The 72,089-nt window shown below is 36.4% G+C and overlaps 1 protein-coding gene across 1 annotated transcript; it reads right to left on the bottom strand.

The window, feature by feature from the left end:
* Window positions 1-20,444: 20,444 nt before the first annotated feature.
* wnt3a (wingless-type MMTV integration site family, member 3A) lies at window positions 20,445-47,463 on the bottom strand. The gene is made up of 4 exons (XM_073848816.1): window positions 47,115-47,463; window positions 35,430-35,671; window positions 24,170-24,435; window positions 20,445-23,905 (listed from the first exon to the last, which is right to left on the bottom strand). The coding sequence occupies exons 1-4, from the start codon at window positions 47,186-47,188 to the stop codon at window positions 23,426-23,428; spliced, it is 1,062 nt and encodes a 353-aa protein (XP_073704917.1). The 5' UTR covers window positions 47,189-47,463; the 3' UTR covers window positions 20,445-23,425.
* Between the last annotated feature and the right edge of the window lie 24,626 nt (window positions 47,464-72,089).

The raw sequence follows: 72,089 nt of genomic DNA, 5'->3' as shown, positions 1-72,089 counted from the left end.
GTGGAGGATGTTAACTGTGAAAAGATTATCGACAGGGCAGATTAAACGGTGATGGGATGTGCTGACTAAACAACAAAGTGGCCTGGTAAAGATGCAATTATGACAAAGTTACTTTTCTGCTATGCACTCAAAAGTATGTAAGTTTTCTTCATATATTTAGGATGTAGTATAAGTAGGCAAATTTGGGACACACCACTTTTTTTGTTTTAACATCACAACCATTAATACATTAACACTTTGCTGATCCCCTCATTTGCATGACACCTATTTGGTGTTTAGCCACTTGGCTCATGCAGTCAGAGTTGGGTAATAAGGTATGTGGGGGAAGTTTATTAAATATTGTGATATTTCCTGGTTATTTAGCCTGAACAAAACAAAACCTGTGGTTTACTTTGCACTACAGATTTAGTACTTTGCATATTCAGTTTTTTAAAGGGATACTTCACACCCTCATTGCGTTCCAAACCTGTATGACATTCATTCTTCTGTGAAACATAAAAGAAGATAATTTGAGAAATGTCTCATTTTTTTTTCTTCAATCTCCTTTATTTATACAACACTTTTAACAATACGGGTTGTGTCAAAGCAACTTTACAGTATTAAATAGGACAATAGTGTCAATAGTGCAAAAGTTCCACGTTGCAGCAAAGTCAGATTTGCAAAAGACTCTGATGGTCTGTCTCCGGGGCTCATCTAGTTGATGTTGTCTCCGCTGATATTCAGGGCTGTAGAGGTCATCTCTAAGTGTTGATCCACCATCTGGGCTGGGTATGGACTGGATCCCGGGGACTGCAGTGATCATCTGATTTGGATACAGACTGGATCTGGTGGCTATGGTGACCTTGGAATAAGAACAAAACAGACTAATATTAGTGTAGGTGCCATTCTTCTTACGATTCCACAAGTACATCAGGTGTTATGGGAAGTGTTCCCGGTTCTGGTTGACCTAATTAATGCAGCCTAACAATTTAACAGATTTGGGTTATAGGAATGTGTTAATGTGTAATGTGTAGGCCAGGTTAAAGAGATGTGTCTGTAATCTAGTTTAGGCGCTAAATAAGAAAATGATCTGCCATCTGCAGTTGATTATTTTGATATTCTAGGTATTATCAAATTGCCAGAGTTTTGAGAATGCAGCGAATGTGAGGGAGTATAATGTAATAAGAGCTTGCTCAAGTACCGAGGAGCTGAACCATTGAGGGCTTTATAAGTAATTAGCAAGATTTTAAAATCTATACGATGTTTAATAGGGAGCCAGTGCAGTGTTGACAGAACCGGGCTAATATGGTTCTGGTACTGCTGTTCTAGCTGCTGCATTTTGGACCAGCTGGACTTTGTTTATTAAGTGTGCAGAACACAATAAAGCATTACAATAATCTATCCTTGAGGTCATGAATGCATGAATTAACATAGGTAGTAACATAGGTCGTAATTTCTATATATTTTTGAGATGAAAAATGTGGTTTTGCAAATGCTAGAAATGTGCCTTTCGAAGGAAAGATTGCTATTGAATAGCACACCTAGGTTCCTTACTGATTATGAAGAATTGACAGAGCAGCCATTGAGTATTAGTGTTACGCCAGGCCAGCAGAGGGAGTCCTTACCCACGCTGACTGTTGCTGCTCCCTCTATGGTAGCTTCCTATTTGTCAGCCATAAAAGACAGACCATGCCAGACACACGGTGCAAAGTATTGTTTTGCTCTTGCGGACTCTACCGAGCGTTTTCCTTGTTCCCACAGTGAATGCAGAACCACTCAACTGAAGTGCCAGATCTATGTACTGTTCTAAAGCCCAATTTGGGTCATGAAGTGGCATCAAAGAGTGGAGTGGCTCAGAAAGGCCTCCATGAAAAAATTTCATCAGACATAGATTGTCCATTGAAGTCTGATTGGCTAATTCGACAAAGTCCATAACATAATCCTCAATAGACCGCTCACCTTGTTTGAGACGCATTATCTGAGTGAACTGCTGGTGAATAAAGCTGCTGGGTCCGGGTTGGCGAAGTATTCTGTTACAAACGGGACGACTGAAGTGTGGATCCATATGCAAGCTTTATTGTACAGATTGTGGCCAGGGCAAACAGGGTCGAACACCAGCAAACAGGAACATCCAGGGCAAAACAAAAGCGTAATCCGATAAAAGAGGCGAGGGTCAAAATCCAGGAGGGCAGTCCAAAGTAAACAAATTAAATGAAAACAAGAAACTAGGAAACTATGGCTAAGACTGAAAAACAAAACAGAACTATGGCTAGGGCTAGGGAAAAACAACAAGGGAACAAGGAAAACGCTCGGTAGAGTCCACAAGAGCAAAACAATACTTCGCACCGTGTGTCTGGCATGGTCTGTCTTTTATGGCTGACAAACAGGAAGCTACCATAGAGGCAGCAGAGGGAGCAGCAACAGACAGTGTGGGTAAGGGCTCCCTCTGCTGGCCTGGCGTAACAATTAGACAGTGTTTTAGGTTATTACATTCAGAGGTTTTAGGTCCAATAATTAACACCTCTGTTTTTTCAGAATTTAGCAGTAAGAAGTTACTCGTCATTCAGTTTTTTATATCAACTATGCATTCATTTTTTCTAATTGGTATGTTTCGCCGGGCCACAGAGAAATATAGAGCTGAGTATCATCAGCATAACAGTGAAAGCTAACAGCATGGTTCCTGATGATATCTCCTTTCCTTTCAGATACAAAACGCAGAATATCAAACCTGATCCAAACTTTTTTTTTTTTGACAGATTAACGTTTCGTAGGCAGTGTTCAAACGTAATTGACACAACATGAGATCGTATTTATTTTTTTAATGTGCAAACATTTTGGATGGAAATTTCGGAATCAGTGTGCAATGGCCTTAACATGTAAAGCTTAAAAAGTAATGGCCCTAGTAGTGAGCCTTGAGGTACTTCTAAAATTAAAGGTTCTGGCATTGATGGATCCATGAAGAACCTTTAAAATCCATAGAAATTTTCAATTGCATAGAAGGTTCTTTAAAAATGAAAAAAAGGTTCTTTAGAAAATAAAATGTTTTTCACACTAAAGGCTGGAATACACTACACGACTTTTAAAATTGGAACAGATTTTTTAAACAATAGGCATCATACACTTACAGACTCTGTAAACAGTGACAGAGGAAAACTGGCCGACATATACACTACACGACTGAGGATCATACATTAGCAGACTTCACAACAAACTCATGCAGAAACGTGCATCTTGTTGCTAGGAGATGCAAAACAAATGAAAACAATATGCATTCTAAAATTGGCTGAAAATGTCAAACATGTTTGATATCCTCCGACTGGATGGAATCAAAGTCTGAAGCTAAAAAATGGGTATCTGTGACCATCATACACCACGCAGTTTTCTATGGAATCTGTCAACTCAAATCCCTCTGACTCCCTCTGACTTTCAGCAACTAGCCTCAACTTCTGCATACTGAAAATTGGTGGAAAATCAGGGCAAAAATCACATAGAGTATTCCAGGCTTAAGAAAAGATGGTTCTTTAATAACTGTTAACTGAGAGGTTTTGGGAACGAAAAAATAATTCTATTGCACCACTTTGAACCCCCCCCCCCCAGACATTTGGAACATTAATTTTTTTAGTGAATGCTAACCAATTTCACAGAACAAAGAAAGTCATATTAGTTTGGAACGTTGATGAGCGATATTACAAGTTGACAGAATTATTATTTTGGGGTGTGAATATCCTGTCAATGCCCAAGTTGAGTTTTTACATTGTTAAAAACTGCATAGGTGCATGACTAAATATAAATAGACATAGCCGCTAGTACCACCTTGTTTGGCCTGCTTTGCCAAATGTTTAGCTTGTCGAAGCAAACCTGAGACCAAAGACAATTCCACTTGTCATCTTGATCCGTAAGCCACCCTCGCCTCACAGGTTTTCGTCCTCTCAGGATGAAGGCTAAGAGTCGGCAGCCGAATTCCCCTAATGGGGTTAAAGGGAGTTTAACCATCTAAAGAAGCTCTCAAAGCGTCAGAGATCTCATCGCTCTAAGGTGGTCCAGGCGTGTCTCCTCACTGCATTTCACATGACACCAGTGTCTCTTTTGATATGATCAAATCCCCATAGACAGGCTTTTCTCCTTGATGGGCATAATTTCTTTAATTATATTTAATCCCGCATTTGTGGCATTGATTGTGAAGTATGAATCACTTCTGACACTTTAGAACGCTGTAATGCGCTTGTCAGCATTTCAGCCGTGTCACAAAGAGACTTAGAGCCTGTTGTTGTTTTTCTCAGAATCAGAAGATAGTGTAAATAAACGAGGACGCGTGAAAATACTGCTTGATAATGGAACGATTCATTTTTGTGTTAACGCGGTGTCTTGTCTGTGCGCCAACACCTGTAGTGGCTTCCAACTGGAAGACCTTTGGCATTCCCTCTCTCGTGCTGCTGCAGAGCACACCTGTCCTCCTCAGGGCTAAATAAAATACCTCAGTACCTGGCAGGCGGCAACAACCACTCATTGCCGTCTGACATGGCGGTGTGGTAACGTCTCTGGAGACTTGTCATTTTGCTTTATTAAGCCCCACTGACAGGCTGTTTGACACTGTGCGCGGGGTCAAAGGTGTCAGGCCACTGCGAGCGAGAGGTGGGTTATACCGATTACTGCACAAATTACAGCCGAGCAGAGCTGAGCAACTGAGCTTCATAATTACAAGGGATGTTTCTCACCATGAAAGGCCTCTCGAGAGACTTTATCTATACGTGTGTGTGTGTGTGTGTTTGATCTGTGGGGTGGAATGCTAGTCCAGACTGTGTTTTAAGCACATCTGTACAAAATGCACCGTCCGTGATGTTCGGGTTGCAGTAAAATCGTTTGGAGCTTCACAGGAATTTTTATGCATGCCATAACTGATTTGAAATTATGTCTTTGCACACAGTAACCCAGTGTTAATCCTTAGTTTTAACTTGTCCTTCTGTCATACGCAGGTCTGTCTTAAGGTTTTCCCATAGCTGGTGTTATAAAAAATCTTTCAGCCTTTGTTTAGCCGACATCAAAGCTAGCCTTGACAAACATTCTTTGTGTAGTTACTTTATCCTTAGAAATATTTGTGTGTTGAGTATGAATGATGCATCAAATCATGTAGTTTCTTAGTAGAGGAGTCCAAGTGTCTTAGTACTTTTCAAAGACTGGTTTTCCTAGGGCTGATGGATAAAACAAAATCTTTCTTTGGGGATCCAAGCCATATGGGAAGACAATATCGTAGGCCAGTGGTCGGAAACAGCTCGCCAAAACTGGCCCGCAAGCGATAATATCAGATTATTTTTAGGGATGCACCGAATGTTGGGCAACCAAAATTATTCGGCTGAAAAGAGCAAAAATACAGAGGTGATCAAATAGAGGCAGCAAACGTGGGTAGTGTGGAAGCATTTAAAACTGTCCGCAAAAATTATTACAAGCACCGACAGGGAGAGACCGTTTAGTATCGCATCGCATGTCTTCAATGAGAAGAGAAAGGGGTGGTTGTTGCTGGTTACTGTATGATGACTGAAATCATCCATTAGTAAATAAACTACAGAACGTTATGTTGTCTAATAAACGCACAAATTGTATTTATTCTGACAGCACTGCATGAGCTCCTTAGCCAAGGTTTAAAGTCCAAAGTGCAAAGAAAATCTGTGTGATGAGAATCATTCATAAATCTGCTGCTGTCAGCAAAAAGTAGTACTGAGGTCTTCTTGTGTGTTTCCGCCCAAATAAAAAGTCAACATTCATAAATGTTAGCATTGCAATTTTACTGTTCTGTAAAATAAAATAAAAAAGTAAGACAAAAATAATGATAACAATCATTACAACAGCTCTATTAATACATTTATTCTAACATTCTCCTTTGCTCAGCAAGGCTGCATTTATTTGTACATTAAAAACACATGCCTGATTCAAGAAGGGGGTCTTAAAAATGGCCAAAGAATATTATTTTACTAACTTATTCATTTTAAGTTAAATTGTGCTTTGTTGGTAGGCTATAATTTTTATTAGAATGTTGAAAATGTTCAGTGTTATGTAAATATTTTAAAATTCTTGTTTTGTAATTGATTTTTTATTTTTTTTTTGAAAAGCAAAACAAAACTGTAAAATGCACATGTTGGCTATTTAATTTATGCAATGGTGAAAAAAATGGCAAAATACAAATAAAACAAGAACAAGAACAGGGCCTTCGGCCCATTGTTTAATTTTTATTCAGCTTCGGCCCACAATTTTCATTTAATTATTTTGATAGTCGCTGGTTCTGAAATATTGATCTGTCATGACAGCAACAGATTTCACGATTATGCGCACTCTGTGTAAAGAGGGCACATCTTACGATATAACATTGTGTCCTGCTACGTGATGCCGCAACGCAATAAAGAGAGGAAATGGAAAGCTTATTTACTCATTCATTCAGCGTTGAACGTGTATACATTTAAATTTTGAAAAATTGACTCTTATGACTGGTTTTGTGGTCCAGGGTCACATATTAGGTGTCCTTAACTACTTTGTACTTAGATCAAAAAAGAAGTACAATGTACTTAGTGTGTTGATATTATATTGCACAACACCTTTGCTGCTATTAAGGTGGGATCCGGGTGAGGTTTGGGACAGGTTTGTTGGTTTGGGTAGGTTTAAGGGTGGGTTAAGGTGTAAGGGTTGGGCCAACAGTGTAATTATAAATGCAATTACAGAAATTAATGACAGATGTAATTACATGCAGGTTTTTTGTGCAATGCAAAAACATGTATCATATCATTAATTAACATGAAAGTACATAGTAATTAAGGTCACCTAATATAAAAACATTGTGGGAACATTGTTTTGAAATGTTTCTAAAACGCTAAAATGTCCCATTTTCTCGTTGTGATTATAAAATGATTAAATGTTACAAAGTTCTGCTTTATTTTAACCCAAAATAAAACATTATTTGAACATTTATTTTTAAGATTCCAGAAATGTGAAAATGTCCAGTTTTCTTGTTGATTATAAAAGGTTACTAAAACATTTTTCACAACATTCTACTAATGTTATTTTACCCAAAATGTAATGTTATTTAAATGTTTAATTTTTAATATTCTAAGAATGTTAAAATATTTTTCTTGGTGTTTTTATAACATTATTCAAAGATTATTAAAATGCTTCTTACAATGTTCTACTAATTTTATTTTTACCTAAAATATAACGTTATTGAACATTTATTTTTTTATATTTTAATAATGTTTTCTCTCAACATTATGAGAAGTTTTTTTTTAAGAACAAATACCATCATAAGGACCTTCTGAGAATGTTTTTTCAGAAGGGGGATTTTTCTCCCAACATTATAAGAACATCAAATAAAAACTACATTACGAGGCTGTTGAAAGAATGTTGTTCTAAAACATTTTCTTTCAATGTTATGAAAAATTACAATTCTAACAAACTGATAACTAACATTTTGTTATATCATATATATATAACCTTTAAAAAATGTTGTAAAAGTTGTAAGAACGTTTTCCATGTTAGCTGGGTAGTTGGTTGTGGTTTGATCTTTGCTTCTCTCATCTGTGGAATTAAACTAATTCAACCACTGTTACTTTCACACAGTGTGCAAAATCATAAATTATACTGACAGTGTTAAACTTTTTTGACTTAATTATTACATTCCATCTATACCAACTGGAGAAGCTTTGACTCTGAGCACTCAAAACCTCGTCATTTTTCTAATCCGTTTACTCAGCAACACAATAGAATACAAAAAATGTCAAATATAGATCATTACAAATTGCACAACCATGTTCTATAAAGACTCTAAGCATTGTGAGGTCCAAAATCCTGGTTAAGACTCTCCATTTTTTAAGCTAAAATGGATAACACCAAGAATCTTTTATCCTTTTATCCCGTTCAGATCCCTTAATCCTGTGGCCATTTCAGTTTTCTGCTGTTATTTCTATTCAATGCAAACAGCGCTTGCTTGGTTGTCCAGCTCTGGAATGCATCGGTACCGTAGAATTAGAAGCAGGGACACTCGAGAAAGAAGAACTGCTCAACGGTGCCAAGAACAAAATTAGATCTCTTTGAGTATTTTAATGAGATGAACTTAAGTATTCACATTTGAATAAACCTTTAAAAATGGTAAAAAATCGTTTTTGTTGCTTCACTGCTAGATTTAACTATTTAAAAATTTTGTGGTCAGATTTTTTCTCGCATTTTCTCACATTATATTTTACATCTTGAACACCACAGAATTGTAATATTTATGTAGCATTGCATGATGCAGACACAGTCTAATTTCTTTAACTCTTTAATTTAATATCCCCCCCCCCCCCAATCTGTTCTAAATCCTTAATTAACCCCTAAATTAAACCTCCCAATAAACAAATTATTTACTCTCTATTTACCCTGCGTTCAATGGCATCGCCGGTGTTGAGCGGTCAGACCGGGGGGCTGGGCAAGCCGGCACCAATAAAAACAGCACTAAAATGCAATTACAGTGCCTGAAGAATGGCCAAGCTTAGCAATTTGCCCGGGTTAAAGCAAGGAGATTGCAAGTCTGAGGCCACTTGGAATTCTGTGCCTGCCCTGTGTGGGAAAAACAGTGGGATGGCGAAAACCACCCTTTGTGAAGTAATTACTGGAACTAGTCGTGAACAGCAGCAGCAGGCTTCACTAATGATAACCCCTCTCCTCTACCCCCTCTAGTCACCTTGTCATTGATATACTTACGCTGATATAAGCACACTTCACTGCAGGGTGGGTTCACACAATGGATCTGTGCTGAAAAAGTGAATGAGTTTTCTGCCCGTCACTATCATTTTCATGTAAACCAATCCAAATCCATCAGATTTGACGCTTATAATGCATCATTCACAAATAGACAGTGCTAATCAATGACAAATGATCAACATCTAAAGATAAAAAAGTATCAGTGCATCAGTCAAAAAGTTGAAGTCAAAAGTTTACATACACCTTGAGAATCTGCAAAATGTTAATTATTTTACCAAATCAAGAGGGATCATACAAAATGCATGTTATTTTTTAAGATATTTCACATAAAACATGTTTACATATAGTCCACACGAGAAAATAATAGTTGAATTTTTAAAAATTACCCTGTTCAAAAGTTTACATACACTTGATTCCTAATACTGTGTTGTTATCTGAATGATCTACAGGTGATTTTTTTGTTTAATGATAGTTGTTCATGAGTCCCTTGTTTGTCCTGAACAGTTAAACTGCCTGCTGTTCTTTAGAAAAATCCTTCAGGTCCCAGAAATTATTTGGTTTTTCAGCATTTTAGTGTATTTGAAGCCTTTTCAACAATGACTGTATGATTTTGAGATCCATCTTTTCACACTGAGGATAACTGAGGGACTCATATGTGACCCTGGACCACAAAACCAGTCATAAGTGTAAATTTGTCGAAATTCAGATTCTTACGTCATATGAAAGCTGAATAAATAAGCTTTCCATTGATATATTGTTTGTTAAAATATGACAATGTTTGTCTGAGATACAAGTATTTAAAAACCTGGAATCTGAGGGTGCAAAAAAATTTAAATATTGAGAAAATCGCCTTAAAAGTTGTCCAAATGAAGTTCTTAGCAATGCATATTACTTATCAAAAATCAAGTTTTTATATATTTATGGTAGAAAATTTACAAAATATCTTCATGGAACATGATCTTTACTTAATATCCTAATGATTTTTGGCATAAAAGAAAAATCGATAATTTTGACCCATACAATGTATTTTTGGCTACTGCTATAAATATAGCTGTGCTACTTAAGACTGGTTTTGTGGTCCAGGGTCACATATGTAACTATTACAGAAGGTTCAAACGCTCACTAATGCTCCAGAAGGAAACATGATGCATTAAGAGCCAGGGGTGTAAACTTTTGAACAGAATGGAGATCATGGAAATATATATTTTTTTGTTCATTTAGTACTGCCCTTCAGAAGCTACAGAAGATGCTTGCATGTTTCCCAGAAGACAAAATAAGTGAAATTTAACCTGATCTTCAAATTCAAAAAGTTTTCACCCCTGGCTCTTAATGCATGTTTTTTTCCTTCTGGAGCATCAGTGAGTGTTTGAACCTTCTGTAATAGTTGCATATGATTCCCTCAGTTGTCCTCAGTGTGAAAAGATGGATCTCAAAATCATACAGTCATTGTTGGAAAAGGTTCAAATACACAAAAATGCTGAACAAAACAAAGAATTTGTGGGACCTGAAGGATTTTTCTGAAGAACAGCAGGCAGTTTAACTGTTCAGGACAAACAAGAGACTCATAAACAACTATCACTAAACAAAAAAAAAAAAAAAAAACACACACACAAAAAAAAAAACAGCTGTAGATCATTCAGATAACAACAGTATTAAGAATCAAGTGTATGTAAACTTTTGAACAGGGTCACTTTTATAAATTCAATTATTATTTTCTCTTGTGGACTATAACATCTTTTATGTGAAATTTTAGTAAAATATTTAGCACTTTGTGGATTCTGCAAGGTGTATGTAAACTTCTGTAAACTTTTGTTAGTTCTACTAGCTTAAGACTTTAGTTTATTAACTATTTTATTTCAGGTAACAAGTAGAGTCACCTTTATTTCTATAGCGCTTTATACAATGCAGATTGTTTCAAATCAGCTTCACAGTAATTAAACTAATTTCATATTGTTCTGTAACCAGCACTAAGCGGTGTAATTATTCACTTAAAGTCAGTTCAGTGTTGGTTCAGTTCCGTTCAATAACAGTTTAAACTTTACCTATTTTAAAACATAGCTCAATTCAAGCAGTTGTACACAAGGCTACAATGTCATTATTCAGTCATCAAGTTACTAGTCCAATTTTTCATATCAACTATGCATCCCGTTAGTTTTGTGAATTGGTATGTTTTGTCAGCTCTCAAAGAAATCTTCTCAAATGTATCCACCTTATTTTTCAATGCTGAAGAATGCTGTTTTGTACAGCTACACTGTAAAAAAAAAAAAATCCGTAAAATTTACGGTAAAAAACTGGCAGCTGTGGCATAAAAATATGGTAGCAATGTTTTACATTTTAAGGTTTTCACTTAAATTTACAGGTAAATACCGTAATTTCATACTAAAAACCGTAACTCATATAATGGTAATGTACCAACTTTTTGAAGCACTGAAATCTGTTTTGTATCTTTGTAATACAATGATAACCACCAAAAGCAGGTGGTGATGACAACATCACATGATGAACCAAAGCCCATCGCGTGGAGATTTTAAATAATAACATATATAGAAGGTGCACAGTGTCATTCACACAAACACTAAACACCATCATGGTAACACACATAAAACTGAAATAATGCAAAAAACATTAATTTAACAACATTAGATGTAACATACAACCCTAATGTACAAAACTGCCAAGAAAAAAACTAAGATGAAAAAGGTATTTCAACAAAAAAACATCAAATAAAAAATGAAATACAGGGAATTCTGGGAATGTCAATTTAAGGTTATCCACTGTAAATTTTACGTTCTTTTTCACTTCCAAGAACGGTATACTACCGTAAAATTAAATGCAATGTCCAACACAGTTTTTCACCGTATATAGAAGGGGAACTTACCGTTAACCATTTCACAGGTTTTTACCGTAGCATTTTTACAGTTTTTTACCGTTAAATTCACTGTCATTTTTTACAGTGTAAAAACAGCTGGAAGAGGATGACACCGGAAATCAGACACATTATATTTACAAATGGCTGCGCCTGCTCTTACGAGAAAAATAAGGTGAATACACATCCCTGCTTATGTGATCATCACTAAGAAAGATTACAAAATTTAGGTTAATGTAAATTTAAATAGACAAATGTAATTCAGATCAAAACAGTAAAACAACTGATTGTTTGAAATGTGTCAGTTTTGTGAATTTAATAGAAATAGAACGTTCTAAATCCTCATCAAGGTTAATTAAATTTCAACTAATTTCTGTTATTAAACACAATTTTTAATATTTAATTTCCCCCTCCTCCAAGCAATTAATTACTTGTGACAAGAATTGAGCTGAAGCTGATTGTAATGCTAGTGCTGTAAAAAAACACTATTTTCATACACACTATGCATAGTGGCCACATAAAGAACTACAACAACAACACACACCAAAAAAACCTGAACCCTTTAATGATACATTCAGAGGTTTTAAGCTCAGGTTTCTTTTGGGTGAATCCAAATGGAGCAGGCAGTCAAAACATGATGTTACAAGAACAACTGTGAGTGTCACGTCCCAACATACTCATTACATACTGTTCACAGTCATTCATCTAACACTCCAGAGAGGCTACCTGAAGCCTTCAAAACACCAGCATACTAAACCCCTAATATCACATCTTAGTTAAAAAAAAACTTCATTAATGCAATTAACACATGCACTAGATCTAAACAGCTTGAGGTCCATCTTCATGGTTTTTAGTTGCATTTAACAGATTAGAGCTGGGTGAAATAGTATTTTTGTTATAGTATGGGAGTATACTGTGTATGCCGATAAAGGGTGTACTGTTTCTGTTGTGCCATTACTGATCTGAATTCGGCCTTGTTTACACTTGGTATTAAAATGCGATTTGGTCAACTGGAATACAAATTGACGAGTGAGACACATTACCATTTACACATGCTGTTTCAATATGATTTCTTTAAGGGAAGGCTCTGTATGCATGGGCCTTTTCTGATCTCTCAATCTAACATTGCGAAATAAGCATGTAAATTTACTCATGAACATGAAAGTTTCTCCTCGAAAAGTGGCAAATCTATGCCAAATGAAATTTGTTGGTTTGTGTTACAGACAAAAATAGTAAAAGTACATTGTGCATCTTTTTTGGCATTGATGGTTCCATGAAGAACCTTGAACAAAAAAATGAAGAAAAACTTTTTTATAGTCGAAAAAAGATTCTTTAGATTTAAAAAATGTTCTTCAAAATGGTTCTTTTAAGAACTGTTCTTTGAGGAACTAAAAATGGTTCTTCTATGGCATCACTGCAAAAACACCCCTTTCGAACCTTTATATTTAAGAGTGTTCAAACCAAATTTATGATTTTAGCCAGCAAAGTTTAAATCCCGTCTGGCTAGAGTGCTTTAACAACATAGTTTTTTAAAAATTAAGTCATTTGACTATATGAGCATTTATCCGGCTGTTCACACCTGTATCAGATCAACAAAAATACATCTACACTCTTAAAATTAAAGGTGCTTCAAAAGGTTCTTCAAGCAATGCCATAGAAGAACCATTTTTGGTTCCACAAAGAACCATTCAGTTTAAAGAAACATTTCTTGCTTACATTTTTAATGTTTTTAATAATCTGAAGAACCTTATTTGCCACAAATAACCTTTTGCGAAACAGAAACGTTCTTCAGATGTTAAAGATTCTTTATGGAACCATTTAGACAAAAAGGTTCTTCTATGGCATCATGAAGCACCTTTATTTTTGAGTGTAAATACCAGATCTTAAATGCCACCCATTCATCAATAATACTGAACGAATCATTCAGCACCAGAGAACCTAATAGTTAAATGCAAGAAGAATAATGATTCTGTGCACTAAAACAAAGCTAAATTTAAACAGCAACAAGCACACATAAAATAAAGATAGAGATATTGTTTGTTTTTGTAGTCAAGATATGATGGAGAAGTTACTTGCCAGGTGCTAAACTTTGCTCCTTTTTATTGTACCACATTACTAACCTCTCACATACCACCAGCACCACATTTTCTAGCCCTTTCAGAGTCTAGCTAAAAAAATCTCTTGCCCTTTTAACAGCAAAGTAATTTCACTGCAAATACCCCAGACATCAAAAGACAGTCGTGTGTGAAACGAGAACTGTTTGAGCAGAGGTGTGACTTTTGTGTAGCTCCACCTAACTTTACTTCTTAACATTCACCCAAGAGGGCATTTATCTATCAACTTGTGTTGGACCTCAAATGCATACGAGATGCCCTGCATTCAGATGCATTGAGAAGCTGTTGTAAAAGTCTGCTGAACTTCAGGTCATTAGAACAAGAGTGAGCAAAGTGTAGGAGCATAAAGACAGTAGAGCTGGATGACACTGATTGCGATTAGGCCCATTGTCTTCTATTTATATGGTTATTGGGAGGTACCGCTTCGACTGTGTCAAAGTTCTCACACTCGTTGAGTGAAGTCTCCCGCAGTGGAGCTGACAAGTCCTCTTCAGGCAATTACCTGCTAACTAGGTTGCTCTCACCTTGGTGACAAGCTTGTTAGGTGGGTTTCTGCTCTGTGAAAGCAGACAATTTCCTTCAGCCTGAGGGTGAGGTGCTCGGCTACTGTAGATTTCGGCTAATTTGTGAATCAGAATCTGGTTTCTCTCAGTCTCATGGGAGATGGCATTTGGGGCTGAAAACACAAATATCTTCTTCTTTGAAATCAAGAAGTTTCTACATTTCTTCAACTTGCTGAATGTTTTTTTTTGTTGGATATGGAAAATGTTGCATGCATGTTCAAAATACTGCATTTTAGAAATACTGTAAATTATGTTTTTGTTACTGTATTGCTTCTGTAATGTATGCTTGCCCAAAAGGTATTCATAGTAGAGTTTTGTGTTGAGCACATCAGTGTGTTTTTGGTTGGAGACAGGTCTATTCACATGACACCTGTGTGAGTCATTTTGGTGCAGAAAAGTGTCTGAAAAGAGATAAAACAGTTTCGGGTGCAGTGTTTGCTTTTTTAGAGATTTGCAGAGTTTTGCAGTTTATGTCTGTCGTTTCGTGTCTAGAGATTTGGGACAATGGGCCGAAGATTCAGCAAGCATGTGTTAACACTTGGGAAAAACTGTGATATAATTGTCGCTATTTAAACAGTGTAACTATTTGAAATTACTATGTATTTTTAAAATATCACTTTACCTATTATTATAATTACCAAATAATAATTACCAGAATTTTTGTATTTTCATGTCAGTTTTTTTTTGCACATCCAAATTTGTATGATTTTCCCATCAGAGAAATCATATAATTTAGGTCTTTTCTACAGCATATTATTATTATTATTATTATCTTATCTTATCATGTCTTATTTCATATCTTAAACTATTTTTTTTTTTAAATGATATGCTATACACATTATATGTGGCCCAGGACCACAAAACCAGACATGAGGGTGAATTTTCGAAATTGAGATTTATACATCATCTGAAAGCTGAATAAATAAGCTTTTCATTGATGTATGGTTTATTAGGATAGGACAATATTTGGATCTAAGATACAACATATTTGCAAATCTAGAATCTGAGGGTGCAAAAAAAAAATCTAAATATTGAGAAAATTGCCTTTAAAGTTGTCTAAGTTAAGTATTTAGCAATCAAAAATTAAGTTTTGATATATTTACTGTAGGAAATTTACAAAATACCTTCATGGAACATGATTTTTACTTAAAATTCTAATGATTTTTGGTATAAAGGACCTTAAGACTGGTTTTGTGGTCCATGGTCAAATATACTGTGCAATATGCAACATCTTTTAGATCACTGTCGGCATTTTAGCCAAATAGATATAAATAAACATACCACATCTTTCATGTTGCCATTGCCATGTTAAGTTGTTTTCTGTCATTCACAGCTCCTCTCTGATAGCCTCACAGGATAGTAGAGCGTTTATTGGATGCACACTTTAATCTCAAAAGAAGTACTTTTAATGAATTCATACATATTCATACTTCTGATGATTCATAAATATTAGAATTTGAGGTAAGGAGATTTTTTGGCAAGCAATAAGACCACAACCGCTAGAAGCTGAATAAGTATTACCCTGTATCCGCTCATAAGGGGGCCGTGTATGTCAATATTTTTTTGGATAGTGGGGTTAGGCGATACTAAGACCTAGCTTCTGGCAGGGACATTGTGAGAGGAAGAATGAGTTATCAGGGGTCCTCTATTAGCCTCTAGTATTGGTGGGCTCTATTCACGTTGGCCTATAATCTGCTTCAGGGGCCGATCATTGATGCAGTCCTGTCACCACAGAGAATTTTTGCCCTTATTGTCCCCCAGAGAACTAAGCTGGCTCCTGAGCTCTCTCAAAAGAATCAAGTTATTATCAAGGGATTTTTTCTCCTTCTTTCTCTCACACCAAAATCAAGAAAGAATGATGCTATTGTGTCCTGTGTGTTCCCAGCTCCTAATTGTGGACAAGATTGACAACTATCCCAAGTTTTAATCTGGTCTATTTATTGGATGGTTTACTCTTCAGCGAGTCAGCAGGGGACAGATTCCATATAGACAGATGATGTCCTCTAAGCTCTTTTAAGGCCTGTACATGGTTTTAGCTATATCAGCTTCAGCTAATTCTGTCAAACTATTTCATACTTTTTTCCCTTATCTTAAAATGTACAGATTGGCACTTGCATCTGTCAGGTTTGCTTTAAGGAGAATGTAAGAGCAAAGGATTACCGAACTGAAATATACTGTGTTTGCAGAGAAAACAACAAAATTCTGGTTGGTCGCCAAGTCCCTAACCAGCTCAAGACAGTAGGGCAGAGGATGAATGGGTAGTCAGAGTCAAAGGTCAGAGAGATCAATCCAATCCAGCAAAAGTACAAGGGGTGATACATAGACAAAGTCAACGTCAGGCAGAATTTAGTACCGTAGACCAGTCCACAGCAGCAAAATCTTGAGCAGAGAGTTTAGCTCAGTTTAGTTAATAAAACACACCTGAGCATGCTAATCAATGTCTTGATTAGGATCATTAGAAAATCACAGGTCGGTGAGTTTGATCAGGGTTGGAGCTAAACTCTGCAGGAAAGTGGATCTCGCGAGCCAGATTTGAGAATCTGTGATTTAGAGCAGTGGTTCTCAATCCTGGTCCTGGGGGACCCCTGCTCTGCACATTTTGCATGTCTCTCTTATTTAACACACCTGATTGAGATCTTCAGCTTGTTAGTTCAGTTCATGGATCTCTCTCCTAATGAGCTGATCTCAGTCAGGTGTGTTAAATAAGGGAGACATGCAAAATGTGCAGAGCAGGGGTCCCCCAGGACCAGGATTGAGAACCACTGATTTAGAGGATAGATCACCGACAAAGATCATCAGGGTGAAGTGCAGGTTCAGACCAAGATGAACAGGCCAATAAATGGGATCAATCCAGGGAACTGGACAGGGATACAGCATGAGAACAGACCATACCAACAGAAAACAAGACTGACAGGGTAGACAGGAGTGAAGGTGTGGTTCACAAACACTCTGGTACTGAAGTGATGTAGAGGTCAGGCAGATTAAAAGCAAGTAATCAGCAGAAATTAGAAGATGGTTAAGAGCACAGCTACCTCATGGAAAGAGGAAAACAAAGGAAAGAAGAGTAAAGTGGCTCCACCGGGCACACCCTAGGGCTGAGCAGACTGCTGGCAGTGGAAATCCTCAATGAGAACATGATCCAGGATGTTCCAAGTTGAGACCCAACATCTCTCTTTCGAACCGGAAACCTCCCAGTCCACCAAATACTGCAATCCCCATCCATGCCACCTGAAATCCAAAAGTTTTCTGATTGATGAATGGTTGTAAGGGGGAAGGTGGCAGAAGCTGCACTGCCACCGTATTAATCACCATAGTGATAGGGCAGGGGTAGGTCCTAGAGTGCTGCTGTCCTGCACAAAAAAACACACCTCACCTGCCTGTAGCAATAGTAATCCTGAAGACATTGATTAGTTTGTTCAGGTGTGTTTGATTAGGGTTGGAGCTGAACTCTGCAGGACAGTGGCTCTCTAGGACTGAACTTGCCTACCTCTGTGATAGGGTATGCCTAATGAACTGGTAACACCCGAGTGGAAACTAAATAAGGAGGTCCTTCTTGATGGAGGTCCACACCCTTTGCCACAGATATAATGGGGGCACCGCAGTCCGATGTCGTTCAGCAGTTTTTTTCTCATTCATTCCCCTTTCTGTAGCACTTCCTCAGCAGCATTGGACCAAAGGAACAGCAACTTTAGTACCCTGGGAAGGAAACAGAGAGTTGAGAGCCAAGACAGCACAATGTGGACAATGACACCGGCAGGGAGTTCAAGAAGGACGGGTAGGAAACCAGACATCATTTGAGACCTGGTTCGGATGGTTGGTCTGGCCGTTGGTTTGTGGTTTGAATACTAGCATAAATATAAGCAGTAGTGCCAATGAGCCAACAGAACCCCCTCCAAAAGTGAGAGACAAACTGGAATTCCTTGAAGGACCATGAATCTGAAAGACATGGTCTACAACCACCTTGTCTCCCTGGCAGACAGGAATGTGGGAATGAGAATAAAGTGGACTGATTTTGAAATACGTTTCAAAATGTAATGACAGTATTGCTGCTGGTTGAAGGGAGATCGCTGACAAACTTGTTTTGAACACGAACTGAGAATGCTCCCACAAACTTCATGGACATCAACTGCCATGGCTAATCACCAACAGCACTAACAGACAGCTGCCAAAAGCACTGAGACCTTCTCACTCCCAGATGGCAGATGAGTTTGGAGGAATGTGTCCCCACTTGAAGACCACAGAGTGGACCTACCCAGGAACAAACAACTGCTGGACAATTCCCAGCCACCTTAAATCTGCTCAAGACTACTTTCTGTGACTCTCAGGCCATGCCTCTCACTATTCTGCCTTGAGGCAAGATGGTAATGGGATGTAGAACATTACCTGAAGGTGCGGATCATCGTGACAAGGTGTCTGTTTTGCTGTTCGTAGAGTCATTCTGTAAGACTCCATGAGGTTGGCCAGTCCATGAGGTCGGCCCACACCATGAATTGAATGAGATAGCCCCCAGTGGATTACTAAAGATGCAGAACAACCTTTTAAACCATGTTTGCGGTTTCTCCTCCAAGGAGAGCAGCAATATGCCTACTTGCATGGTCTCAGGATTAGGTGGTCCTTTCATCACTCGGTGAACAGAGGGAATTTCCAGTGATTCTGCCTGTGACCTACCCCAGGCTCACTATCAAAGGTGAAATTGATGGTCCAGGCAAATGTCAAGAGAGACCAATTCATCAAAAACCTGCAGGACGCTATAGGAAGTGCTTGGTTCTGCTTAATGGTGGTAGCAAGTGTGCCGAATACAGTTGTGTTATCTGCCACTGACCATCTGACTTTGCTGCCACCAATAATTGAGAGTGCTCTTTACTGAAAACTCACTTGTCGAGGATCTTAATCATGTCCATAGCTAGATGCGCCGGAGCACACTTGTTCTTGGGGTGACCTTACATGACTTCACTCAACTCCCTGTTGGGTCCATACTGGCCAGAGTGTTCTGTCTGGTTTGCTGTAAGGAGGACCCAGGAACGGAGATTTACTGAATTGAAAATATATTGAGTTAACAAAAAAACCCCAATTTAGATTGACAAGTCTGAAACCAGTTTGAGACAGTATAGCAGAGGGTGAAATGGTAGTTTGAGCCAGGCAAATGTTAGCGCAGAAAGATCAGTCCAATCCAAGAAAGTACCAGGTAGAAGACAGGTAAGAGCCACATGGAGAGTAGTAAACAAAATACAAAGAAAAGTAGAGCAGAGATGTCAGCTGACAAACCTAAATCCTGCATTTGAGGTGAAGATTGCAAATGTCTCTCTGAAGGCAATTTAGCCAACAACAAGAAGAAATTGAGACATTTGTACTGCTTTGTATTATAAGAGCACTTCACTTTCCCAAGTTAGTCCGGGATTACTTTCACAATAGGCTGATTCACATTAAATTAAATGAACACTCCCTTACAAAAAAAAAAAAAAAGGTTTAACTGTGCTGTTAGTAAACTTTTTTAAAACTAAAAATAAGAGAGTATACTTTCAGCCAAAGTTTTATGATCTTACAATCATTTTAATTACTTGAAGCTTTTGTGAGGTCTTAACATAATATTTACTAAAATACACTACAAAATAATTGTATGCTACCTATCAGCTTTGAAAAACATAAAAATGCGATTTTGTTTTTAAGGGGTTTTGGGTTTAAAAGAATGAAGTAATTTTTTGTAAACTTTAATGCATATTTTATGCATTTGAGGTATGGTTTCTGTTGCCACAGATAGTAATTTTGACACAACCCTCAGTGTATAAATGAATGTGATATGTATTTACTTTTTCCCCCACTAGCAATGCCCCTGGTGGTGACTATAGAGAACATCAAGAAAAATGTAGTTACATTGTATTGCTCATTGTTCCTCATGTTAATACAGAGCTTGGTCATGAATTGAAAGCTTTAGTTAAAGTCATAGTTGAATGATTTAAATATTTTTTATGATGCTGTATGTATGCCCATTTTCTTCTTTTCTTTTCGTAGCCTTTTTTAAACATCAGTTTCAATCGTAGACACGAACCATCATTTTCCTAAATTATTATTTATTCTTATTCTTTATTGCTGTTGCTCATATTTTGATTTGAAAGAACCCCTAAAAGTATAAAAAAACTTTGGCATGTAACTTGATGCCTAATGTCAAATGTGGGTCCATGAAACAAAAACACATTTGAATCAAAAGTCAATGACAGAAGCGTATTTTTATTTAATTTGGTTATAACATTAACAGCTAGAATTCTAACAACAGAGAGCAGGACATACAGTGCATCCTATGTGGTCAGTGAAAAAAGAAGCAACAACAGATTCTGGTTGCCGGTAAAACTGTTACACAAAACAACATTTTCCTCACAAGTAATAATCTTTTGTCAGCAAATATATACTCTTGCTAATATATACATTACAGTAAAATAAATAATCATAAAAAAAAAAACAGAACTTCCAGAAATCCATAAACACAGAACTAGTCCGTACAAAACTTTGGAATTTAAGACCATGTTTAGAATACAAATTGAACTGTGTGGAAGCAAACAATCGAAATTTAGATGCAGTGATGTACACATAAAAACATGAAGTATTGATTTTGTAGTTAGGGGTGGATCATTACGTTAAATAAAGCTTCGTGGAAGGCTGAATAGGGCATGTGCTTTGAAATGATCCCTGATTGATGAGAGATTAAATCAGTGTGAGATGGGCAAGAGGAAACTTGAGTTAATTTTCTTTGAGGAAAGATCTGCGAAAAGAACTTCTGCCAAAGAATTTTACAAGCTGGGGTTTTATCTCTGCCTTCTCACATTTACCTGGGATATTAGACCAACTTATATATCCTGCAGAGTATGTTTTTAAACTGAACGGACCATAGGTATGATCACAAAGTTTTCTTCAGAAAGTTGGTTGTGTATCATTTTCCAATGCTACTTTGTCAACATATAGCGTGGCTTTTAATAACACCATATGCATCTTAATTTTCATACATTACATGTTTTATAAGCTATTGTTCAAAAGGACTCACAAAAGTTTTAGAATATCTCTATTTGGTTAATGAACACAAACTCTCTATCAAGATTCCATTAGTAGAAAACTTCACATTTTAGTTCGTAACTATGCTTACACAGTGTCTTTCACAGAAAGAAGAAAACAAAGAGTCATGCACATATACAGACACATTTACACACAAACATCAAGACACACGTACAGTAGATTTACACAGAGAAACACAAATGCACAAGCACATAATCACGCATAAATATAACAACAAACCTGTTATTAGTTAGCAGCATTATAAATGAGGGTAGTTCATTTAGTTTCTGCACTGCTGCTAACTTTCATTTACAACTGGGTAGGGAAAGTTAGAATAAAAAAAAACATTAATTTTGGTCATGAATTCACATATAATGGCTATTAAAGGCAAAATACTTGAGTATTACAATTGTGAATAAAAACTAAATAATTCGTTTTGTCATAGCAGAAACAAAACCTATAATCAGGGTCCAAAATTACAATTATGAAAAATAATAATAATTACAAAAATACTTTTCACCGTCTGTCAAAGGTGGGTGGGTTGAGAAAATATACCAGGAATTGATACTGTTTTCCATTATTTTCAATAACTATCTACTTCTACGCACTGGACACTTGGCGAGTGTTAATTTTGGACCCTGCATGTACATTTACATTTATTCCAGACGCTTTTATCCAAAGTGACTGACAAATGAACAGTGTATCAGCTACTGAATAAAGGCACAATTACCTTGTATATTCATTCTGAAATGTCATGGACCTCTGTGGTTGTGATATATCAATAATACTGTCACACACAAATAAGGCAAATGAATATCATGCATCATTTGAAGATAGAAGTGCTCGCATCTGTTTGTCTTAGCTTTAACAGATTATTGATCTTTGGGGAAAACTGGGTGCTTTCACACTTGCACTTCTGGTGCACAACTGGGTGAGTTTGAAGTCAGATTTCAGCTTGTTTGGATGAGTCCGAGTTAAATTCACTGCAGATATGAATGCAGTTGTCCTAAGTTGCTTAAGTGAACCTCTATTGATAGCGTATAATATAGTCAGATGCTCTTTGGAACCTTTGCAATACATTCGCGGCAGAAGCAAATGCCGTTCTGTGTTGACCCTTTGGAAACAAGCCCAAGGGTTAAATAGCCGAAGTACAAAACTGAGCAATGCTGACATTTCACAGACATTTCGCAGCCTTCTCCTAAGTAGTTATCTAGCAGTAGGGGTAAACAGTTCACCACGGTTCGGACCCAACAACAATACAGTGTGAACACGAAATAGGGAGCAACTGAACTCTGGTTTGGACCAAGCAATCAAACCAAGTGTAATAGCACTCTAAACAACATTAGATAGAAGAGGTCTTGATATGTGTGACTAGTTCTTAAATCGTTTCAAGAAAACAGTGACATATACACAATGCATGGACATTCACTCAGATACAAGTGCATTCGTAACCTAATGTTAGTAACTTACAATAAACTCAACCTAATACATAAGTTCAGCGTTTGGTCTTACACACAGAGACAACATGACGTGTATTATATGTCGTAAAGGAATCCGTTAATCGGTTGTTTGCTGGTATTCAGGAATGCACTTTGTATTAAAAAGATACAAATAGCTTCTTTAATGGTGTTAGTAATAAGGCTATCGTTAATAATGGAATTTCAGAGGCACTCGTGGGCAAACCCTGCTATTCAGTTTGTGCTGCATTTGTTGTTATAGAAATGTCCCGTCTGAGTTTGCAGCCACGTGCCGACAAAACCTCTCCCTTTCAAAGGTTTTCTGTTCTTTTCTTGAAGACACAATTGGTCAAGGTCCCAAGGGCCTGAGTCTCTAGTAATCTGATCCATCACTTATCCCCTCCTGTATCAGACTGGAAACGACAAGTCCCTTCCGGGGCTGAGCCACAGGCCTGTATTTGTCCTCAACAATGGAGAACAAAGCCTTTATGGGTTTTTCGTTTTGTCTGTTGAAACAACAGTGTTCTAGAATTACTTCACCATCCACTGTATCTCTTTTTTGTGATTATCTTATTAGTGAAACCACAAACAACTCAATCAACTCAGTCCACAAGGTTCGGACAGAAGGCTCTCATATGCTCGCATCCCCAAATGCCTGGTCCAATCTGGTTTTGGTTTGGTGGTTTCTTACTTGCACGTGTGGACGTCATAAACTCGCGTACACTCCTGGCAACTCACGTAGCAGCACCAGTGAAAAATGCAGTGGCATTTCTCCTTGCGTTTCTCAGTTCGGGTGTTGTGGCCTCGGCCGCAACAGAGCAAGTCGCAGCCATCGATACCGTGTGATGTCAGGTTACATATACGATCACGGGTGCCAAAGGAGCCGGTTTCCGGGTTGGGTTCGCAGAAGTTAGGCGAGCTTTCGTAGTAGACAAGGTCCGTTTCGGTTGGGGGCTTGAAGAAGGTGTACTTCGGTCGTAAGGTCTCGACCCAGCCTCGGGATTCACGATGTTTCTCCACCACCATTTCTGATGCGCTGTCATACTTGTCCTTCATGTAGTCGCCTATCACTCGAAAGTCAGGCTGCGACCACCAGCAGGTTTTCACCTCGCAGCTGCCCGAAAGGCCGTGACACTTACATTTCAGGTACATGTGGTCTGTGATTGACTAGGGGAAAAAGAAAAACAGAAGATTGATCTTAGCACTAATATTTTATATGATATTAAAGGCGTAGTTTTATTATTTACCACAGGAGCCATTCAAGAAAGACATCACATCATATGGATGTTGGTTCTTTGGATTCCTGACTAGGCATTTGTAATTTTTTTAAATAGTAAGACGTGCATGTTCACCACCAAGTAACATAAACTAACCTGAACTACAGTAAAAAAAGCATTTTAGTTTTTTCAGCAGTAAAAAAAAAGTGCTCACCACACGTCCAGCTTCGTTGTTGTGCCGATTCATAGCCGAGCGAGCGTCTGGCCGATTCTCACGAGCATCAGCGAACTCTCGGGACACCATGCTGCCAAACTCCACATCCTCGCTGCAGCCGCCCCACTTCCAGCCCTCGCCTGGCGGTCCTTTTCTTCGCGTGTCACAGCCGCAGATGGTGACGGAGCCCTCGGAGCAAGCCCTCGTCACAGCGAACGCTACTCCCGCTGAGGCAATGGCATGGACAAATGCTGATTCTCGAGTGGCTATGGAAAAGGACAGAAAACAAGCATTGTTACATGTGTTATACTTCAGGATGTGGTTAATTTAATTAAACGTATAAACATAGGTAAAAATAAAGTTCACTCAGGTCTCATTGTGGGCATGGCATTAAAGAAGACCATGCATATTCTTCCAGAAGAGGTAAATACAAGGTTGACAAGTCTATAATTAGAAAGACTCAATTAAGCAACTCCAAGGTGGGGAAATAGGCCTGTATTACTCATAGCTAAGACTCACTGTCGAATTGCGGTTACAAGACCCAACGCGTTACTTTACTCAGAATTAATTTGAAGAATGAACAATGCAAGTTTAGGTTGATTATAATCTCAGAGATGATCCAACATTCTGTCTAACAGGGGATTTTGTGACGATTCTTGCTGACGAGGGCCCCATACAAACTTAAAAGCGCTTTTCGAGAGACAGCTAATGAGGTTGGTAATTTTGATGAATACTCTGTGGTCTTGTGCAGTCTTGCACACGCAGGAGAGAGGAAACGGCTACGGAGATGTCGTGAATCAAGTCTTCCTTTGTTGCAGGTTTCAACTGGTTCGAGAAATCAAGGCTGGAGATAATGATGTTGCAAAACTGGCCACAAGCCTTTCTTATTCCACAATGCTAATTATAATGACAAAAAGATTTGGTGCCTTTGGATGTTTGAATTGAAATTACCATCCAAAACAATGTTTCTTTGTTCTTGAGTGCAAAAATATTAAAACCTATATCAGTCGATGGCCTTCTTCTTCCATCAAGTAAATCACATAGTAGTTGGGGGGTACGAATGCTTGGGGCTGAAAGGGCCATTCAATTACAATTTAAAACCCACTGAGTGACCTGTGTTTTATGATCAGGAAGCCAATAATATGTGGGTCAAATACGGCTGGCTGACAATGACATGGCAGACCGGTCTGGGGAATAAAGGAGAGACGGCGTTGGGGGAAAGTGGGGGCAGATTAATATCCTGGCTCAAAAAATGGATAAATGGGAGATATGGAGACTCTTTAGAGTGGCAGGGGGTCTTTACCTGAGAAAAGAATGCAGGTGAAGGCAGATTAGACTGATTATTTGTGACAACAGTTGGCCCCTGCTGCCCACCTTCTGGCTAACTTTGCTGGACCCTCACATGGCAAGTAGTCCCTGTTACCTGCTGGGACCCTGAATCCCTCATTGTGCTGCCACTGTCATGGTGAATTACACACACAAAAGCCCCCCGATATTTTATATGAAATTTGCCCTTGCCAGTGATTAGTGGGGACCAAGTTAAGTCATAGCAACAGAGAACTATGCATTGGCCGGACCCCACTTGTCGGCAGACGGGGAAATCCCCATTGAAATGGTTTCATAAAACAATCTAAAGGGCGTGTGAATTGTGAAAGGAGCTTTCTCTCTGGCTTAATCTTATGGTCGCCCAGATATTGTGTGCCGAGTTGGGCCCAGCAGGAGGCGGGGCTAAGGTCCCACCATCAACTCCGTTTGCCACACCCCATTCTTTCTTTCTTGGGCAGAGTTAATGATATACTGGTGAGCAGACCTCCCCCGGCACAGTTAAACATGCATTTGATGAAAGGCACGGTGTTCTCGGTACATCCTAAATTGCAACAGTCTCTCCTCCTGAGGGCAGAGGTCATAACCCGGGTAGTCTGACCTCATGCAAAGTTGGTTTAGATGAGGGTGTTAGCATTGAGAGTCATGGGATTCCTTTACTTCACTTTGTGGTGGTGGTGGCCAACATGGTGGATGCCCCCGAGGAATTCCAATGAAAAGGCTTTCATTGACACCCAGATGTAATTTTATTGCTTGTTAAATGTCTGACGAAGGCCATTTTGAACAAACATCACAAAACAATACAACCTACGTAAAAAAAGGCCACAAAATCTGTCAAGTCACCGCTTTGATTTCAGTAACAACAGAAATCTTGAGTGACAGTAAGAACAAGTTAATTCTGGTGTCCAATTACAGCTCGCATGCGACTGGCAACGTTATCTGCTCAAGGTGTGTTCAGCAAACTCTTCTAGAACACCTGCGCTGACTCTCCTTTCATCGCGGATTCCAGTGGGCCATGTTTTGACACTTTGGTTAATGTAAATTAATGAGCGCTGATGCAGACGTAGCCCGAGGCAGCGCTGTGAAATAGATAGATGAGGATGAGGTTTGAGAGGCAGTTTACCTTACAAAACAATGCAATACTTTAGGCAACACATATACAGATTTATGAGATGTGCAAAGCTAGGTGGCAAAACGGACTTTCCATGCATGGAAAAGGTGTCAAAAAGGCTTTTAGAGTGCACTTTCTGTCTGGAATTTAAAAAATAATGTCTTTTTCAGACAAACTTCCCCATCTGCCAAACAACAAGCAAACAGGTCCCGCTCTAAGTTACATCATTTGTTGAGCCAATGTCAGGATAGTTGGGATGCTTAAAGGAGAAGCTGACTTCCAGAACAAAAAATTACAGATAATTTACTCTCCCCCTTGTCATCCAAGATGTCTTGGATGTCTTTCTTTCTTTAGTCGATAAGAAATTATGTTTCATGAGAAAAACATTTCAGGATTTCTCTCCATATAGTGGACTTCAATGGTACTTTCAAAATGCAGTTTAAATGCAGCTTCAAAGGGCTCTAAACGATCCCAGCCGAGGAAGAAGGGTCTTATCTAGGGAAACAATCGGTCATTTTCAAAACAAATTGACAATATATATACTTTTCAACCTCAAATGCTCACCTTGTCTCATCTCTGCGATGCGCATGCGTAGTCTGTGTAATCCAGGTCAATACAGTTAGGGTATGTTGAAAAACTCTTCTTGTTTTCTTATTCAACGTCAAAATCGTCCTACATCGTTGTTTTACCCTTTTTTCTGCAAATCTACTTTGCTTTGTTCACTTTGTAACACTGGGTCGGTACTTCTGCAGCGATGTTGGATGATTTTAAGAAAATGAGATGATAGTTTTTCTGACATACCCTAACTGTATTGATCATATTGAACCAGAAAAAAAAAACAGAGTTCATGCAGACTTAGACAAATAAGACCCTTCTTCCTTGGCTTGGATCGTTTAGAGCCCTTTTAAGCTGCATTAAAACTGCATTTTGGAAGTTAAAACTTGGGGGCACCGTTGAAGATTGAAGTCCACTATATGGAGATGATTCCTTTTTTTTTTTCCTCAAGAAACATAATTTCTTATCGACTGAAGAAAGCAAGACACAAACATCTTGGATGACAAGGGGGTGAGTAAATTAATTGTACATTTTTGTTCTGGAAGTGAACTTCTCCTTTAAACAAACAGAACATCTTCTGATAACCCCAGTGTGATTGTCAGTAACAAGCCGCTGAAGACCTATTAAAGATCAGCGCTCCATTCAGCTCCGCACAAAACAGAGGAGGAAGCCGACGCACATCCGTCTGCGCCGCAGACATTAACACCGGCACACAATAGCAGTAGCTCCGCAAAAGTGACAGCGTTAGCCACAAAGGAGCGAAAGTGAGAGGTGCTCTTCTCTTGAGCTCTGTGAAAAGCTTCTGAGCTTCGAAGCGGCCCTTAAACCGCCCCCCAACAAAGCGCTTAATCTGCCCGCTTTGACCTCTCACATTATTAAGAGCTTCAGAAGCTTTAATCCAATCAAAATGATTTACTAAAGCCACCCCTGGACCCCGATGACTGACCTGGTTCAAACCCCCATCACCCCTGTCTCCTGACCAATCTCCCCTTCAATTTAGACCGGAGGAGGGGGAACTGCAGGGGATATGGAGTGGCTATTAACACTACAATGGAGAAGACCTGAGTAGTCCTCCCATCATCAGTGGCCCGCTTGGGCTCAAGCCCTCTCCATCAATGTAACAATTGCTCAAGAGTTTATTAAAAGCAATTGGCGCGGCTGACACCGCCTCCCGCCGTAGCCGGTTATCAGGATTCATCCCACCTGGGGCCCCTCGATGCGCTCTAGCTCCTCGTACCCTGACCCCTCATTTCTCCTGGACGCTGTGAGAGGACTAAACTGATACAACTTCAAATTGCTATAACTTTTTTGTAATGAGAAGGGCATAAAAGCAGCCAAAAGGAAGCCAAATCTACAAGAGCAATATCTAGTGACTGCAGTCTTAAGTACAATAGCTCAATTGTTTTGAAAACTGAGTAATTTCTCCAGTAACTACTCCACAAGCTACTTTTTACAAACTGTAGTGTTGCAATGTGGAAATTTAAACCCAAAAACTGGCCTAAAATGCACTCTGAGTGCTGCAACCGTGACGTCAAAACCTGAATAATTGGACATTGGTTCTCTTGATATTTTCCTACAGGTTTTTATAATGGTGTTTTTTTTAATTTATGAGTAAAACAAGGTCTGTAGTAAATATAACCTGACAATAGTTGGACATTTTGCTCTATAATGTAAATTACACACACCCATACTGAAAACATGAATTTTAAAGCTGTTATATTTATTTTGATTTTATGTTCGTCCATTATTATAAATGTCCAAGTATCATTAGTTATTTTCACCACGGACCTTATTTTACTGAAGAATTGAAAAACCCCATTATAAAAACCCATAGGAAAAAATCAAAGGAACACATGGCGAATTAGTCTTCTGGGTTTTTGACTGAAGCACGCAATTGGGAACACTGACAAAAATGATTCACTTTTTTTTTTTTTTTACTTTTTTTTTTTTAAGGTAAGTGGTTGCAATCAATTTATTTTAGCTGCATTTAAAGAAACATTTTTGAAAGTTAGTAAACAAATTTATTAAAATATGTAAATGTAGCTAAAACAAATTGATTGCAACCACTTACCTTAAATAAATTGTGTGAATTCAATGAATCATTTTTTTCAGTGAAGGCTGATTCATTTAATGAAGTGTTTTTTTTAAACTAGTAAAAAAAAATATTTACTGCAACATATTGTGACTTCTTTTTGCATATAATAAAATTAAATGTGACTAAGGTACAGTCATTTAAATATTATCATAATATTTACTTAAATTGGCTATTCATCACTATATTTTGGATATTCATCACTATATTTTTTGACTAAGTTAAAGTAATAAATATGACCCCAGACCACAAAACTAGCCATAAGGGTAAAATTTTTGTTAGGATGGACAATATTTTGTTGACACAACCATTTAAAAATCTGGAATCTGAGGGTGCAAAAACAAAACAAACAAACAAACAAACAAACAAACAAAAAATATTGAGAAAATCGCTTTTAAAGTTGTCCAAATGAAGTTCTTAGCAATGCATATTACTAATCAATAATTAAGTTTTGATATATTTACGGTAGGAAATTTACTAAATATATTCATGGAACATGATCTTTACTTAATATCCTTATGATTTTGGCCCATACAATGTATTTTGGGCTATTGCTACAAATATACACTGAAAAAAAAATATTAATTGAATTTGCTGAAATTTTTTGAAGGTAAGTGGTTGCAATCAATTAATTTCAGCTACATTTAAATAAACAAATTTAGTTGACTAACTGTCAACATTTTTTTTAAACGTAGCTAAAATAGTTTGCAACCACCTACCTCAAAGAAATTTAGTAAAGTCAATGAATCATTTTTTCAGTGTACCTGTGCTTAAGACATATAGTTATGTATTTAAAACATATGGTAACACTTTAGTTTATAGACTAAACTAAGTGTTTATTTGCTTGCATATTACCAACATATTTGCTGTTTATTAGTCACTGAAAAATAAAAACCTAACAATTTGCACTAACACATTTTAAGTAAATTTTACTGCTACTTCTCTGTACAATTTACCTGTTACTATCTAGTAAAATCCACTTACCTAAGTTAAGCACATTTTTAACAAAGAAAAAAGTTACTTTAGTTTGGCCAGTCAAAGTTTGAGTCATTTTTACTTAGTCAAGATTTATATGGCAATACTTTGATTTTACCCAATATAGCACTGAATTAAACCATGCTTTTAAAGTGTATGTGTTACTCAGAAACATCAAAGTAAATAATACAATGGAGATCATGTAGACACAATATCTACATAATAATGCAGCACTCGTTTGAACACAGAGACTTCAATACTTGGTACACAATACACAATGATGGTAACGTGGATCATTTTTAAGTAAAAAATCGCAAGTTACTAAATCTAACAACAAAAGCAATGATAAAAGAGTGTAAATACAACTGGAAAACAGTAAAAATAATCAACCTTATTAATTATTCAAACCCAAATTAAGACATGCCCCAACATTGATATTTAAGTTTTAAATTCTACAAGCTTGAATCAAGTACTAATATAGAATTTACATAATTTTTTTAATTATTGCCTGTAGAATTTTCATGTAATAATTAGTTTTTTTTTCTGTAGTCACCACAGAATCATTTTTATCAGTGTACTTATAAAGCACATATTAATTCCTTAGTCTGCATTGTATTTTATTATATTTTAGATCCCTTAACTTCACCACATACCTAAACTTAACAACTACTAACTACTAATAAGCAGCAAATTCGGAGTGTATTGACTCGAAAAGTTGTAGTTCAAAAGTACACATAAAAGTACACTGAAAAAACAATAAGTAAATTTACTTTACGCAAGTTTTTGCACACACATTTTTTAAGTAAAATTTAAGTATGGAATTAAGTCAAATCTACTTAACTAAGTTAAGTAAAATTAGCAAAGGAAATAACTACATTTAACATGTAGTTAGAGTTTGATATGTAATTTCTTCTTAATTATTTTAAGCTTACCCAGCAGTCCTCAAATACAATTCACTCAGCCACAGTTTGTAAACTTTACTCAGACATCATAGCACTGAAAAAAAAATTCCATTAAATCACGTGGTTCACTTACAAACATGTACGTAAGCAAGTAGACAGCTACTTATTGTTTTTAAGGTTATATGTTGACTCGATGTATTTACTAACTAAATGAACACAGAGACCTCAATACTTGGCATATGATACACAAACTAGTTTTTGAGTATGAATGGGTCATTTTGAGTAGAAAATGAACTCCAGATGTTACAAAACAACAAGTTACTTAACCTACACTGCAAAAAAGGCCTATCTTAATTATTATTTTTGTCTTGTTTCTAGTCAAAATATCTAAAATTCTTAAATTAAGATGCATTTACATAAGATATTTAGTCTTGTTTCCATGGGTAAAAAACTAAATTAAGTGCAGTTTGCTTAAAATAAGTAAAATGATCTGCAGTGGGGTAAGTAAAAAAATACTTTTGTTTTAAGAATATTTTACTTACCCCACTGGCAGATAATTTTACTTGTTTCCAGGAGAAAAAAAACTAAATTAATTGAATTTTGCTTAAAACAAGAGTACATATCTTATGTCATTTTGCTTATCTAGTAAATGCATCTTAGTTTAAGAATTTTTAGATATTTTGACTAGAAACAAGACAAAAATACTACGTAAGACAAGCCTTTTTTTGCAGTGTAACAACAAAAGCAACCATAAAACAGTGTAAATACATCTCGAAAACAGCAAAAAATGTAACCTTATTAATTATTCATGCCTAAGTGCATGATGGGAACAATGGGATCATGAGTATGGGTATTTACTTAAACAATCTTTGTAAAAATAACAAACAATTCCAAGTAAAATATACGTACATTGCAAAAAATGCTTTTCTAGCTTAGATTTTTTTTTAGCTTAGATAAATTCTTAAATGAAGAAGGATTTTCTAGATGAGTAAAAATGATTGTCTTGTATTCAGAAAAAAAAAAATTAAGTGCATTTTTGCTTGAAACAGGCAAAATAACCTGCCAATGGGGTAAGCAAAATAATCTTGTTTTGTCTGTTTGAAATAAGATTTTTTTTGCTTACCCCATTGGCAGATTATTTTGCTTGTTCTAAGCAAAAACTCACTTTATTTTGACTTGTTTTTTCTGAAAACAAGAAAATAATTTTTACTCGTCTAGAAAATCCTTCTTGATTTAAGAATTTTTAGATATTTTGGCTGGAAACAAGACAAAAAATCTAAGCTAGAAAAGCATTTTTTGCAGTTTACAAGTTCCAATTTTAAATTCCACAAGCTTAAATTGAGTACTAATATTGAATTTACGGTAACACTTTACAATAAGGTTCATTAGTTAAACATTAGTTAATGTATTAACTAACATGAACTAACCATGAGCAATACATTTGTTAATGTATTTACTAATCTTTATTAACGTTAGTTAACGGAAATACAGTTGTTCATTGTTTGTTCATGTTAGTTCACACTGCATTAACTAATGTTAACAAAATTTTAATAATGTATTAGTAAATGTTGAAATTAACATTAACAAAGATTAATAAATGCTGTATAAGTCCAGTTCATTATTAGTTCATGTTAACTAATATGGTTAACTAATGTTAACTAATGAACCTTATTGTAAAGTGTTACCGAATTTACTCTTTTTTTAATTCTTGCCTGAGCTCAATTATTTAATGTAGAAATTACATTTGTTTTCTGTATTATTTACTTCACCACAAAATCATTTTTATCAGTGTAGTCAAAAAGTATTATATCAAGTTACAGTACCTTTTCAAAATATACATTTCTGAAGGTAATCTATCTTAGACGTTGACAGTTGATGAGGATTTTTTTTTTACTGAAAATGCCACCTCATGTTAAATCTACATAACCCTAAACTCTGCTGTGTTATGCACAGACTTGTGCCTTAGACAAGAATCCCAACTGATTAAAGACCAAAACAACACATTCATAACTTCACCTTAGATAAACACACGCTGGCAATGTAATCCGTGTGAGCGCACGGTGAAGTATGTCTGTTAATGTGTGCGTGTGACATAGACACACACACACTCGCGCTGAGATACTTCTGAAATGCCTTTTAGGAACGTCAGCGTGTTGCTGCTGTGAGATGCATTGGCTTTACTGTGCTGGGACAAACACAATGAGAAATGTGGGGATTCCCTTTGACAGAAACAAACAAAACACGTCCCACCCACTTTACACGCGTGCATCACTACATCTGTACAAACTGTCATAGTCCAGTGCACCTGACTAATGCCCATTGAGAGTGGGATTAGAGAGCAGCAAATAAATAATGTGCACAGAACAACAGAGTAATCTCAGTAATCAGAGCTGTGTGCAAACAGGGACTTTTGTTGTAATTGAGAAGTCATAATGTTACATAGTCAGCGAATACAAAGGGGCACTGAGTGAAATATGATTTTCAAGTAGCTTTCTTTGTGGGGTGGATAAACGGCAGATCACATTCCTGTTCTCCTGTCTTTAAAATGTAAAAACTCAAATTCATAGGTAATAGATTTTTACCTAAGAATCAGGCTAAATATTTCAAGGCAGCACGATTGTCATTCTGTAATTAACGGTACAATTCACATGCTTTCACAATGAAATTGCTTTCAGTTTCAAAAATATGTTTTCCTGGTGCTGAGTTTGTCAACTGTGTTACAGACAAACTGTATGAGTTTACAGATAACACAGTTGACAGTTTTTAGCATTTTGACTGATAATTTAGATGGCCAACCAAATGGTATTTTCTTGACAAACTCACATTATAATATTTTTTCATTTAAAATCATAAAAATATGGCAGACCATACTATTGTAGTGATCTTATTTAATTGGGAATTAATATATTCCTTGACAAAAGGTCATTGGAGATCAAATGTATGGAAGCCAGTTTCCGGCACTGAATTAAAAAAAAAAAAAAAAAAGGTTATTGCGACTTTTGTCTCAGAATTGTGAAATGTAAACTGGCAATTGCCAGTTATAAAGTCAGAACTGCAAAATATAAATGTACAATTCTGACTTGTTGTGAGTTAAGTTGAAATTGCGAGATATAAACTTGCAATTCTGCCTTTTTTTCTCAGAATTGCATGATATAAACTAACAATTGCGAGAAATGAAGCCAGAACTGCGAGATATAAACTTACAATTCTGACTTTTTCCTCAGAATTGCATGATATAAACTCGCAGTTGTGAGTTATAAAGTTGAAATTGTGAGATATAAACTTGCAGTTCTGACTTTTTTCTCAGAATTGTATATATATCTCACAATTCTGACTTAACTCCCAGTTGTGTTATAAAGTCAGAATTGCACGATATAAACTCACAATTCTGACTTTTTTTCTCCGAATTGCATGATATAAACTTGCAGTTGTGAGTTACAAAGTTGACATTGCATTATATAAACTTGCAATTGTAAGTTATAAAATCAGAATTGCATGATATAAAAGTACAATTTTGACTTTTTTTCTCAGAATTGCATGATATAAACTCCCAATTGTGTTATAAAGTCAGAATTGCATGATATAAACTTACAATTCTGACTTTTTTTCTCAGAATTGTATACAAACACCCAATTGCAAGTTAAGTCAGAATTGTGTTATAAACTCACAATTTTGAGAAATTAAGGCAGAATTGCAAGAAATCAACTTTTTTTCTCAGAATTGTGTGATATAAACTTGCAATTGAGTTATAAAGTCGGGTTTGTTTTTTCATCCATTGTATATATCTCACAATTCTGACTTAACTCTCAGTTGTGTGTTTTAAAGTCAGAATTGCATGATATAAACTTACAATTTTGACTTTTTTCCTCAGAATTTTATGTAACTTACAATTCTGACTATTTTGTGTTATAAAGTGTGATATAACCGTACAATTCAGAATTTTTTCTCAGAACTGCATGAAATAAGCTTGCAATTAGGAGTTATAAATTGCAAGATATAAACTCGGAATTCAGAGGAAAAAAAAATCTGATGTAAATTTGCAATTGCAAGAAAAAAATTCTGAATTGTGAGATTAAAAAGTCGCAATTACCTTTTATTATTTTTTATTTCGAGGTGACAATGGACTTCCATATGTCAGATGCTTTTTTGATTAAATGTTTTTTAGTTTTCATAAGTGTGTTCAATTAGAAACATAGTTGTCTGAATTTAAATGAAATTAATTTTCATCAATGGACATGAAATGTACCCTTATTTATATAATGACTTGATTAATTTCCTTTCATTATCTTGTTGTAGGCCTACCTTTATCCAGCACTGGTCCAAAGATAGCCAGGTTGTCATTAATAGTCGTGCAATTCCATCTGCGGCCGCGGAACTGATGCTGACACTCTTGGATGCCGATTTTCACCCCCTCCGCCACGCTAGGCATGATTTCCACATAGTTGCGGCAGAAGCGGAGCTGTTTGGGTACCAAACCAGGAATCGAGCTGCACATGATGGGCTGACTACCCAGGGATGTGTACTGGTGTCCCACCGCCAGAGACCTGCCAATGGAAACATGGAGGTAAGCAGCTGACTGGAACAATTTTTTGGCATCAAAACTTCAATAACCACCTTCATAAGCAGCAAATTAGGAGATTACTGAGGCAAAAGTCGTAGTTAATAGTTAGTTAATAATGAGAATTGGAGCTTAAAATAAAGTGTGGCTGTAATTACAATTACTGGGTTTTAACTTGGGAACCAACCCTAAATCCAATCCCAATCTTTAATATTGTTAAGTCCATGTAGTCACCTTTTAGCTCTTAATGTTTTTCTTTGGGTAAGTCTATAAATACACATACTGAAAATTAAAGTGAAACTGCTTCTTCTTCTTTTTTTCATGTGCTAAACTTCATTGCTACCTGAAACATGAATGTTGTCTTGATGACAAAATGGTCAGTGCACCAGAATTAACAAAAACTCCACAATGCATATAAATCATATAAAAGTTCTTTCAAAGGTTAATCAATCATTCCATGAAGAACCTTGAACATCCATTAAACCTTTCAAGTGCAGAAAAGGTTCCCTAAAGTTGAAAAAGGTTCTTTAGATTTTTTAAATGTTTATCAAAATGGTTCTTTTAAGAACTGTTCACTGAAAAGTTCTTTGGGGAACCAAAAATGGTTCTTTCTATTGTCTTGTTTCCAGTCAAAATATCTAAAAATTCTTAAATCTAGAAGGATTTTCTAGACGAATAAAAATGATTGTCTTGTTTTCAGAAAAATCAAGTTAAAATTAAGTGTGTTTTAGCTTGAAACAAGCTAAATAATCTGCCAATGGAGTACGAAAAATAATCTTGTTTTCAGTTTGAAATAAAAAAAACCCATTGGCAGATTGGCTTGTTCTAAGCAAAATCTCACTTAATTTTGAGTTAAGTAAATAAATTTTACTTGTCTAGAAAATCCTTCTTGATTTAAGAATTTTCAGATATTTTGGCTGGAAACAAGACAAAAAATCTAAGTAAGAAAAGCATTTTTTTTTGCAGTGTAGCCACGGATACAGTGCTGAATAAATGAGTGAATACACTGCAAATAATGCTTTTGGCTAGAAACAAGACAAAAAAATCTAAATCAAGAAATTATTTTCTAGTTTTTCAGAAAAAACGAGTAAAAATTAATTGAGTTTTTGCTTAGAACAAGCAAAATAATCTGCCAGTGGGGTAAACAAAAATATCTTATTTCAAACAGAAAACAAGATTATTTTTCTTACCCCATTGGCAGATTATTTAGCTTGTTTCAAGCAAAAACACACTTAATTTTTAGTTTTTTTTTTTTTCTGAAAACAAGACAATAATTTTTACTTGTCTAGAAAATCCTACTTGATTTAAGAATTTTTAGAAATTTTGACTAGAAACAAGACAAAAAATCTAAATCAAGAAATTATTTTCTAGTTTTTCAGAAAAAAACGAGTAAAAATTAAGTGAGTTTTTGCTTAGAACAAGCAAAATAATCTGCCAGTGGGGTAAACAAAAAAATCTTATTTCAAACAGAAAACAAGATTATTTTTCTTACCCCACTGGCAGATTATTTAGCTTTTTTTCAAGCAAAAACACACTTAATTTTGAGTTGTTTTTTTCTGAAAACAAGACAATAATTTTTACTTGTCTCGAAAATCTTTCTTGATTTAAGAATTTTTAGATATTTGGGCTAGAAACAAGACAACACATTTTGCAGTGTATAATGCATCTCTACTGTGTATTTATGCTGTTTGAGCTGGTTTGCTGCTGTTGGACCTGTTTAGTAGCAATGGCAGAGATGGTTTAAGTTAAATCACCCTAATTTCTACAGCGCTTTATACAATACAGATTGTGTCAAAGCAGCTTCACGGCGATTAAAAGAAAATAGCAGAATCAATTACGGAAAATCCGACTTATGGAGACAGTTCAGATTCTGCTGTAAAGCAGCTCTATTAGACAATAGTGTCATTGTTCAGCTCAAGTCAATTCACTGCACGATGAGTCATATTTCAGCGGTGATCACGATTTCTGCTTCTCTCAATTTATTAAGCATAATCGTCTGTGATATTTGCCCGCTGGTTATGTTTACCAAGGTATTCTCACTGGTTTAGCTAGTCGCGAGGCCTGTCGGGGCGTAGCCGCACACTAGCGTCCCATGGTGCATCCAAACCAGAACATTTGATGTTTGTGTTTTCATCCAGGATTTAATTTAGCTCAAAGCACAGACCCTCCTTTACTAACTGCTCCTATTTGCAGCATTATCACGGGTGTATTTGCAAGTTAGTTGAAAATGCCAGAACGGTGTAATTTGGACAATTATAGGATCAAAGTGTAACGTGTGTGGATGGACTCCAGGTCCTAAAGTGAGGAGATCAATCCGACACTTGGCATTGGCGTATGCACCACGCCAGTTCAGAAATCTAGCAGTAGGAGCTTGTGTTTGAACCTGTCATAGATCTTTTGCTTGGTGGGAGGGGTTCAGAAGAAGCCATAACACGTTGCTAAGTGGTAAACAAACATGAAAGACCCAGCTGAGACGGGAGCGGGATACTGATCAAGGATTCACGGTGCGGGACAGGTACCTTGTCATTAAGGGCCACCCGACATCCTTAAACTGTCCAAAAGTGAAATAGGTCTGTGGCTTGCTGTAATGACACAGTGTGCACTGGTCTGGCTGAGCATCAGAGGATGCTTGACTTACGTTAGTTTGAACTCGACCATTCTTTGATGACACACGGCTCAGATGCGACTCGTGTGCCGACATGCTTCTCACTTACAATTCACAGTTTCCATTGCAATGTTGTGGAAAGTTTGTCAGTTTGTCAGTCGGTGCCATAGGTGTTTTGCTACTGTTTTTCTACTTTGTTGTCATCACTTTTTAAATATAACACATAATCTGTTTCGTAAGTCTAGCCTAACTATGACAAATTAAAAGAAGACTTAAAGTACTATAACTGATGACCTAACAACTCATGTTAAGAACAAAACACGTCAGTGTTACACACATACAAAAATTATATTGCGCGTGTAAAGTGAATGTGTAAAACTTAAAACTTTACGATATATTTACCATAATAGTATTGTTTCATAAAATGTATTGTATTGTTTCAACAGAAATGTTGTAATAAAAATGGTTAGGTTTAAATCGCACAAGGAATAATTGATAAATGTGACCCTGGACCATAAAACCAGTCATAAGGGTACATTTTTTAAAACTGAGATTTATACATCATCTGAAAGCTGAATAAATAATCTCTTTGAATTTCTGCAATCTGAGGGTGCAAAAAAAGTCAAAATATTAAGTATATCGCCTTTAAAGTTGCCTTAGCAATGCATATTACTAATCAAAAATTAAGTTTTGATATATTTACGGTAGAAAATTTACAAAATGTTCATGGAACATGATCTTTACTTAATATCCTAATGATTTAATGATTTTTGGCATTTAAAGAAAAATCGATAATTGTGACCTTTAAAAATTATTTTTGGCTATAGCTACAAATATACTTGCTTTACTTGAGGTTTTGTGGTCCAGGTCACATATGGTAACAATGAAGGGAACAGAATTACATTTAAAATTTGATTTTTGATAGTTTGGACACACATGTTTTAAGGTCAACCTACCTCCGATTTTAGAGTGAAACTAGCATATTTTGTGGATTATTGCTGCTGTAAATGGTCATTTACTGTCATGTTTTGGGCTGTACTAATCGGTCCGGCCGGGAAAAACATTTGCAGTATAACAGCCTCAAGGAGAAGAGTGCAAAAAATGTCTGAGGAACAAAAGGTGTTTGAGGTTGGCCAAACTGAACCAAGATTTCCAGGGCACGAATCTTGACAACATTTGTGTTTGTTCTTATCATTTCCAGTCAGGAAGGTAAAATATTAGGCCAATATCTTAATTAAATACTACTTGAATGTACACTGTAAAAACAATTTGTTGAGTCAAGTTAAAATAATTTGTTACCTGGCTGCCTTAAAATTTTAAGTTCAGTCAACTTGAAATGTTAAGTTGTACTAAGTGACAATTACATTACAGAAAATGCACAAATGAGCTGAAATCACCAGCAAACGAGTACGTTGTAGGTTAGCGATCTCTGTTCTCAAAATTAAAGTCTAATACAGACAACCTGTTTTCTTTGACACAGTCGCCTGCGCTGTTTGCTGTGACCAAATCTGCAAATAAATTGTGCGAGTTGATGATCTCTGATGTAAAAGTGCACTCGTTCTTATGAAACCTTAAAACGAGAAACTTAAAAATGACATTAATCATGTTTATATTATATCATATTATAATATATTATAAAAAGTAATCATTATCAGCCCTAATTTTGGATATTAAATGTGACCATGGACCACAAATCCAGTCATAAGGGTCGATTTTTTAAGGGTCAACCTTTCCATTGATGGTTTGTTAGAATAGGACAATATTTGGCCGAGATACAAATTTGAAAAAATGCATAATCTGAGGGTTCCAAAAAAAAATCACCTTAAAGCTGTCCAAATGATGTTCTTAGCAATGCATATTACTAAACAAAAATTACGTTTTGATATATTTACGGTAAGAAATCTTCACGGAGCATGATCTTTACTTAAATGTTTTTTGGCATAAAAGAAAAATCAATAATTTTAGCTATTGCTACAAATATACCCATGCTACTTAAGACTGGTTTTGTGGTCCAGGGTCACAAATATGAACATATTTATGTAATATTTACAGTTAAAATGAAAGAAAAGTGTCTGTAAAGGTGTGAGCAGTCTCTCAATTAGCTGTGTGTGTTGACCTGTGTTATGAGCTGATTCCTAATCACAACAAGAGGGCCCCTCGGTGACCCCTGACCGGCAGTGATTAGACCTGAAGGGCTCTCTCAATGACAAAGACTACGACACTCCCTCATCAGCTGATGCGCCACCAACCGGTTCCTATACCTGCTGCATTCCACAACACTTCCTCTCATCCATTGTTCTGAGGGGGAAGTTATGGATCTCTGGTTGTAAAGGAAATGAATAATGACTTAGATCAACCACGTTGGCCTAAAGCAAGAATTTCATTGTGCATGCTTGTAGTACATCATTTAAACTTTTTAAAAGAGTACATAAAGTACTTGATTTGAATTACCCTCGAGAAATGTTAAAGAAAGACGTACACGTACTAGTCATTGCTAACAGCTTCCTCGACTTTCCGCTGCATGGCATACTCTTTGATGTCAGTTCTATGACTGCTCTTGTCTATAAACTGACTTCAATAGGTTATGCTTTGTATAAGCTTATCCCTGGCATTATTACACTGTGAGTCAGGCCTTTTTACATCTTTCTCGGTAAGGAGCTTAATCTGAATTTTACCTTAAAGAGAGCACGAAACAAGAGGAAACTTGAATGAAACTGGCCCGAGAGAAGATCCTAGCCTCATCTAGCAGGGTGTAGCGAAACTTTGAGGATTTGTTCACTAAGTAATTCCTATTACAGTTTGACCTTTTCTTAGCCTTTGTCAGTCCTTCACCTCAGGGGCCAAGTAGCCTCTCAAACCAATGGCACGGGACGTTTACGTCCCCCCCGCCCGCGCCGTCTGTCTCACGCTGTTGCATGCATTTCTTTTACATGCATACAAATACACATCCAACCCTCGGTGCGACCCAAGGGCAGATCTAGGGGGTGGACTGACAAAGCTTGAATTGCGATTAAAATATTAGTCAATTGAGTTTATTTAGACTTAGTACCATCTCTTTATGACCACAACACATGGGGGACTTTTCAGGTTTGCATGCCAATTTCACCTCGGAAAATGAAAGTGCGGAAAAGCATGGGTGGCGATGGAGCTTCAGATGAACTTTGATTAAAGCAATTTCAAAACTTTGCATATAACATGTCTTTTGCATATAAAATATACTTCAATGTGAAATCACAATATGAGCTACAAATTTGCCTGTGATTCAATGCACAAATAAATGTGACCCTAGACCACAAAACCAGTTGTAAGTAATTTATAGCAATAGCTAAAAATACATTGTATGGGTCAAAATTATTGATTTATGCCAAAAATCATTAGGATTTTAAGTAAAGATCATGTTCAATGAAGATATTTTGTACATTTCCTACCGTACATATATCATAACTTCATTTGTGATTAGTAATATGCATTGCTAAGAATTTCATTTGGAAAACTTTAAAGGAAATATTTTAGTTGTATCTTGGACAAATATTGTCCTATCCTAACAAATACATAAATGGAAATCTTATTATTCATCTTTTGGATTATGTATAAATGTCAATTTCAAAAATTTGACCCTTATGACTGATTTTGTGGTCCAGGGTCACCAATGTGAGTACTGTGCATTTGTTCTCAAAAGCAGGTGGCAGTTTTACTTAAGTTTGTAAATAGATCAAATTTTGCATTAGTATTTTACTAACACTAATTGCACATGGGGATTCAAAAATCGTTTTTTTTTAAATCCTCTATACTATTCAGTTTATAGATCTGTTGCAGCGTATATATTTTGATAACATAGAATGTTATTAGCACCAAATATGGTGTTAAATTTCTCAACGGGTTTTTGGAAACAGACCTCACAGAGGTAATTGATTATGTATAAATGTCACGAAGGCTGACTAATCTTTGAACTATGTAGTTGTCTGCATATTTCATCTATGTGGATGCAGTGATGGAGAACAAGCCGTTGAGAACCAGAACCAAGCTGACTGAGAAAGCAGTAAAGAAACTTTAGTAGTGTGAGCTTTTTTTTCTGTTAATATGCCTGGAGTTGAGAGAGAAAAAAATGGATTTACTTAGTATTACTTTATCAACAATTAATATTCAGTTGTGTTGTAAACACTAAAACAATTCAGTTCAATATAGTCAAACTCACGTTTATGTTAAACCCTTAAAAATAAAGGCTCCAAAGTGGTGTTTTTGCAGTGATGCCATAGAAGAACCATTTTGGTTCCCCAAAGAACCTTTCAGTAAACAGTCCTTAAACGAACAATTTTGAAGAACATTTTAAAAATCTAACGAACTTTATCCAATATGAAAAAAACGTTTCTACTTAGAAAAGGTTCCGTGGATGTCCAAGGCTTATCATAGAACCACTGATGCTGATAACGAACCTTTATTTTTAAGAGTGCAGGTTGCATTTAACTTAAAAATCAAAATGTGTATTTATTTTTTGTAATAACCATTATTCTCAATAGTGATTATTCATTGATTCTGCCTTTATTACTGTAATTCTTTAGATGAATTATAAAAATAAAAAAAACTACATTGTAATGCAATGATGTTTTGTTTAAAATAAGCAGTGCAACATATCATTATGAGCACATTGAGCTCATTTACAATCAATTGAGCTGTAAATGAGATTCATAATATCTTATTTCTTTAATTATAATATTTTAGTGGCATTGAGAGGTTTTTATTCAACCAAAAAGCTAAGAGAGGCTGTTTTACAATGATTTCACCATAGGTAAGCCTTGATATGAAGCCATGGAAAAGTGACCGCAAGTAATGCATGTTTACATGTTGCAACTTTATGCATTAATATGCACTGTAACCAAAATTTATTCAAACATTTCTCACAGTTTATTCACTATAGTTAATAAAATGTGTCAGAACAAATTCATCCTGATAATATCAGAAAACTGTGACAGAAAGGCATCGATTGTAATGGATTATAATCAAACTAAAATTCAGACAAATGTTAGTATGGCAATATTTACACAACTATCGATACGTTGTTGAACAATTACCAAGCAATGCATAATTTTGTTCAGCCTGTGGTGTAAAAAAGTTGCATTAGAAATTAAAGAAAAATTATATTTGTTCCCAAATCAGTTTTACTGGTAGTCCACTGTATGAAGTGCGTGTAATTTTGTGTATAATGTGTCACAGTTTACCTTATTTTTCTATCCTCACTCAATGAATTATAGTGTCCTTCACCCACTAGTAAAGAAATATCCAGTGTCTGACTTGTTTTTTGGTTTGATGCGGTCACAGGCGTGCATGCATTGGCTATTTTATGACCACTTCAACTGTGGCTCATCCATTAGATTTACAGCTCAAACGATTGTTACTATCATTTCACTTTTTTCTTTTTTTTTTTTTAACTGGCAAACAGTTTGTGGGTAAAGATGCCGTCAAGCGTGGACAGCCCTCAGGTATACTGCAGTCAAGACTAAAGTGATAATTAATAGGCTCTGCTGACGGCTAGAATCACCACCTCATACTTTGGTATTGTACTTTGCCAGAAACTGATGAATTTGAGACGTCACCACCGCTGAGTGAGGTGAACAGGTGTTTCAGTGACATGTCCTCACGCTCAGCTGTCTTGGGCGTGTGTCTGCCCCGTCATCTTTTGTATAGCTCATGATATCGAGATCACCATCGTTTAGTAAGAACTCAGGCCCTCTAAAAACAAATAAAAGTGGGCCAAAATTCATTGTAATTGTATGACTGCACCGAGATTGGACAAGCTGGTCGTTTTTAAGGAATAGGATGTAGATAAAATCATACATGCACTCTTAAAAATAAAGGTGCTTCACAGTGCCTTTTTTATCTAAATGGTTCCATAAAGAACCTTTTACATCTGAAGAACCTTTCTGTTTCACGAAAGGTTCCTTGTGCGAAAGAAGGTTCTTCAGATTATAAAAAGGTAAGAAAGAGATGGTTCTTTAAAGAACCTTTGACTGAATGGTTCTTAGTGGAACCAGAAATGGTTCTTCAATGGCTGAGTGTATAGGTTCTAATTCACATCAGGTTTGTGAAACTCATTCTTTGAACCAAGCTGATCGTATTTTAGCAATATATCCCGAATGAAAGGATGACCAATTGACATCCACCCTCCACCCTGGCAGAACAGTGCCGTCTTTACCTCGGCGAAATCTCTTAAAGCCAGGTAATTAAAAGACAAAAGCACAGAAATGAACATTCCCTTTGCTCTGGAGTCTTGGATATATTTGCTCACTTTTCATCTGAAGTGGATCCAGTCTAGGTTTTAATGCATATTTCAGCAAGCCCAAGCAAGTGCACCTCTGAATTACCACTTTACTTGTAGGCCCCGGGGCCACAGAGCCGACTTTGACATCAAGAGAGAAGTGTTTGGGAGAAGGAATGTGCGGCAAGCTTTCACCTCCAGGTATTTATCTTTTAAGGTGGAGCGCGGGGGTGGAGGTGCAGTCAGGCAACACTATGTCATGAGGAGATGCAGGAAGCCATGAACCTGGTTTCTATACATGACCCACATCAAACCTCCTTCGTAATCGTACAAAGCAAAACGTAACATTAGGTGAGGTGTTATCCAACTTTAGATACACCTGTACTGTCCGGGTCTCATCGGCACGGACATCTGCGGTCATGACTGCAGGTTATCATATCACATAACTCTCTCAGCTGGAGAACCGCAGGCCACCCTGCTGAGTTAAATTGCCCAGCGATGTTTTCACGTATTTGTTCCTTCTCTTAGGGGAAACCGAAACTCTGTGGCTTGTTTCTTGGGAACAATACAAGAACAAACTGTCTACCTACAAAATGACTTACTTTATACCTCTGTCAGAGGCTGATTGTTTTATTTCTTTTCAAACAAAACAGTATAGACTGATCTAGGTCAAACGTGACACTTTCTAATACTCTTCGCATTTTACCTTGAAGCTGAAGTTGAGGCTGGAGCTGAAAAAACATGTGACTACAGAAGCAGTGAACATTCTGTACAGCTTGACAGCTGTATTGATGGTTAGATGGTTAGCTGTATACCTCAGTGTTTTTGTAGATTTTTTTTTTGATTATTTGACAGTTTTATACCTTGATGGAACGTGTATTTGTAAAGCACATGCCTAAGCTCTCTTGTGAAACAAGAACACTTCAGCAGTGCTTGTTTTGGAAATGAAACACTTTAAAAGAATATATTTAATTGTGAACACAATGCAGTTTTGTTAGAAACCTAATTGCATGCTATTTACAATTAAATGAAAAGGTATTAAAGGTTAAATTTATATTTAACAGTGATTTGATCCAATTAAGTACATCTTTAAATGTAATTTCATAATTACTTGTATTGTCTTTGAAATATGGTTAAATTGTACAAGGGTCAGCTGAAATATACTTAATGTCATTTCTGTTGAAACTTGCATTTAAATGTATTTGTAATTACACATTCATTATGAAGACTTATGAACAATATTAACTTTAAATGTATCAAATAATTATTTTTTAATAAGTGCACTAGTTATAATTATAATCAAGTGCTTGTACATGTGCTTTAGTATGTTAGTCAGCACTTAAAAATAAGTGTTGTTCTTCAAGATTATTAAAAACAAATGAGTTAAAATGTCACTTTTAACAGTCAAGAAAGTGTCTTTTCTTTTATTTCATTAGTGTTATCTGCAAGTACAGTTTTTAAAAAATATATTCATAAGATTTGAAGTATTGCAAGTGCACGTCAATACAATTTTTTCACAAGGGTTGGCTGGTCATAATAAGCGACAGAAGTTTCTGGATGCTGTTCTCTGAACTGGCATTGTGAATGAGAAGGAAAGCACAGCTTTTAAAATCTCAAGAGGGTCAGACAGACAACAATTAACAAAAAAGAGCGGCCTGGACTGTGACTAATGACCTACTCAATTACAGCTTTTACAACCACTGAGAAAACTCTGCTTTATTGTCTTGCCTCCCTGAAACAATGATCTTTGAGGTGTATGAGTTAAATCAGTGGAGTTGAAAACACCTTGAATGTTTCTATGGGTCAGTACTTTTTTTTTGTAAAAGCATACTTTGTAATTAAATGCATTGAAAATTCTAGTTAATTTTATTTAACTTGTTCTCAAATGATAATACATTTTTTTTACTTTAACATGAGCCTGTTAGAATGTTTCAAACCTGTTTAAATACAATAATTGCAACTAAGTTTTCTAAAGCATATACACTAATCTAAATATGCTGTAAGCCTAATTTAAATGATTTCCGATCTCTTATTAACAAAATCGAACAGATTTAACGAAATAACGCAATCTGTTACAAATAATAAGTAATACAAATAGGGTTTTATTTAAAAACAAACCGGTTTGACGTCCAGGCCGTCAGAAAATATATCAGTCACAGAAAGTAAACATCTAAATTACAGAGAGAATTTTTATTTTTTACAATTGTTAAACCTTTAGGTAGCCTATATTAAAATAACTAATTATACTAACAATTTTAATGAATAAATTGAACGTTTTAATTATTAAATTAAACACGAGTTACACATATTGTAGGTCTATGTTGACAAAGGTTTATCTTGCAATTCACGTAAGGAAGTTCAAACGATTAACAGGTGCACGACAGACGGATAGATAGATAGATAGACAGATATATGGATAGATAGATCATATCAGTATTAGTTAGAACGGACGTAATAGGCATTTTCAATCCCCCAAATCATTGTCAAGTTGAAAGCTTGTCATTTACCCTTTCTAGACAACCAAACTCACTGTATTTGACAGAGAAAGGTTAAAAAAGTCATAAAACTTACCACCATATCGGGTAGCTTGCCATGACGCGCGTGAGCCCACAAAAAAGAAACAGGAAATATCCAAGATATATCATCCTTTAAAAAATTAGGCTTAAACAGACACGCACACGCACGCACGCACATACACACACACACACACACGCACACATACACACACACACACACACACACACACACACACACACACACACACGCGCGCGCGCGCACGCACGCACACACGCTCGCCCGCGTGTGTCAATGAGAAAAACGCGAGCTGATGATGAGCGATATTTCTCCCCGATAATCCTACAGCGTTCTCCTGTGCGCGTTCATGAGGCGCATATTAAAGTTGAGAACCGCTTTGCGTTCGGACCCAATCACAGGCTTTTGCCACGGGCGAAATTCTGATGATAGAGTCACTCAGTCAGCCTGAACCGCAAATGCTCGAGACACTCACTGTTTTAATAGTTATTGGGACATGCAAGGCTTTGCGTGTTATATATATAAGGTTGTCTAAGGGTGGGTGGGGGGACCCCTGTGGATTGGGTAGCTATAACAACCTGTCCGGATTTCACCCCCCGGTTTAAAGCCCCTCATATGCAAAAATGAAAACGTGTGAATTGCTTGCTTGCCTTGTGTTAGTTTTTCTTGCTGGATTGCTTCATTCGCTCTGCTCAAATTATTCCAGTCAAGCTGTTTTGTTGTTTAAAAATTGAATCAATAAAAGCAATTAAATTGAACCTGTTTTTAAATAAATAAACGCTATATACACAAATATAAATGTCAATATACTAAACACGAATTTGCTTTCAAATAGTCTTTGCAGCATTATGCAACATAAACTATTAAAACTTTTAAACACACAACTGAAACGGATTGCATCATGGTATCATGAAATTTGTCAAAAATAACTATTGATAAATAATTATGTTATATTAATACAGTATTAGGTTAAAATGCTGTCCCCACCTCAAACAGCAAACTTTTTTTTAATATGCAGATAGTATATAGTTTCAGAGTAAATTCCATCAAAGCCTGTTGTGCTTCCGACTGGAAGTGTATTCATCGTGTGTATTCACATTCATTGATCCTCTACACACCTGCTCACATGCGGTTTGTGGTGGAACAGGTCCTTTACAGAGATTTATCTAGATCTAAAGGATTAGCTCACGTTGGGTAGCCTATATAGGAAATGTTGCTTGATTAATGAATATTGCGTTCTCCCTCAACATAAAGAAAAAATGTAATGGCTAACTTGCAGATCTAATCTGAGAATTCTTTCCGACTATTAGGCTGTTAGATAACTATTAATCAACTGTTAGCGCATAGGTTATTTCTTTAACATAAGATTTCGATATGTGGGCCTACATACAGGCCTAAATTTCTTTAAAGGTCATAGAGACTCTAAAAAAACTTTCAGTCATTAGATTTACTTAAATTAAATTATAGCCTATTGTGTTTAGAATATATTGATAAAAATACTTCCATGATGTCATGTTCACATCGGAACCATTTCAACCAATTATGAGCCTGCTTTTTGATGAATAATGTTTATATTAATTCATTAATTTTCTCATGCGGTCTTTATTTGACGGCGGCAGCTGATTTGTTGGATATACAGGACTGCGTTTTAATTCATTTCTGTTTTATGTCTCCATCTAGTGGTAATAAGAGAAGCAACTCTTGTGTTTGTTTCTCTTCAAGTTGGGTATTTTAAATAAGCAAATATTTGAACATAAGTAGGCTATCAGAGATTTCTTCCACAACTTAAGTGCCAATGAACGCTCTCTGTCTAAAGTTTTCAGTGCTGTCAAAGTTGTCAATGTCCTTTTCATGTTCTTGTTAACATCTGACCTGACCATTCTATGCCCTCTAGTGGAAAATAAATGTTATAACAGACAAAAGATTTACATATCAGTCCCTAATGCCTCACTTTATTAATTGTAGTAATTCACAAGTCGGTATTTTTGAGAAGAATCCAGTCTGTAATGAAGAAATCTGTTGCCTTGGGAAATGCATTGTGAAATATCTCTCCCTGACAAATCAGCTTCCTGGTATGACAGACATTTATAGCCATTAAGTCAGAAACTAGTGGTTTCTGGAAGTTATTTTGAATGCCTCTGTGTTGTAATAAGTGACTCGTCTGTGTTTAATGGGAAAATTAACTTTTGGATTAGATATTCATTAAAGGAACAAAAACAGGGGGGGGGGGGATTGGGGGGTGAGCAGTTCCTCTAAGCTTTGAATAATTCATATTTGTGACTCTGGACCACAAAACCAGTCATGAGGCTCAATTATTTTGAAATTGAGATTTATACATCATCTGAAAGCTAAATAGCTTTTCATTGATGTATGGTTTGTTAGGACAATATTTGGCAACAACTGAGATATAGCTATTTGAAAATCTGTAATCTGAGGGTGCAAAAAAAATCTAAATACTGAGAAAATCGCCCTTTATGAATTCTTAGCAATGCATATTACTAATACAAAATTAGGTTTTAATATATTTACCATAGAAAACGTACAAAATATCTTCACAGAACATGATCTTAATATCTAAGGATTTTTGGCATAAAAGAAAAATTGATAATTTTGACCTATACTATGTATTTTTGGCTGTTGCTACAAATATGCTACTTATGACTGGCTTTGTGGTTCAGGGTCACATTTAGTAATAATACAGGATTCCATGCAGAACATAATAAAAAGACACATTATTTAAAGAGTACATTACTTTCTTTGCACAACCGACAATCCATGTTCATATGCAGTTTGTTTGGTCGTAATAAACATACTGTACTCTTCTTACACGTAAACACCTATTCGTAGGGTGTTTGTTAAAGTCAGTTCTTTGCATGACATAAAGTGTTTTTGCATTTTATTTCTGGATGAGACACAGCAGAGGTGTGAGTCGAGGCGCTTTTTCCAGCCGTTGCAATCATCATGACCTCACAGGCAGAGTCAGCACTGAAAACATACTCAAATGACACGAACAACGTCAGTTCTGCAGTCCCGTCCACAACATCACCGGTGGAGGAGAAATATGAAACAAAAATGTTTGAGGTTCTGCTTCAGAGTCCAGCTAACAGAGCTTGAACAGAGGGTGAGGTGTTGTTTAGTCATGGGTTACAGTATATGGGCAGAATGTCAGCTCTATTATTCCAGCCATGAGAATGGAATATGATTAATATTGCCCCCAGGTGAGTATGAACTCAGCGAACCTTCACACTTTTTCCTCCTACCGGATCTTGTTGACAAAGTTTTTTGAAAACTTCTTGACATTTGGGGCATTTACATACAGTTGAGGTCAAAAGTTTACACCCCCCTTTCCTTTCAGAATCTGCAAAATGTTAATTATTTTACCAAAATAAGAGGGATCATACAAAATGCATGTTATTATTTATTTAGTGCTGACCTGAATAAGATATTTCACATAGAAAATAATGTTCAAAAGTTTACATCCCCTTGATCTTTAATACTGTGTTGTTACCTGAATGATCCACAGCTGTGTTTTTTTGTTTAGTGATAGTTGTTCATGAGTCCCTTGTTTGTCCTGTCCCTGTGTATTTAACCCTTTCCACCAATTACTGTATCATTTTTAGATCCATCTTTATACACTGAGGACAACTGAGGGACTCATATGCAACTATTACAGAAAGTTCAAACGGTCACTGATGCTTCAGAAGGAAAAAACATGCATTTAAGTCTGGGGGGTTAAAACTTTTTGAATTTGAAGATCAGGGTAAATTTAACTTATTTTGTCTTCTGGGAAACATGTAAGTATCTTCTAGAGCCTCTGAAGGCCAGTACAAAATGAAAAAAATATGACATTTAGGCAAAGTAAGAAAAATGTGCACATGTACATTCTGTTCAAAAGTTTTCACCCTGGGGCTCTTAATGCATGTTTTTTCCTTCTGAAGCATCAGTGAGTGTTTGAACCTTCTGTAATAGTTGCATATGAGTCCCTCAGTTGTCCTCAGTGTGAAAAGATGGATCTCAAAATCATACAGTCATTGTTGGAAAGGGTTAAAATACACAAAAATGCTGGAAAACCAAAGAATTTGTGGGACCTGGAGAATTTTTTTAAAGAACAGCAGCAGTTTAACTGTTCAGGACAAACAAAGGACTCATGAATAACTATCACTAAACAAAAAAACAAACAAACAAACAAAAAAAAAAAAAAAAAAAATTTAAAGAAAAATTAAAGGAGAAGTCTGGTGTGATATTGACCTAAAGTGTAATGAATCATGATACCGAGTGTGAACTTACCTTTCATAGCTCATCTCGGCTTGTCCCCTGCACTCCGAAATCTGGCACTAGTTAGCCGATGCTAACTACAGGTTGTCGTTGAGGGTGCATCGGGCATCGGACTAGCCATGTAAATAAATCACTGTTTTACACCACTTACGAGGCACAAAGTAGCTCCACACTTCATTGGTAGACTTCCAAGGGCCCTGACATTTTAAGGTGCCATAGAATGCATTGAGAGAACATTTTAAATTGTTCTCTGATATCTACATAGAAGGTATATGGCATAGGAAAGGGCAAAAAATCTCCAGAAATGGTTTTACAGGTCCATTTACAACCCTAGAATTTGCCCCTAGAATGAAATGCTCTGTTATTTGGAAGCTTCATGAATATTAATGAGCTCTGCTCTGATTGGCTGTTTCACAGAGCTCAATAGCTCGCACATAGATAAAAATATATTTTTAATTAGGAGCTCTAGCCACTTTTAATATGCGGTTTGTTGAATCTGCCGTTTTGAATCGCGGATATTTTAGTTTCATTACTGTGATCACATGTGCTCTGTGTAAAGTTATAACAAAGTCCTTTTAAGACAAGTCATGTCACTCGGCGGCCATCTTTGAAACGCCTCTCGGGCATCAAAGTGCAGCTCCTATCTCTTTGAATGGGGAAACATCAAATTCTCCAAAACTGTTCGCCAAACTTACGATTAAATTTCATATTTGAAATCTCCAAAGAAATCTAACAAGAACTGCCTCATAAATATAGTTCCTTGTGCTTGAATAGCGTTAAAAAAACGCTTATTTTTCGGGCTAGATGAGCCAGTGCACATGCGCAGTACTGAACGCACGTCTTAGAGCGCCGGCTGTTTCTATAGCAACCGGGACTTCTAACGGCAGATGCAGTGACGCGCTGACTTCATCAACGATTGGCTCTTTCACTAAGAAGGCGGAGCTTCGCGGCCATGATGACAGTTTCATTGTTCCCCATTCAAAACTACAGGAGTGACATGTCTTTGGTATTCTATAGTCTTTGGTTATAATGCAGAGGGATTGATTCTTACCACACAAGTTGAGCTGCTCCTCAGTGATTCTCCAGATCTGTAAATCATTCGCCATCATCAACGCAGTTATTTCTCCATCATTCACCATCATCAGCGCAGGCATCTCTCTGTTTATGTGGTAAGTGAAATCCTATGTATAGCAATGTAACAGGCTAGCGCTAGCATTAAGCTAACCGTGTCCCTTGAGTGACTCGCCTTGTTTAACTGATGTACTGACGTTAGTGATGATTTTCCATTCTATGGCACCTTTAAAACGAGACATTGAGAACTTTGAAAAAGCACTGGTAGTTTATTTACAAGAAGATTTATACAGACAGTACCTTGAGGAAATTTACCGTTCGCCGCCATCTTGAATTTAGTCACGATAAGTCGAGTGACGAGCAGGAAGGAAACTAAACTACTACTTCATAAAACTCAGTAGCTTCATCGTCCGACATCCTTGCAATTGCCAACTGTCTGCACTAACGCCAGTCCAAAAGTAACGCGAGTACTCGAGTGACTTATCGGGTTGTAGTTTCCTTCCTGCTCGTCACTCGACTTATCGTGACTAAATTCAAGATGGCGGCGAACGGTAAATTTCCTCAAGGTACTGTTTGTATAAATCTTCTTGTAAATAAACTACCAGTGCTTTTTCAAAGTTCTCAATGTCTCGTTTTAAATGTCAGGGCCCTTGGAAGTCTACCAATGAAGTGTGGACCTACTTTGTGCCTCGTAAATGGTGTAAAACAGTGATTTATTTACATGGCTAGTCCGATGCCCGATGAACCCTCAACGACAACCTGTAGTTAGCATCGGCTAACTAGTGCCAGATTTCAGAGTGCAGGGGACAAGCCGAGATGAGCTATGAAAGGTAAGTTCACACTCGGTATCATGATTCATTACACTTTAGGTCAATATCACACCGGACTTCTCCTTTAAGAATCAAGGGTATGTAAACTTTTAAAAATTCAACTATTATTTTCTCTTGTGCACTATATGTAAACATCTATAGGGTCAGTACTAAATAAATAACATGCATTTTGTATGATCCCTCTTATTTTGGTAAATTAGCAGATTCTGAAAGGGGGATGTAAACCTTTGACCTCAACTGTATACATAAGCTGCCATTAAAGGGGTCGATTACTATTGTTTTATAATGTTCCTTGAGGACCACTAATGTAACATATGTACTTTTATATAAGGGTTTTACATCAAAGCAGTCCTAATTTAGAAATAAATGGCCATTTTCTGTCTTGTTTTTGACTGTCTGGTTTGAACACTACTTCTAAAGGGACATGTCTCCTTTAAGACTTCAATGTAAATGCATTATACAACATGGAACTGTTGAAACATGATTATTATTGTGTTTCTGTAAATGTAAATATGAGATTCATTTTATAGTTTAAGTGATTAAAACAGAAGTGATCAAACATGCGCTGAACTATAGTGATTGACAGCTCCAGCAATATATATAGCAAGCATTCTTACATAATTATGCCATACTGACACGATCAGGCACTTTATTAAAAATAAATAGCCAAATGTTAGAATTCTTCAGGCAGTCTTGAGTTTTTATAGGACAATGACCTCTTGTCAAAAGATCAAGGAAATTTTGATTCCTCAATTTATGACCCTTTAAACAGAGCTACTGTAGACATACATGAGCACATTACCTTGGTTAATGTAAAACCATAACATGGTGGAAGGTGAATATAAAACATTAAGGCATAACTAGGTGTTTCTTCAACAGGAACCTTTCAGCTAAAGCCATGCTAAAATAGCATTTTTAGAATGCCTACATTATTTGCCTTTTTCTTTCATAATTTTATGTAATAAATATTTTAGTATTTTAAAGTCATTAAATATAAATTAATTATTAACTGTAAGAAAAACCGACTGTCTCAGCTGTGATGTAATTTCTACCAACTTTTTTCAGTGTTTAGTTTAGTAAGTCTGTGGATACCATGGAGACAAACAGTGTCGGTGAAGTGCAAAGTTGAGAAAAGGTAGCTAAATTTCACAGCATTTTTTATTGTGCATTTTTTCCAATCCAATTGGAATATATTATTATGTGTGAAAATATAATTAAAGTTTGTGTATTTAGGACATGGTAGCTTTTTAACAAGTGAAAAGAGACTGCTAAAAATGTTGAAAGAGTCATTTAACCACAAAAAACAAAGAACGTCTGGGTGGAAGTTACATTTGTCATTTGTTGGTTCAGAAAAATTGCAGATTAAAACAAGAAAAAAGAATTCTGGCCAATTATAAGTCAAAAATCTTTTCATGTTTTCCCTGGTTTCACAGCTTTTAAGTGCGCAATCTTTCGCTCTCAGCCCTTTTTGCCCATCTTTCACTTTTTCTGTGGGTAACAGAGGGACCTTGTGTCAACAACGTGGTGCTTTCACGCGCCTATTCTGACCTCACTGAGAACATTATGTCATGTGGAGAAATGCAAAGTCAAGGTGGTATCCAGGAGCGTAAATGCACTGGGTGGGCCAGACCTCCACATTAGCTGCACGTCACCGAACCTAACCTTTTTCCAATTTCTGTTTCACCACCTTCTCAAAATTCTGCCTCTACCTCATATGGTAGCAGGTTTTCATTTTCAGTCCAGCGAGAAACAGAAAATATGATACAATTAATGTGGATGTTAAAGGAGTTGACTCGTAATAAAAAAACAAAAAAAAAAAACATTCCAAATTCCAAATCTCTAACCTTTGCTGTTCTTTGTTTCTTAGAAACAACAAGTGTGAAATATGTGAAATAATGGTGGAATTTTCATTCTTGGGTGAACTATTCCTTTAAGGAGAGCTGATTTGTTGTTTAGCAGAACCAAAAGTGAAGACCCCTCTGTGTGTTTTCTGTTCAGTTTTTCGACAGGTACACTCTTAAAAATAAAAGTGCTTTAAAAGGTTCTTCACAGCGATGCCATAGAAGAACCATTTTTGCTTCCACAAAGAACCATTCAGTCAAAGGTTCTTTAAAGAACAATCTCTTTCTTACATTTTTATAATCTGAAGAACCTTATTTCCCCACAAAGAACCTTTTGTGAAACAGAAAGGTTCTTCAGATGTTAAAGGTTCTTTATGGAACCATTTTTACAAAAAAGGTTCCTCTATGGCATCGTGAGGCACCTTCATTTTTAAGAGTGTACTTATTGTATGCGAGTCCCTCACTTTGAAACTGTTAACTGTGAGAGTGACCTCCCACACCACTCTGTAAAAACAGGATGGTGGAGCGCAGTATGGAGCTTTATGCTGAAGGCGAACTTTCCACAAGCCACGTGACATTTCTATACTAGCATGATACTTAACTGGTCACATGTTATCGTTTACAAAAGCCAAAGGTATCTCAGATTTGTTATATGTCCATTTTTCTTGATGAGTTGGGGATTATATTATATTTTATTTAAGTTTACATTTACTTTATTTCAAGTTTTAGTAAATTATAATAACCCTGCTCCCTTGTGACATCTAGTGGTTAACAAAATTGTATACATCAGCTTTTAAAGGGAAATATGAACAGTTGATGATAATTATTTAGGTATTATTTTCCATATGATGAAAATTCTTTGGTTACCCACATTCTTCAAATGATCTTTTTTTGTGGTTAACAGAAGAAAGAAATTCATACAGGTTTAGAAAGATGACAGAATTTTCATTTTTGAGTGAACTGTCCCTTTAACAAGACAAGTATCGCTGCTCCAAGTGGGGAGGGAAGCTCCAAAATGGGTGGGACTACAGCTTCAATTGGGATGTCAAAGCGTCAACAGTCAAAGGGTATTATGTCACAAAAGTGTGGACTCCACTTTCCATTTGGAAAAGGGCCTGTCTCATGATCTCAACCACTTTACACAAAACAACATGCAATAACAAGACAACGCAAAAAAGCGTTTGAGAGATTATTTCACCTTTACGTCTCACTCTCATATTCTTTATTCTGTAAAGTTATAGTTAAACTGATAAAGTCTGGCACATATTTCCATATAGGAAACAAGCAAACTTTAAAGACACACTTGTGAGTATCAAAGAGGCAGAGCTCTATAGAGAAACATTTGTCATACATAAGAAAGTATATTTTTATAGGTATATTATTTTAAGGAAAAAAATGACAGTAATGCCAGGTAACTATCTTAGTCCACACTAATACATTTTTGCTTGAAAACGCACATTTTTCTCTCCGTTTTGGCCTTCTGTCCACACTGAGACAGCATTTTTGTCAAGGAAAATGGAGGAATCAAGGAACAATACTATAGATAGTATGGATTTACTGTCCTCTGAAAATTACTCAACATCATATTGTCAAAATAGCCATGTCTTAATCATCATGTTTATGTTTTTGTCTGCTTGACAGTACCATACAAAGTTGTGTATTTTGTATTAGAGCAGTTAAAGTTAGGTGCTTTAAGTACAATTCTCTCATATTGACCACTGGATGTTCAACAAGGCATCTCATGGCAAAGAACTCTCTGAGCATTTGAGAATTAGAATTGTTGCTCTCCACAAAGATGGCCAAAGCTATGAGAGGTTCAGTAACACCCTGAAACCGAGCTACACTACAGTTTTCAGGGTCATACAGAGGTTTTCCAAGATGGGTTCCATTCGGAACAGGCCTTGCAAGAGTCAATTAACGAAGTTGAGCACTCGTTCTGTGCGTCAGGTGCAAAACCTGGCTTCAAAAAAACAAAACAAAAAAACAAAACAAAAAAACACATACACACAAAAAAACAGATGCATGAGTGCTGCCAAGGTTGCAGAAGTAGAAGGTCAGCTTGTCAGTGTTCAGACCACACACCACACACTACAACAAGTCTGTTTGCATAGTCGTCGTCCCAGAAGGAAGCTTCTTCTGAAGCTGGCTCACAAGAAACCTCGCAAACAGTTTGCTGAAGACAACCTGTCCAAGAGCATGAATTACTAGAACCATGTCCTGTGGTCTGATGAGACTATAAGATAAACTTGTTTGGCTCAGATGGTGTCCAGCATGTGTGGCGATGCCCTGGTGAGGAGTACCAAGAAAATTGTGTCTTGTCTACAGTCAAGCATGGTGGTGGTAGCATCATGGTCTGGGCTGCATGAGTGCTGCTGGTTCTGGGAAGCTTCAGTTCATTGAGGAAAACATGGATTCCATTATGTACTGTACATTCTGAAGCAGAACATGATGCCTTCCCTCCAAAAACTAGGCCGAACGGCAGTTTTTCAACATGATAATGATCCCAAACACACATCAAGATGACGACTGCCTTGCTGAGGAAGCTGAAGCTGAAGGTGATGGGGTGGCCAAGTATGTCTCCAGACCTGAACTCTATTAAGCACATGTGGGGCATCCTCAAGCGTAAAGTGGAGAAGCACCATGTGTCTAACATCCAGCAGCTCTGTGAGGAGTGGAAGAGGATCCCAGCAACAATCTGTGCAGCTCTGGTCAATTCCATGCTCAGGATGATTACGACAGTGCCAGATAACAATGGTGCTAACACAATCTATTGACACTTTGGACAAGTTCACTTAGTGTGTACTCACTTTTGTTGCCAGCTATTTTGATAATAATGGCTGTATGTAAAGTAATTTAATAAATCCACTGCTATACAAGCTGCACATTGACTACTCTAAAATATATCCAAGTTTCATTTCTATAGTATTGTCCCTTGAGAAGATATACTAAAATGGTTGCTGAAATGTGAGGGGTATACTCACTTAAGTGACAAACTGTAGGTGTGTTCACACTTGTCATGTTTGGTTTGATTAAAATTAACTCTGGTGCAATTACTATTGGTGTGGTTTGGGTAAGTGTAAACGCTGCCATTCATGCACACCAAACAAGACCGCTAAAAAGATGGGTCTCGGTCTGCTTCCAAACATACTGTGGTGTGGTTCAAAATAAAAAATGAATGCAACATGGACCAAATAATTCTAAACGTCCAATTAAAGCGATGCTGAGCAGACTTATCGGTGAATGGGTTCTTTAATGTCATACACTTGCAGCAACGCTTTAAGTCGAATACACCTTTTCCTTTTGGTTGGAGTGTTCGTTGAGTTCCTTCATAAAATACACGCCATTCAACCCGACCAATCAGGTTCGGTATCTTTGGTTTGCTGTCAAAAATGCCAGTGTGAACGCTAAGTGGATCAGGACCAAATGTACAATTTTCCTTTTTGGTCCAGACCAAATTAACCAAACACACTACAAGTGTGAACATACCCTACATTTAAAAACGCTGTTATCATGTTGTAGTGTGGACTGTGAAAACGATGCCTTTTTAAAAACTATGACGCATGTTTAGTCAAGTGACACATGTTGTACCAATAGATAGCTGTTCATACTGGTATTGTGCATGTTATGTCCTACTTTTACACTGTTGCTAAAGATATGTTAGTTTGTACTCTCTTCATATTACAGTCTTACAAAGATGACAGAAAAAATACTCACAATTGCTGTCTTGCGGCTAACATATAGGCCTGATTGTAAATGAGTGCAACCTGGACACCAGTGAATGGTGGGATATTGTTGTAAATTAAATGTCTGTTCCGTCTGTATATCATGCCAATTAGCTTTTTATGAGGTTTTACATGCGCAGTAAGGCGAATTTAATGTTTTCCGACGTTTTAGGGTGGATGAAAAACTTTTGGAAAATGCTAGTGTGGAACGAGAGCTCAAACGTATCCGGTATAGGCATATGATGCTCAATTATGAGTGACGATTGTGAATGATCAAAAACTCAAAGATGCAATCTGAAAGCGCTGATGCAGTATTGAGACTTTTATAAACCTGCAAAAATAGTCAAGACTATTTCTGGCGATTGTTTTTGATTTTATGGAATCTTTGTTTTTCCAAAATGTCATTTTTAAAAAAGTATTTCCCTTCCAAAAAAATGTATTCCGGCTTTTACTGAACAGGACAGCTAAATCAAATCAGACAGTACAACTTAAATGGAATCAGGAAAAAATGGGAAAATGTACTAAGTTGCTTTAAAATGTTTTACAACCCTGTTTTTTTTCTTGTGACTCATAAGGTTGAACTAATAATTTCCCCTAGATGACATGAATACATTCCAGTCTTGTCTCTTCACAGCAGGAATAAAATCAATTTCTTTTCCAAGAGCAGATGAGCAGAGAGCAAGAGCTGCCGCCCTGAAGACTTAAAAACAGAAAGTCATACGCATCCTGTCTTATATCACCCTCTGCTGAGATGAGCGTCCCATCAATCCACTCAGCCTCACTTTCCTTCACAGCAGGCGGATGGCCGTGTAGTATATTTCATATTCCGGTTTTATAAGATGCTGACCCACTGCCTGGAACATCTGTGCGGCTTGAGAGACGAAATGTCAGTTCAGGTTTATCTCAAGGGACCATGTCTGTGGCATAGGATATGTGAAGAAATGAAATGTTGCAAGCAGGCAAAAGCATTAAGAGAATGATTAAGTTTTTCAAGGTTAGAGCAATGGAAAGAGCCAGCTGTACGGTAGCAGTTACTTTTAAAATATGAATACTCACTTTTGCTTTCCTGGTTAGCTATAAAACAGTTCACTGTGGATTCATGCAAGCACTGGGGTTATTCTAAGGTAGGGCTCTTCAGCTCTGGTCCTGAGCCACCATCATGCAGAGTTTAGCTCCAATCCCAATCAAATTCACCTGCCTGTAAGTTTATAGCAATCATGAAGACCTTTATTAGCTTGTTCAGGTGTGTTTATGTAGAGCTGGAGCTCCACTCTGCAGGACAGTGGTCCTCTAGGGACCTGTATCATAAAGCTAACAGAACAAACTCATGGTTACAGGAATGATTTCGAAATGACAAAACCAAACCAAGCCATTCAGGCTTTGTTGATATTTTCTTTGGCAACTCAGGCTTTGATTCTGAGTTTATGATTAACTATGGAGCATGTGCAATTAAAACGAGACATCAGTGGCGTACAGCAAATCCCATCCTGTGAAACATTGCGAAAGTGCGGCTTCTCGCAAGTGAGTCAGCGCTAACTTCTCACTTCTGCTAAAGATTAAGAGATTTTTGTGAAAAATATGAATAATGCATTTACACAGCAAGAAAAACGTTTTTCAGAAGGGAAGATGACTAAAAACATCAGGGTTTAAAACTAACTAATTTTCAGATTTAGGTCCACTGAGATTTCAACATCTAAGCTTGGTTATACAGTCAAGCCTGAAATTATTCATACCCCTGGCAAATTCTGACTTAAAGTTACTTTTATTCAACCAGCAAGTTTTTTTTTTTTTTATTAGAAAGGACACAGACGTCTCCCAGAAGATAATAAGACGATGTACAAGAGGCATCATTGTGGAAAAAATTATTACTCATCTTTTATTTACATTTGAACAAAAAGTGGCATGTCCAAAATTATTCATACCCTTCTATCAATAGAAAAGCTTTTATTGGCTATTACAGCAAACGCTTCCTATAATTGCTCCACTGGTATTTTTGCACATTCATCTTTAGCGATGAGCTCCAACTCTTTCAGGTTGGAGGGTCTCCTTGCCATCACCCTGATCTTTAGCTCCCTCCACAGATTCTCAATTAGAGTTCGATGTCAGGACTCTGGCTGCAAAACGTTAATGTTTTTGTCTGCTAACCATTTCTTCACTACTTTTGCTGTGTGTTTTGGGTCGTTGTCGTGCTGAAATGTCCACTGGAGCCCAAGGCCAAGTTTCTCTGCAGACTGCCTGATGTTGTTGTTGAGAATTTTGATGTATTGCTCCTTTTTCATGGTGCCGTTTACAGAAACGCGCTGCGAACACACGAAGGCGCTGCAAACTAACAAACGCGCTGCATATAGCTCGGTCCACAACGGAAATGTTTCAGGGGGACCTCAAAAAGTGACGAACCCATCTGGGACCTGATTATTTGTTCAGTGGCTGTTGGTCAGAGCAGAGGTGTTATCGGTGAACTATCGCCTTTTAGTGATAGTATAGTATCACTTAAAGCTGATAGTGATATAAATAATCAGGTAATATAGTGATATAAATAATCAGGTCCCAGATGAGTTCGTCACTTTTTGAGGTCCCCCTGAAACATTTCCGTTGTGGACCGAGCTATATGCAGCCCGTATGTTAGTTTGCAGCGCCCTCGTGTGTTCGCAGCGCGTTTCTGAGTTTGGTTGTGTTGTGAGAATTTGCAGCGCGTTTTCGTATTTGTGTTTGCGTTGCGAGGATTTGCAGCGCCTGTGTTGTCAAACTGATGAAGATGTTTTCTTATTTGTTGTCGTTTTTTTCTGTTTGCATGTGTTTTCTTGTTTGCAGCGCGTTGACCTCTCTCGGCCACCGTAATTTTGCCATTATTATTGGTCAGATCTCCTGTCAATCAAACTCCCTGCAAAGGGTCAATAGTGTAATGATGTGTAATAATTAAGGCTATGCTATAAATATATAAATGATATTTAAATCATATAGAGTAATTCAAATAATTCATCATCTCTAAAAGATGGGCGATTTTTGTCTTTAAACTCTTTTACTGTGAATTTGGAGCAAAAGAGCCTAAGGGAGTGATTTTATTGCATCAGAGGTGTCACATTGCTTACAGCTGGTCCAATTTTGCTTTGCGATCTCTTACCCAGAACAAAAGCTGCCCTGGAGCAGGTTAGCCATGGAGTTAAGTTACGAAGGTTACTAAAGCATTGAACACAGGTAAAAGCGGAATCACTTTCATGGTGCCTAAAAGCCAGGGTTGGCACAAGCTAAACTGAAACTTACTTTGCTAGCTACTTAAAAGTCAGGACTTCATGGTATAGGCCCCAAATCCAGAGTTGAGGAGCTTTGAAGTCCACTAGACCACTAGAGGTCAGCATTGTTTGAAAATTTGATTGATTAAGCTTGTTCATAGCTGTGTGTAATCTGTGTAATGTTTAAATGTTTAATTCTATCCTAGTTTAATATGCAGGGGCAGCTACAAATGTTCTGTATGTTGATTCATCTATTGTTTTAGCATTCCTACCATTTTGACACAACAACTTTGCCTCAACCAACCGGTAAAAGTTTGGGCCAGGAGTGTGTGTTTGTCCAACCAGTGGCAGATAGGGGTGTGTTCAGGAAACCTAGTTTACATCAGTTCTCATTTTTACAATTACACACTTAACACAGCTTTAATTTATGATTCAGTGGATTCAATAATTCAAGAGACAAACAAACAATAACATCCAGGGCCAAGAACACCAGCAGAAACTTTAATGCATGCTGACATTTAAAAGCCTTTAGACGAAGCACAATACTCTAATAACAAATGTTACAAATCATCATTACTCACTGTTTATGGAATGTGAAAGGTTTTTCTAGGCATTGTTAAATATGTGCAGCTTTTGCAATCAAACTGTCAACTTTTTCATGACTCACTGACAACAGCCCGTCTTTTGTTGTTGAGCTAAATCTATAAGAGCTTTTCTGAATTCCAGAGGAGAATGTTAGGACAGAAAACAATGAAATACCTGTAGCAGTCAGTCCCGCTCAGGTGTTTGATCTGTCTCGCTCTCGCCACTCCTACCTCCACCAAAGGTCTCAGACCAGCATGAGAGCACTGTGGAAGGAACGAAACGAGGAGTGAATAAGGAACAGATGAGAAAATAACCCACAAATTTGCAAGGGAGCTCTTGCAGTTCTTGTTCTTGTAGCATGTGTTTTGTGAAGGATTATGCACATCCAGCCGGTTGTTATCGCGGAATAAACCCAGACCTGAAGGGGTTTATTTTAATTTGTGATAACAAACAGCTGGATGTACATTATCCCACTTATTACAAGGCTACTTGGCTCAAAAGTAAATAATTAGACACGAAATACTGATTTCAGTTGAAATATTTCAAAAGGTTCCGCGAAGAAAAACTTCAGACAAGATGGACATTTAAGGCATAATGTACAGTTGTATCACTAATTGCACATAAATAAAGACGGAGACATAAACTGTTGATTTGAGAAGAATGACAACAATATTAGGCCTACTATTAATACTGAAGTCTCATTTTCATTTTACAGTAAATACAGATGTTGATAAATAAGGCCAATGATCTAAATGAGATTTAAAATTTTTCCTGAAGACAATTTGAGTGGTGTTTGGTCGTGCAAAACTGTAAGAAAAAAAAAAGAAGGCGTAAATTACAGATTTTTTTTAGTGTGAGGGACGTCCCCAAGCAATTTATAAAGCTGTCATATATTAATATTGACTATTTTGGTCAAGTCTGGTTGAAAGGTTTTAGTTGTTTATCTAAAATTTCATGCTGTCAGCTGGCTTACTGAGCAAGAACAAAGAGTTCTGGTCTAGTTTTGTGGTATGTAGCACACATATTCTGGCAGAGAATGATGTCCAAACTACTGACTATCATCGACAACACAGTGGAAAGATATGGCGAAGAGGAACACGTTATTTAACAAATACTTTTTCTGTTATTCATTTAAATTCGTCATGAATCCTACGGATTACCCTCAGGATTAATTGTTAATCTTTGATTATTCATCGCCTCCTCCTTTTGAAACAGGAGGTGAAACACTACATCTCACCTACTCCAGACTAGCGTTGTCACAATACCTACATTTTGACTCGGATACGATACCTGACTAAAGTCTCTTGATACTACTACTGAACCGATACTACAACAAAAACATCAGGTACATCAGAATTACAGGTAGAGTGAAGGTTCTAGTTATTTTATCTAGTTAAAAAAAGCATTTCATTTACTTTTTGAAAAATAATAAAATAATAAAACATCACATGCCATGGTGAACAACTACTGAGCCTTGAGCCTACAGGTATGTAGAGATCTTTGCAACTTTGATAAGAGCTAAAAGGATAGTGCCAAAGGTTATTTCATAAATGTTTGTTATTTTATCTTTGGTATTAATAATAAGAACATGCAAGTAACAAACTAAATGACAAATTAAGACAAATGGAATAAATTTGTTTCCCATTTATTACCAATTTTTTTCCAAATTCATATAAATTTTTCTGGATTCCATTTTTTCCGTTTTGATTTTTTCTATACTCTATTTTAATGGTTACATTAAAAAATATCAATCAAAAAGCATGTCTAATTAATAAAAAAATTATCAAAACATACACAATTTAACAGCAATTTCTTGAAAGTTTAACAAAAATTACATTTTAAGGTCCTATAATATATGTGACCCTGGACCACAAAACCAGTCATAAGTGTAAATTTGCCAAAATTGAGATTCTTACGTCATCTAAAATCTGAGTAAATAAGCTTTCCATTGATATTTTGTTTGTTAAATTAGGACAATGTTTGTCTGAGATACATCTATTTGAAAACCTGGAATCTGAGGGTGGAAAAAAATCTAAATACTGAGAAAATCGCCTTAAAAGTTGTTATTTCATAAATGTTTGTTATTTTATCTTTGGTATTAATAATAAGAACATGCAAGTAACAAACTAAATGACAAATTAAGACAAATGGAATAAATTTGTTTCCCATTTATTACCAATTTTTTTCCAAATTCATATAAATTTTTCTGGATTCCATTTTTTCCGTTTTGATTTTTTCTATACTCTATTTTAATGGTTACATTCAAAAATATCAATCAAAAAGCATGTCTAATTAATAAAAAAATAATCAAAACATACACAATTTAACAGCAATTTCTTGAAAGTTTAACAAAAATTACATTTTAAGGTCCTATAATATATGTGACCCTGGACCACAAAACCAGTCATAAGTGTAAATTTGCCGAAATTGAGATTCTTACGTCATCTAAAATCTGAGTAAATAAGCTTTCCATTGATATTTTGTTTGTTAAATTAGGACAATGTTTGTCTGAGATACATCTATTTGAAAACCTGGAATCTGAGGGTGGAAAAAAATCTAAATACTGAGAAAATCGCCTTAAAAGTTGTCCAAATGCAGCTCTTAGCAATGCATATTACTAATCAAAAATCAAGTTTTTATATATTTATGGTAGAAAATTTACAAAATATCTTCATGGAACATGATCTTTACTTAATATGCTAATGATTTATGGCATTAAAGAAAAATCTATCATTTTGACCCATACAATGTATTTTTGGCTATTGCTACAAATATACCCGTGCTACTTAAGACTGGTTTTGTGGTCCAGGGTCACATATATATATTATTTTTTCTCAAATTCAGTTTTATTTTGATCAAATACCATGACCATGTTTTTTTTATTGATTTTCTGCATTCCATTTTAATAGTTAAATTATTACATTTTAATAATCAAAAGCATGTCTAATTAATTTATAAAGAAGAATTAGATTTTATAAAGAATTATTTATTTGTTTATTTGTCTTTTACAATTTTCTTGTAAATAAATTCTGGTGAAAAAACATTCTAGTAAATATTCCTTAAATATTGTTTTAATAATTTTTTAATGGTTAGTAGAAGTACTGTCATTACATCACGTAGCTTTATATTTCTGTCAAGTTAAACCAAACTTTTATTTTGAAGGGTTGCTGCCTTTACATTTCTGTATGTATGTGAAATCAGAATGGTTTTTCTCAAAAGTAACGGTAAAATGCTCATGAAGTGACTCTCATAGCAGTTCTAGAAATTATGTTTTTGTATTTATGTACTCATATATTGAGGTGAAAGAGGCTGAAAACACAGCGAGTGTCACATGCACTCAGTCATATTCCGTGTTATATAGTAAATAATGTTTTTATGACTGGATCCCGCGATTCCATCGACATTTTCTGCTTCATTTTAATCATAGGACCCTAAATAAACAGTATTAATACAGCTCTTATCAAAATGCTTGCTTAAAGTACTGGTACTTGTAAAATGTGGAATCATACCATTTTTTTTAAAGCAGGGTACACTCTTAAAAATAAAGGTTCTTCACGGTGCCATAGAAGAACCTTTTTTGTCTAAATGGTTCCATAAGAAACCTTTTACAACTGTAGGACCTTCAGGTTCTTTGTGGAGAAAAAAAGTTCTTTAGATTATAAAAAGGAAAGAAAGAGATGGTTCTTTAAAATGGTTCTTCAATGGCACTGATGTGAAGAACCTTTTAAAGCATCTTTTTTTTGTTTCACAATACCTTTTTAGTACCGGTATATCGTGTAACAGTACTCCAGACATCAGCATCAATACAGCTATGTCCATCTGCATCAACTTTATCCCATCCAATCATCACACAGCTGAAATCAGGGGTGGATGCCTCGTTCCTCCCTTTGTTGACCTGCTTATCTGCCCCAGGCCTTTGAAAACTGGGCTCTTCCCTGGAAGTGCTCGCCCACTGCTGTCACTTTGTCAGTCCCAGAGTCTAAAGAGACAGTGAGGGGAAGGAAAGGGCTTTTGTGCTGAAGGTAGTGTCTTATTCGATGATCACAGAGAGCTTTCATCAGCTATCAGGACTGATAAAACAAGTTAAAGCGCTAGGAATCAAGTTCTATAAGGTGAACTGCAGGACAAAGTAGGCAGCTCACTTGTGCAGTCATTCATTGTTCTCTATATACTGAACACCACATAGTTCCCTAAATGGGGGAAGGAGTGAATGAAAATGAGATGAAATTTATGGCAGGAGGTGGAGTACAGAGGTCTGGAGAACAGTTTTGTGGTATGTAGCACACATATTCTGGCGGAGAATGATGTCCAAATTACTGACTGTCATGAACAATACAGTGGGGATGTGTGGGAAAGAGGAACATGTTTAGCAGTAGGTTAATCCAGCATCAGTACAACAGAAACTTACAGGTTTGTGCCTGCTGCTACAAAACGTTCAATCTCTGCGATGCAAGGGCCAAGCATTCTTATTACTATTCTTCCATTTCTTCTTCTTCTTGTTCTTCCACTCTTAAGTCTATGGCAGCCCATAGATCCGCTTGCAGGAAAGTTACGAAATTTGGCACACTGATAGAAGACAGTCTGAACTGTCATCATAGCACATTTGGAGTCTCTAACTCACCCTCTAGTGCAACCAACTGTCCAAATTTGCACTTATGTTTATGCTTTTGAACTTTTGATACAGTTCAGATTCCTTGGCTCATGCTGAATGAATCGAACATCAACCGTTAAAATTCTGTTTGTCAAGATTTTTTCGCAATTATTATAGTTTGAAAACTGTACTTTTTTGAACTCCTCCTAGAGGGTTTATCTGATTTTCACCAAAATTGGCTCAGATCATCTTCAGAGCATGCTGGCAAAAAAATTATCAAAAGCTTGTTGATAGACCAATCTGTTCTTGAAAACCACGCAAACAAATTTGACGAAAAGCTTGCCAAATCAGACTTGAGGCTATATTTCTCCAATGCTTTGTTGTATTTGGACCAAACTTGGTGTATGTTATAATAACCATGACCAGTTTCAGCGCAGTGTCACCTAGAGGTCAAGAGATATGAAAAGTGATTATTTTCACTTATAACTTTTGAATGGCCTGGTCAAAAATCACAAAACTGCAGCATGCCAAGTTGAATGTTACTCATTTCCCATGTCAGCCATTTTGGGTCTTGGCCATTTTAAATTTTGTTGTAAAATTCCATATTTTACAAATGCATTGGTGTATTGTTATGAGATTCGGTATGTGTCTTCGGTATCATGACCTGATGGCACTTAAAAAGTTTCATGGCAAAAGTTATAATAAAATGATCAAAAATGCAAATAATTTTTGAGTATATAAGTCTATTGTAATGAAACTGGTCTCAGTATATATTCTTTGGGTCATGTTGCTTTTGGGTCATATTAATCTGAACTTCCTGTATGCTATTTTGATTTTTATTGAAAACCTACTTTTTTAAAATCCTCCTAGACCGTTTGTCTGAATTTCTCCAAATTTGACTCAGATCATCTTCAGATATTACAGACAAAAAGTTATCAAAAGCTTTTTGACAGACCAAATTGTTTTTGAATAACGCATCAATGAATTTGTTGGAACGATTCCAAACTAGATCTAAGACTGTATCTCTGCAAAGTTTAGACCTATTTACAATAATTTTGTATGTTCCATTGTCACCTTCCACTGACCCCGCCACATTAGTTTGGTAACAGCGCCGCCTATTGGTCAAAAGTGATAAACCATTCACTTTAAGCCATTAACCATTTTTTTTTCTAAAAATGCTAATAACTTTTGATTAAATTAGCCTATTGTAATAAAACTGGTCTCAAAATATTGGGTCATGCCGAGAAAACAGATATCAATATTGCCGTCGCACCCGAACCTAATGTCTACTATTTTGATTTATGTTGAAAACATACTTTTTTAAAATCCTCCTAGACCGCTTAGCTGATTTTAATCAATCTTAAGTCAGATTGTCTTTAAACCGTGCTGACGAAAAATTATAGATTTTGTCAATAGACTAAACTATTTTTGTATAGCACATCAACAATCTTAAAACATTATGCCAAAATGACTCTGAGGATGTATCTCTACAAAGCTTTGACATATTTACACTAAACATTGACTTATTGGCACCTCCCACAGAACATGCCACATTGATTTGATAACAGCGCCACCTATCGGTCAAAAGTGATAACCCATTAAATCCATTAGATCTCAAGTTCAAACTGAACTTGGAAATTGGAAATTAACAATGAATTTTGAAATGTCCATGACAAAGGATTAAACCTTTGGTGCAAGAAATATGCAACATCTGCATCTCAATCAGGTTGCATGCATAGTGCTGTTGTATTCTATGCAGAACGTTTAACCACTCTCACTGGAGTCTTTTGTACACACAAAGTTAGATCATTCTTGAAGGGCTTAAAGTTTTTTGTTGAACATTCAAAGACTCACTTTCCCAGAATTATGGCACAAAATTAACACCATAAATTATTTGTATATGGAATAAACTGCATGTTTTTTTTAAAAATATGAACACTAAACATCATATAACTGATGAATTTGTAAATAGTTCAAATTCATACACTAAATGACTGAGGATCACACAGTACAGATTTTCAAGTCTGTACAGAACAACAAACTCACAGAAACACATGCCTTTTTTGCCAGGAGATGCATGAATAATTAAAACAATATGTTTTTTAAAATCGGCTGAAAATATCAAACATGTTTGATATCTTCCGACTGGAAGGAATTACATTCTAAACTAAAAAATAGGAGTCTGTGACCACCGCGCACTACCCAATTTTCTATTAAATCTGTCAACTCAGATCTGCAGAATGGCTCTGATTTTCAACAACTAGCATCAACTTGTCTGGACTGTAAAAATCTGGGCTAAACTCTTGTAGTATATTTTTTAGCCGTAACCTAGACACAGGGTCAGTGAAAGAAATCAAATCTTTTTGGTGAACTAATTCAAAAGAATCAAGTCAATTACTCAAAATCATCCATTTGCAAACATGCATTTACATACAGTTGTACTTTAAAGAAATGTTGTAATAGAAGAGAATAAGATGCATTTACAAATGATGCAAAACATATTTGCTTTAAATGGAAAGAATTACATCAAAATGTTTGCTTTTCAATTCAATACTTTGATTTAATATCTGCCCAACATGGTCAGTGTTCAATTGTACATTGCCGCCTAACTGCCTTGCTGCTTTTAACAGTTTTACCCTACATGCAATCAGCTTCTTTTCTTGTGATGTTGGGGTGACTGCTATGGTACTGTGTTTCCCTCAGGCCCAGCAGCCATGGAATCTAAGCCCCAGGAATCTTTTTCCTTTATAATGTTTAGCTAAGAAAACTAGGTTGTATTGTGAGGACAAGGAGTCTACAGAGAAAGCCTTAAGGAGATGGACATGCTCCTACATGTCATTACATATTAGCAGAAGAATTTCACAACAATTAGAGAAGAAATATGCATTAACAGTAGCTGACTGATATTTAGAACACTAACAGACTGGGTCTTTCCAGTGTGATAGACAAAATTGACTACTTAGTAATGCACTAATGCATTCTATGCAATAAAGTGCATTAATGCACACTGTACAAACAGCAGTCTATGGTTTCTAGGTAAGCTATATTCTGCTTGCACATTCCTCAGACACCTTGAATGGGGGGCTCCTCTGGACCAGATCTGTCAGTTGAGGAAATGATGCCTAAAAAGAATTCTTTACATGCCGGTTGTCTTTCGCCAATCGCATGAGCATACAATATGCTAGGTAAATATAATGCATGAAGAGAGTATATCTAAGGAGCCATCAATGACTTTTGCAGGACCAGGTATTGAGGAGCTCAGGTTTAACAGCTTGACACATGCATGCCGTTTTTTAGCAAAAATATGTTTTTTAAAAACATGGTGAAATTGCTCATAAAACAGTCTGTATGAAAGCATATTAAGCCTGTTTGCTTTCATGTTACTGGATTCGAATTAAATAATTTATTGGTTCACATTATTCTAAGGAAAATATTCACTTTCGTCTTTTTTAAATTCAAATTAAACTTGCTTCACCTCTAATGACTTTTCCTTTGTCCTCCATCTTTTACTACAAATTAAAATCAGTTGTTTTAAATGCTACAAGCACAATAGTGTATCTAAAATAAATTTTAAGGTGCATTTAACATAAATAAGCTTTTTATTGATGTATAGTTTGTTAGGATAGGACAATATTTGGCCGAGATACAACTATTGAAAATCTGGAATCTGAGGGTGCAAAAAAATCAAAATATTGAGAAAATCCCTTTTTATGTTGTCCAAATTAAGTTCCTAACAATGCATATTACTGCTTAAAAATTAAGTTTTGATATATTTACAGTAGGATCTTTACTTGATATCCCAATGATTTTTGGCATAAAGGAAAAATCTATAATTTTGACCCATACAATGCATGGCTATTGCTACAAATATACCCATGCTGCTTAAGACTGGTTTTGTGGTCAAGGGTCACAAATGTATAAATAAGATATATGAGCATCTATAAATAAGCCATATATACAATATTGGCTGATACTGATACTTAAAAATTTTTAATATTGGCCCATAAACAACATGCTACATATGCATTGTGCATCTCCAATAAATGAATATAATGGAAGTAAATTAAATTGTGAATGCCATTGCATGTTGACTATATTTCTTAACCACTATAGCAGCATTAGAATCGCTGTGCCTCAACCAACCAGAAGTTGACATGTTGGACCACTGAAGCAACCAACCATTTTGCTTCTGTAACATGACGTGTTTTAAAGTGAAACAGGATATTCGATGAGAAAAAAACATGTAGGGCGAAACTTGATTTTATCCATCTGGAATTGATTGGATCATGAAAAGTGGTCTCTAAATGACAGGGGGTTGGAGGTGGAGGAGTTGAAAAATAAGAGTGCTTGGTGACATCAGCCAGAAAAGAAATTCATTTCAGAGCCAAAGCAAGATGTTACAATCTGATTAAAGATTACAGAGACGAACGTTTTTCTTTGGTCTTCTTAGACGCTCACAATAAGACCAGTAGGCCCAACTTTCTTATAAGATGAGAGCGTAAATATGTGGTCAGGGTGTAGTGATGGTTGTACCCTCAGATGATTCAGAGAAAATAAACAGTAGAGGGTGACTCCGCAGTTGTCTGAGGTGCGAGACCTGAGACAGCGCCGCCCTACAGATGCAGTGTCAGCCTCCACATCCCAAACCACTAATGATACCTAAAAATCCTGAAAATACCACAGGGCCCCGAAAAGGTTGGCAGGGGAGTTTGACTGAGATGCGTTAATGTTAACTGGATGGAATTTACATTTTATACACCCAGACACAGTCAATACACAATGAATGCATTATGAGAAGAACCTGGTTTCTTTGCAATATGTGTACAAGGCATCAGATGTCTTAGTAAAAGCTTAAAAAGTGCAATCTTG

The sequence above is a fragment of the Garra rufa genome, chromosome 10, assembly GCF_049309525.1.
Source record: "Garra rufa chromosome 10, GarRuf1.0, whole genome shotgun sequence".
NCBI lineage: Eukaryota > Metazoa > Chordata > Actinopteri > Cypriniformes > Cyprinidae > Garra > Garra rufa.
This window is presented reverse-complemented; position numbering and strand designations above follow the sequence as displayed.

Excerpts from the sequence above, each read along its gene's own strand:
- wnt3a (XM_073848816.1), bottom strand. The coding sequence starts at position 47,188 with ATGATATATCTTGGATATTTCCTGTTTCTTTTTTGTGGGCTCACGCGC. Across the intron at positions 35,672-47,114 it reads GCAAGCTACCCGATATGGTG|GTCTCTGGCGGTGGGACACC; the intron begins GTAAGTTTTATG and ends TTCCATTGGCAG. Across the intron at positions 24,436-35,429 it reads TGGACCAGTGCTGGATAAAG|CCACTCGAGAATCAGCATTT; the intron begins GTAGGCCTACAA and ends CCTTTTCCATAG.